Source organism: Rhinolophus sinicus, chromosome 7 (assembly GCF_057876585.1).
Source record: "Rhinolophus sinicus isolate RSI-liver-muscle chromosome 7, RSI-T2T, whole genome shotgun sequence".
NCBI classification, from domain to species: Eukaryota; Metazoa; Chordata; class Mammalia; order Chiroptera; family Rhinolophidae; genus Rhinolophus; species Rhinolophus sinicus.
The window spans coordinates 7,838,439-7,910,527 of record NC_142507.1 but is presented as its reverse complement, the minus strand read 5'-3'; the positions used below and the strand labels follow the sequence as shown (position 1 = coordinate 7,910,527).

The 72,089-nt window shown below is 37.9% G+C and overlaps 1 protein-coding gene across 1 annotated transcript; it reads left to right on the top strand.

Annotated features, from left to right (window-relative positions):
* Positions 1-23,696: 23,696 nt before the first annotated feature.
* On the top strand, positions 23,697-53,433 carry PI15 (peptidase inhibitor 15). Its single transcript, XM_019725234.3, has 6 exons — positions 23,697-23,882; positions 24,449-24,758; positions 44,951-45,069; positions 46,316-46,448; positions 46,573-46,688; positions 49,736-53,433. Exons 2-6 carry the CDS (start codon positions 24,486-24,488, stop codon positions 49,869-49,871), a joined length of 777 nt encoding a protein of 258 aa, XP_019580793.1. The 5' UTR covers positions 23,697-23,882; positions 24,449-24,485; the 3' UTR covers positions 49,872-53,433.
* The last annotated feature ends 18,656 nt before the right edge of the window (positions 53,434-72,089 follow it).

Here is a 72,089-nt window from a genome sequence, read left to right as displayed (position 1 = left end):
TTTCTCTAATTTCTCAATAACAAATACACAGAATTTCTGTGTTAGGCTGACTTTTACAACACATGGTCCTTTTATATTCTCTTTCTTCTCATTTATGTCCACTCCTTAACTTTGGGTCTTCACTGATTAAGTTATTTTCCAAAACTGACATGACCATTTGCTGTTACTGTAATGCTAGGCAATGTCACAGCGAGCAAGACGAAGAATGTGGGATTTCATCAATGCGTTTGCAGTCTGAAAGGTAAATAAGACATATTACCTGAATAACCATGTGTATTTTTAAGGATTCTTCAAAGAAACAGAACCAATTGTATATACACAATTGTGTGTGTGTGTGTGTGTGTGGGCACACACGAGGTCTGACAATTAAGTTCGCGAACTTGTTGCAATGATGTTGCTAATCTTTTTTGATATCAGAGGGATTATTCATTATGAATTTGTACCAACTGGACAGTTAACCAAGTTTACTATTTGGAAGTGCTGTAAAGGCTGCATGAAAAAGTTAGACGACCTGAACTATTTGCCAAGAATTCATGGCTTTTGCATCATGACAATGTACCAGCTCACACAGTGCTGTGAAGGGGTTTTTTAGCCAGTAAACAAAAAACTGTACTGGAACACCTTCCTTACTTAGCTGATCTGGCTCCAATGACTTCTTTCTTTACCCAAAGAAAAATAAAGGAAATATTGAAAGGAAGACATTTTGATGACATTCAGGACATCAAGGGTAATACAACAACAGCTCTGATGGCCATTCCAGAAAAAGAGTTCCAAAATTGCTTTGAAGGGTGGACTAGGCACTGGCATCGGTGCATAGCTTCCCAAGGGGAGTACTTGGAAGGTGACCATAGTGATATTCAGCAATGAGGTATGTAGCACTTTTTCTAGGATGAGTTATTGAATTTAATTGTCCATATATATGTGTGCATATGAAGATTAATTATATTGAGGAATTGGTTTGCATGCTTATGGAGGCTGACTAGTCCCAAGGCTGTAGACAGCAAGGTGGAGACGTAGGAGAGGTAAAAGTGCAGTGTGAATGCCATCAGGCTGAAGACCCAGAAAGAGCCAATGTTTCAGTTGGGGTCTGAACGCAGGAAGAAACCTGATACCCAGTTTTCATTACTAGCAGGAGAGACAGAATTTTGCTCTATTTAGGTCTTCAACTGATTGGATAAGGCCCACCCACATTAGGAAGGGCAATCTGCTTTACTCAGTCCACCAATTCAAATATTAATCTTGTCCAGAGAAACCCTCACGGACATATCCAGAGTAGTGTTTGACCAAATGTCTGGGCACCAATCAAGTGGACATAAAATTAACCAATACACCACAGTGTAGGGGAGAATGATCAAAGGCATATAATCCATTTATTAGTTCTGGATAAATGATGCTCAGATACACATTTAGCAGCCCTGACCCCTAATGTCTGTTTCAATCTTATATTCCTCAGTTCCTGTAAAACACCTCCATATAGAGGTTCTTTGTTCACTATACATTTTTACGTTTAAATAAAAACGAAGACGTTGGAATCACTTTCCAAGCATTGTCAATGTCTTCCTAAGAGGCACTATCAATCTTTTCTTCTCCTGGCTTTACAAACTCTTTTGACATTCTTTGAATCAATAATCCCATCGTTGAAATGGGATGTTGTTTTACTTTAAAATGTATTTTATATTTACTTACTTATCCCCACTCCCATCTGCTAGAATCACAAGTTTGTAATTAATTCCATATCTAATTAACGCAACAACATCCATAGTCCACTTTCTGTCACTAGTTCCTTTTATTTCCAATCTATTTACATTTCAGACCAGACTTCCTAAAACACACATTCTCGCTTGAGGTCTTTTAGCACCAGGAAATACACAGGGCCCATGATGGCCTAACAGCATGTCTAACCTCTTTGTTACATTTTTGAGTTTCTCAAAAGTCAGACTGTGGTCATTGATCCGTTCCTCTCTCCACTCTTCCTAACGTAAGCTTTTTCACAATTTTTCTCTTAGCCTCTCTTTCTACCCCCACTATTTGACTTTCCTTTCACGTCATCGTTCATGCCACTTTCTGGTCATGTTCTTCCTCTTTAATCCCCGTCCAAATTGCATTCACTTTTGAATTGCACCTTTAATGAAGGCCAACCCCTCTCCGCTGCAATGAAAACTTTCTTTGACTACTTAGATTCTCAGTCATATCTGAATTTTCATTGCATCTATAACCTGTCTCACTTAGCACTTGATCATGTTTCTATGTATTATTACATTATTATTTCATGTTTGTTAGCTTTACTTCTCTTAAATATGACTATGTATCATACTTAATAAACATAAAGATTCCATGTATTAATAACACACTTAAAGACTCCATGTATTAATAACACACAAAAAAGTTTTGATTAACGGGTAAATATGCTCATTCTACTTTTTCAATATAAAGTATCACAGACTTTTCCAAAGATAATTTCAGACTTTTGGACTGTGGTACTCGTGTTATTTTAAGCCTTTTAGTATTCTGCTCCCAAAATATAATACTTTAGCGGGAAATGACCTACAATATCTGTGTATATAGCTCATGAGTCAGGGAACGCATGAGGTAATTTCCCAGTGGAGGGAGAGCAAGACTAAATATCCACGTCTGGGATTTAGTTAGTAAATGAAAGAGAGAGGGAAGGTGGGAAAACAACTGGACACCTTTATACATCCTGCTTTCCCTCCAGGGTGTCTAGAGGGAACAAAGTGGTCCATGATGGACATATTTCTAACCAGTGGAACACATCTGAAGTGTTTACTCTATACTTTATATTCTAAACATTTTCTAAATGAGCAGTTTATGAGATGAATTAAAAGCATAAGCAATGCAGAAAAAGGGGGTCATGAAACTCCACTACTGATTAGACTTGTGGGACTAGGCTAAAGATTTCCCATTTAAACCAAAGGAGAAAATTAGCAAATGAGCTATGAGTTGCTGTGGTAGTTGTTGCATCATGAAAAACACCTGCCGTGAGAGACTTCCTAAAATCCAATATGTCTTTGCACCCCAACAATGACTCTCGATGACACCACCTACAAAAACCTCCAACATGACCGACCTTCCTTTCTCTGTTAAAATCATACGTGCTATGGTCTCTGACTTTTTTAGGATATTTGTGTTTTGTTTTAATAATTCATGTTATCTCTATTATTCTGAACTTTAGTTAGGGAATTCAATTACAGAAATAGTGCCATGAGACACCTTTTACAATTTATAAATACTATAACAGGTTCGCCGACTCAGTAAGTAGGTTATTCCATGACCAGATTTTCTTCGCCCTCCACTAATGAAGCAATAATACACTTAACGTAGTTTAATGATATTAGTAGGTGGTACCTTTCTACAAATCTGTGTTCTATAATCCACCTTTGTAGCTATGCGGTGGTGCGGATGTGGGAGTTGGTGACAATATATGGACACTTTGTGCCAGTCAAAAGGATGAACTAGGCCTTGTATTTAGTGCAGGTTTAACCTTCTAGTAAATAAGTGGTACGACCTATTCTAAGCATCCAGAACTCTTCAAATTGCTTCCTCAAAGGTCACTGTAACGTTTCTGGCATCTTTTGTCCTCATTTAAAAGTAGAGATAGTTGTGTTGTTCCTGCATCAGGCCTGGGCTTTTCCAATAGACTGTTGGCAGTCACTTAGGCTGAACTTAACCTAACGAAATCACAAAATAAAACACCTTACGGTCTTTGACATTCGTATAATGTATGAATTACTTCCTGGGGTTGCCTGAAGTCTGGAAGCTTTGAATATTATCTACACTAAAATTAAGAATCAACAATCAGATCCTCTGGAACGCACACAGTATATATCCTGGGGCTTCTTAATCCATTTTGATTGGCTTTGTCCCAACCTTTGTGGAAACGCCCTGCCCCTTTTCAATCTCTATTTTAAAATTTCACAGTTATCGTGTAGAAGGAACATCTGTATGACTTAGTTGTTACATATCTATTCATAAAGGAAATCTTCCCAATTCCTCTAACTCCAAGGAAAATGCCTTGAAAATGCTGTGAGTTTTCTACCATTGTTTGACAAAAGATCTTCGACTCCAGAACCATACTGAACATTTCCAGTGCTTTTTTCTCCCTTCCAGTCGATCTGAGATTCCCTCAGGTATCCCTCCTTTTTGTCTTGGAGAACTTCCTTTAGTGTTGCTTACAGCGCAGGTCTACTAGTACTGGATTTTCTCAAGTGTCTTTGATCTGAAAATCAAATCTTTCTTTCCTGTTCACATTTGAAGGATGATTTTATTAGATATAGTATTCTGGGTTAAGTTTTCCCCCCTAGCAATTTAAAGATGTCATGCCATTGTCTTTTGGTCTGTTAGTATTATCTTCTTCTTCTTTTCCTCTTTCTCTCTCTCTCTCTCTCTCTCTCTCTCTCTCTCTCGCTGCTTTTAAGATTTTTTCTCCTTATCTTTGCTTTTTATCAGTTTATGATATGGCTGTATATAGTTCTCTTTATGTTTATCTTTCTTAGGGTTCTTTGAGGTTGGAATTCTTTGAGTTCACATTTTGGTCCACTCTTCTGAGAAATCAGTAGGATATTATTAGGAAAAAAAAACAAGCAAACAATGTTTCCCAGAATTAGCCACAGAAATCTAGCTTTATAACTACAAAATGACAATAAATAATAGTCACAATGAAAATGGAAATAATGATTTTGAATTGTTAAATAGGTGGGACTATAGTATTTCTTAGCCTGGACGTAACGTGAGTGATTCACAGTATAATCCGAGATTAAGGTATTTTTATTTTTCCAGCAACACTTTTGTTTCATACATTTTGAGGATTTTACTACATGTACTGTTGTCACCAAATGGGGCATTGGAAATTCAGGTTTTTGACATGCAGACTTCTTGTTGATGATGAGACCCAAATGTGACTCTAGGAAAGGGAGATTATGGAATGCAGAATGAAGGTGAAAGCTGCTAATAAAGGTACTGGATTTACTAAGAATTCTTTATAAAGTAAAGATATTAGGATGCACTTTCTATGAAGATGATAAACTGTCCTAAGATGATGTGAGAAATTTGAATGGAAAAAAATGACAATAGATCAAGTATCGATTTCTCAGTGACTGAGCTTGAGTTACCAGGAGGTCAGAACATGACAGTGATGAAGGGAGAAGCCACAGACTCCTTGGTTTTCACATCAAATCCATTTTTCCATCACTATTTGTCATTTATTTATTAGTTGATTGATTTAAATTGTTTAGTGGGACTCTTCTAAGAGTGATTTTCTTTTCTGCTTTTGCTTCCTTCTATATACCATTTTCTTTGTCCTGTAATGCTTTTCTTTGTAGTCTTCTCCACTCAGCAGAGTTGCTAATTCAACATGATTTTATATTAAATAGCATGGCTTTGCTGAAAATTTATGGATAACTTTCCTATCTAATTTTAACCCAATAATCTGCTCAGCAAGTTTCTATACACTGACAATATAGCAATCATTGCTTTGCATTTGGTCATATCCCATTCCACTCTCTAAGCCACCTACAACAAAGACGAGCAATTTAGTGCCCACTATGCATCCTTTGTTTCCCATCCCTCTGGGTCATAAGCATGTTATCTTCTCTATCTGGGTGGAATGTGCGCTTAACTACATCTTCCCAAACTCCTTAATCTGAACTACATGGAAATTAACATCTTTCCCAAAATATTCCTTGACAAAACTCCAACATCATATGACACCACACAAATTCTGGTCACCCAGTTACTCTGGTGTCCTCTCAGCTCATCTCTCATTTGCTCAGGTCGCATTGTTTCGTCTGAAGCTTCTGTTGCTTCGGAATGTATGGCTTGAGGTCACGTGTCCCTCCCCTTTCTCATACAGCTCGCATCTGACCACCTTTTTATCATTCATGTCTCATCCATAGATGAAAATGGTACAAATATTCAGAAGCTTCTATGTCATTGATTTTTTCCTCCCATTAATTAACACTTATTGAGCATACATTACATGCAGTTTTTTATATGATGCAGAGAAATTTAAATTGAATTGGGTGGAAATGTGTATTTGCCTATTTTTCCCAAGGAAAATTAGATGGGGTAATTTCTAAGATAATTTTCAGCTCTCACATATCATTGTTGAAGGCGTATACACACAGAGTACGTCTCCTCTCTTTTTCTCTGAAAGTACAATAATTTTCCAGTCTTAATTTCATGCAAAGAAGCTCAATTGCATTAGCTAACCAGCTATTGTCTTCCTAAACTCATTATAGTCTGGACTAATTTCGTCTCTACTTCTCTTTGTCTGATCTCACTTTTTTCTAATACCTTATTAGACTTAAACATTCCCGATCCACCCCACTCAAAATAATATTCTTTAAGATAAAAGAACATAAAAAAATTAGGTATCTGACAAGCAGGTCCAATAATGTATTACCAACCCTCTTAGTTATACAGCTCTCAAAAGAAGCCTCCATCTGTGGCCTTGAATTCTAGTTTTCACTTCTTGAACTCACTGCAATCTGGTTTTCGTCCCACTAATTCACTGATACTATTTCCAGAAGTTTATTAAAAAGTGATTATTTCTAAGAGCAACTGTCCCTTTTCAAACCTCACTCAACATGATCAAAACCAAATTCTGATGTCCCGACTCCAACTGGCTGCTCCTCCTGCATTTTATCTAAAAAGTACTATCTTCCCACTCAGCTGTTCCTTGAAATCTTCGCTGGTTTTTATTTCACTTTTCAGATACTTCTTGTTAAATCAATGCTACCTTCAACCAAGTTTTTTGTTGTTGTTGTTGTTGTTTTTGTTTGTTTGGGTTTTTTTTTTGTGTGTTTTTTTGAGTTTGTCCCACTGAACAGTACCCTGTTACTCTCTTGCTTTGCTTATCCATGACCTGTTATCTGGAGTATTGCAATGAATCTATAAATTGCCTTCTTGCCCGTCTCTCTCTCAATCCATCATTCATGTTGTCAGAGGCATCATCTTCCTTTAGCACAATTGTCATGCCATTTACTCCCTCAAAACCTTCTCCCCATGTATATCTCCAGTGGCCAGCACTTATTTCTAATTCATAGAAAGATCTCAATACATGTTTGCTGAATGTTTCCAATTGCCATTTAAATGATACTTTTCTATCATATTCTCAATGTATATGAAGTATTTTGGCTAGCCACATATTAAAGAATCGCTTATCTATCAAAAAACAGCCACACAAACAGTCTTGACTTTACCTAAAAGGATCTGTGAAAAACAAACTATTCATAGTGTGTTGTCCTGTCGGTAGTGCTTACTTTGCTGTAGATAAGGGAATGGCAGGCCCACGATACAGCGTTTGCACTAATTCTGTAGCCATATATTAGCCCACGCATACATATTGTATCTTTACGAAAAATGTAGAACTTGGAATAGAAACACTTTACACCCTGAAAATCGACACTTAACAATTATTGGTGACACTTTTGAATTAGTGGTACTTAGGAAGGTTTCGAGATCACAGTTTTCCCGCACTGAAAAGAGGGTATAATTATTATACACCCTCTTAATATATCAAAGGAAAAAATGCCACTTCAGCTCTCCTTTCCCACTTTGTAATTTTGCTCTTTCCTTACCTCAAAATCGGACCGTAGCAATCCCCCCGACCCCAACAGCACTGTACACAGAACAGAACATACAAGCAAAAAGAAGTCAACTGCCTTTTACAGCTATTGCTGCTGACACATTTCCTCTGGCTGCATTGCCAGATGTGTACAACCCTCCACACAAGCCCATTTGGCTAAAGTCTTATTAGAGATCACATCTGACGTGAGACTCAACCTCAGCCAGAAGAACTGATTTGGGACACTTCCAGGGATTATCTTGTCCTTTGAATACTGAGGAAGGGGAGGCCGGGTGACCCAAGGCGCTGGAACTTTTTTCTATCCTTGAGCTCATGGTCTCAGAGCTTTTGGCTCAGAACCTCTGCCAGAGTGAGGCTTTGGTTCTCCGGGAGATGGGGTCACTGTTATTACTCTTCCAGCCTCCAAGGCAAAATACATTGTGTGACCAGCCACGTAGGTAGTGCCAAAAACCACCTGGAAAAGACCCACCGTTGTCACAGGGCCATGTTGAAATGTGAATCATTGAAACTGCTGACCACTACAAAACCATGACAATTTTGTTTTTTACCCTTAGCCAGATGATGGTTAAATAAAAGGACCAAAGAGAAGGCATTTAGAGGAAGAATTCAACTTGCTAAAAGTGACATTTATTTTCTTCTGACTTACTATGGCCCACATGAGGTTATTCTAACTGACCTATTTAGAAATATTTAAGAGTAATATAACAAGCAGTTGGTGGAGGATTGGCAATTTTCTTAAGCTGGTTCATGCGTCACTCTGCTTTTGTTTGTCCAGCTGCCAGGATAAATTATGATCTGTTGAAGTGGATCTTGCTTGGCGCCCTCCAGAGTTGGCCCAGACGTTTGGACAGTCACATGCGTGTCTTTTTGAACAAGTGCATCACTCAATGGACTCATGTAGCTCAGATGATGCACAGATACTCTGGAAGCACAGAGGCAAGCACTCTTGGTGGGAAAATGCAACGAGGGGAAAGAGCAAAGGGCATGTGACTTGGTCCAGTTCTAAATGTTACTCAGTGTGCTGGGACAGTGGGACATCAAGACCTCACTGGTGTGTCCGGCTATCTGGGTTTTCCCAGACATTCCAACTGAACCACTCTCCTGCCCCTGTGCCCTGCACACTCCTGCCTACTTTCTCCGGAACAGTTCTCTCCACCCCTCCCCCGCCCTCCTTTCCAATCTGAGTCTTCTACAGCATTTGGCCTCTGCTCTTCTGGCAGCTGGTCTGAACAACCTCACGCGGCGGCTGAGAATGGCACCTCAGAGCAGCTGTGGGAGACTGTGTCCCCTCGTTCTAGCTGTTTCCCTTTGGACTCTCTTTCATTACATTAGGTTCACACACACTGGATTCTAAATTTGATCCTATTACTCTCTTTATGATTATCTTCTCGGCTATGTACCATTTAAAGAAAATTGGAATATTGTAAGAACATGTGTCTTTTTCCCTTTTATCAACAATCTGGAAATTCTCCTTCCTTGACTCCCTTGCACTCCCACAATTTCCTTCCTCCTCTGAGGTTCTTGGGCATAAACAGAAATGCCCAAATGAGCTATGGAATGATGGAATGTGTGTGCATGTGGTGTGTATGTGTGTGTGTGTGTGTGTGTGTGTGTGTAAAACTGTGTGTTTTCCACAGGTCACGTCTTTTAATTCTCACAAGACCCCTGTGAGGTAGATTATTAGCCCTCCTTAAAAGAGAAAAAAGCTCAGGCTGAGGAGGGTTAGGTCGTCCGCCGACAATCCCAGGCTAGGACGGAGTGGAGGAGGGAAGCTGGAGTATGGCCATGTTTGCAGAGGAGGCGCTCTCCACTGCCCTGAACTATTGTCTTACACTTTTCTCCCCTCAATACCTGGGAAACTTATAAATGTGAGTTTATAAGTGCTTGTGCTTGCACAGCTTGAGGTTGTTCAGAGCTGGGACGAGACAAGAAGAGGACCTACTGCATGCCTCACAGCTTAATGCCTACCATTTTCTGGAAAAGAAAAATATAACGCTGTTCTAAGGTTTTGCAGTGTTTGGGTGCCATTTGTTGCTTTTCAGATCCTTGACAAGTTGGCTGGAGGATGCGGCCCTCTGCCAAGAACACAAACGTGGGGGAGTTAAGGGATTACACGGCTGACGTTGCACTCTGGGGGGAGTGAGTACACATCAAAAAAACTTTAATAAACAACTGGAAATTGCGAGAAAAGTGGGTATGATGAGATGATTTTCCCACCACAATGGTTGGAAATTGTTCTCTTTGCTTTCTTTAGTCAGTGTTAGAGATACAGTTTTTGTGGAAGACAATTTCACTTCAAATGTTAAGGGACAGTTACTTAAAAAAAGGTACCTTTTATGCAAGTTGTTAATAATTGATAGTAGTCACAATTTAACCCTTTATATGTAGTTCTTTTCCATTCATGCTATGACCGATACTTCTTACTAAGCTAAGCTCTGTTCTTTTTTACTTTTAGCTATCTAAATAACTCAACAGCCAACGTTTATTTATTGAGTTCATATTATATACAAATTACTTTTCTAGGTAGTGGGGGGCTGCAGATTATATAGGTCTTGTGCAACGAGGAATTTATGATTGCGTGGAGTTAGAAGATTAGTCTGCATAAGACGGAGAAGAAATAATAAAGCATGTCATGAAGTATAAAATAAAATGGCATCAGTTACAGATGAGGTAAATGTTGGTTTGCACTTCTTCGTCTTGTCCCCGAAGGGATTTGAGACAATTTGTGGACGTAGTCTGGGAGCCTGCAGAGAAGATGTGTAGAGGGGAAGGGGTGTGAGTTTATGCCATTGCGGACACAGCCAGCGTAAACCCACAGAGGCTGGAATGGCATGAGTGTCATCTCATATGGACGCAACTGACCCGACTAGCGTAGTGTTCATGGGAAATAGGAAAAGATAGTGTGATGGAGAAAGGATTTCTATCCATGAAGTAAGAGGCTTTTGGAACTTTAAATAGAGGAATTAAAAGAGGTAAGGGTGTTTATGAAATTCTGAAAATAATGGTTTGGTTATATAGGCATTAGGAAAAACTGAAGTCAAATAGCTAAATATGTATTTGAGCATTCCCCCATATCCTGAGGACCCGAGATGGGGTGACCAGAGTCCCAATGCAGAGAGATAAATGGGTATGCAGCTATTTCAAGGGGAAATTGGTAGGTTTGAGCTCCACTGCATACTAGGAATGAACAGGAAAGCAATGGTGACAGTAGTAGAGACAGGTTGAAAGAACATATTTTGTGAAGTGTGTAATGGTTGGTCCCCTCTGGCATGGCTGAGTTTGAAGTTATCTAATAGAGGGCAGCATGGAGTGTGAAGTTGGGATTTGAGAGAGCAGTTCCCTCCGAAGGTAAAGATGTCTGACCACTTTCTGAAGGAGGTACCGTGAAAAGATAAGGGACCCGAGGCCTGGGACTGACTGAGGCACACCAACACTTACAAAGTAAATGTGGAAGGGAAAAGTGGATGAAGGTGTGAGGAAACAATACCAGTCAAAACCTGTTCTAAAATAAGCAGACATATCCAAGTTTTGAGTCAGGGAATAGCAAACAAGTTGAGAAAGAACACGGAAAATCCTGGAAGGGTAAGGAATAATCGTGGAAATGAGATACCTCACCTCCTAAATTATCCCTTTCAGAAAAGTAGGAAGTTAAGGGTACAAGTTTGAAGACTTACCTCTTAAGAAGACTTAATTCCCAGCCCCTACAAACTTCTGGGTGTAGGTGGGGTTTGGGAGGCCCTGCGGACAGGCCAGCTAGGCCTTTCAAGGGATGCACAGCAAAATCAATTAGGAGATCAGTGCACTCATGGGGAAAGAAGATAAAAGGTTGCTTTCAGATATGCTAAATGCATGTTAGTTATCATTGGTCTTTTGGACTCATATGCCTTGTATTTGTTGCCTACTTTATTGGGGATTCCATTTGGACATTTTTCCATCAGAGAAGGAGAAGGGGGTTACGACACAGTAGAGAGTGGGGAGATTAAGTGCTAAACAGAGTCTTGAAATTTCTTTGAAACACACATTATAATCAGTCAGCATATGTACATGGGACACCAGCCATACAAAATGGCATCGTTGAATTAGTCAAGGCCTTTATTTTCTAGCATATTCTGTTGTGCGGCTTATTATATTATGCTTACTTGTTTTTACGTAATCTTTAAATATAGATAAGTTAGGGTAAAACATAATGTGTCTGATCTCAGTGAAAAGAAGTCCAGCATAATTCCTTGTTCCCGTCTGTGTCTTAGTCATCGCTTCTCTTTCCTTTGATTTTCTTCCTTATACCTCCTAAACCTGTCACCTTTCAAGGCCTATTCAATGACCTGTATATTTCTCTCTCTTACCACTGTGTCCTTCAATGGCTGGTACACGTTCAAGGATTTCACTTGAAGATTACCTATATGCATTTTTGGTCTTCCAAGATTATTTTTGAAGGTCTAGTGGTCCTTTCTTTGTAATCACAGCCTACTAAATCTCCTGGGATCCAGTCTTTGTTTACTTCCAAGGGCACACACTCTTATCTAACCACTCACCTAGAGCTCGCACCATATAACAAACCGGGCTTCAACTTTATGCCTGTGTCCTTGCCCGGACTGAGAAGATATATTAAGTGACTTATTCGCTTATTAACTAATTCTCTAGTGTTGATTGGTTTCTGGACAGAGCCTGACCTGCAGTATATTCTGTGCCCTACTCTCATCGGCCCCAGTGTAATAAATCCTGACCATTACCCAATTCCCAGGGCTACGTCTCTACCTCCAAGGCTTCATGTTTCCAACTGGATATCATTTCAACTCAACACATACAAATTAAGCTTCTCATTTTACTCCTCAGATGGGATTTTCTTCCAAAATTCTTGGTCAAAGGTATGTTTTTCCAAGCTTCCAGGCTTAGAACTTTTAGAACTTTTGAGACATTTAAACCTTATTATTGATCTACTTATGAAACCCCATTTCCTGATTAAAGCTAATCACTCTGTCCCACAAAAGAGCCATCTTTTATTTTTGTCTTCGGGTCTAATTTCTACCCATTCCCCTTATGTTGAAGGGAAAGTCTCCGTTCTTACCTCTATCAATTTTATTCTCAGCCATCCTTTATTTCATATTTCATTTATTGATAAGAAATTCCCAATTAAGTTAATATTTGCAGATTTCCCTCCATAAAAAAATTTCTAGATGACTTCATTCTATTATTTAGTGCATGAACATATTTAGTTATACATTCTGTTCTATAATCTTTAATAATTCAATATGTCTTATCTCCACAGTCAAGATATAAGACCTTTAAGAGCACAGACTGATTCTTTTTTATTTCTGCTATGTTTAGTACTCAACAGAGGAGAAAACTGAATATGCATCTAATAATTGTTTAATCATTTAGAGAAAGCTCACTTTACTCCAGAGCGAGGATAGACTATAGCAACTAAGAGATCAGACATTGCCCTCGAAAAGATATAGGTTTGTATCCCACTGTGAACATTTTCTAGCTCGGTGAACTGGAGTAAAATGCCTAATCTCATTAGACCTGTTTTCTTAGCAGTAAACTAGGGCTCATAGGTTATGGAATGCTGTGAGGATTAAGTTTTATCTTAGAAGAGTTCCTGTACTAGGAAATCTTGATGTATCATGAAAATTATTATTATTTTTATCATTACTTGCTATTATCAATGAATACTGGGTGATACTTAATAATCAATAAGAGGAATATTAAAGGAAAGGCGATAATTGAAACTGAAGGCCAGCAAAAGCACAACCAGAGCAGGGACATATAACCACAAGGATACGTTGATACACTGCCCTCGAATCAGTGGTGGGCACTGAAATGGACTATCAGCGTTCTGTTAACCAGAGCAGAGGGGCAGCATAATCAATTACAAGATTTGCAATGGTCATAAAGGAAAAACATACAAGTTCTGTCATAGAAAAGAACATCTTCTTAGTACCTATAGGAAATAAATTTGCTGAAACTTGAGGTGGAAACACAGAAAGATGTGGTTGACAACGCCCTCAGCAATGTACCTAGAGTTACCGAGATTGTACTGTTTCCCTGTCATTTAGCCATTTTTCACCCGAGGCATAGGACCAATATCCAAGTCGGTGAACTGTGTGGAGCAGGCTGAAAGAAATGTGGTCCAAAAGTGTGCTCTCTGTGCACCTAGGGCTCCATCCGGAGACAACACCTAGACACTCTAGAGAGGTCCTCCCAACCACCCTACAGAAATATTGATAGTAAGTTTGAAAGTTTACACATCACAATTCAAGACTGCTGCAAACACATTTTCGCTCTTTTCTTTACTCTTCTCCCAAAGCTGTCACTCTGGTAGGTAATTGGATTTGGGGGCAAATCTCAAACCCTCACAGGTTAAGTCAATCCATTTTGGATAAATGCTCAGTCATTCAGGATTTCTCCTCCGTCTGCCCACCCAGGCTGACCTCAGGGGTAGAGGAAATCTTGGATGACTGAGTGACTTAATTCTGTGTCTGTCTCTAGGTCCCTTGAATACCAATTTGCTTAAGTTTCAGTCTCCTGCATGCCTGGTAGCTGGGCATGATATTAATCTCTGCTGTTGAAACTGTCGGAGGTAAAGCTTGAGTCGATCACTTATGACAGTCTCAGTCCAGTGGTCCTCCCTTGCTGGTGTGCCCTCACCTCCGCTCTCACTAGCATCGCAGGTCTTCTGAATTGTAATCAGGTTAGTCTTCTGCACTCTTTGCTTGGGCTCTCCACTTCCACCTGTAGCCTCTGTGACAAGGTTCCCTCATCCACCCCACCTCTGTCCCCCAGCCCTCTCCACCACTGGAGCATGCCGAAGAGAGCTTTCTGTGATACGTGAGATCAGAGGGAAATTGGGCATATGCCATACTTGCTCTTCTCTGTCCTCCAATATGGCATGCCACTTCATCAGCTCGGGAGTCACATGTTGCTATGGGGTATCCTGCAATGTGCTCTCCTAAAAGCCCAAATTAGATGTGAGTCTATGGCTGGCTTTCTGCTTTGTATACATGAAGTGTCTACCTTGTGCCTTCATGTTCTATGTCCCAGGATTGCAACCTGGAAGGGAACATGTGGCAACTCTCTTCCTGTTGCTCCTCTTACGTTCTCTGGAATGAGCAAGGATTTCATTTTCCTCCTCTTCTGTCGAGAAGGGACTTCTCTTATGTGATAACCTCCTCATCCTTCAGGGGTCAGTCATTAACCCATTTGCTTCCTTGGGACCACAGTGGCCAATAAGCTTTGTGGGAATATGACTTACAGGAAACATAATAATTATTTCAGTTTCCTCTTTTCAGAATATTAACACATTGTGTATAACTTTGCTCAGCAGGGCTTTTCATAACTGTTGATTACCAGATAGGCTGAGGTTACTCTCAAATGTCTGTGAAGTGGCTCATTTTTAAGAGAATTTAATGCTCTTTCCATCACCCTTCACAAGGGCTGCCTGGTTGCACACCTTTAACCATGGTCGTTGTGAATGACAAACGATGGCCTTTGTGACAGATGATCTGCCTACTGGCCCTAGGCATCCTAATATGATCATCCCACTTGTGAATTTCTCAATTTTTACTGGGCAGCTAACAAGAGTTTCCCACAATGTTTATCCAGACCTTCTTCCCTGTGACAGGACCTAAGAGAATTGATGCCTCTGGCCAGATGGCTTTTGGAAAGCCCAAGTTATTTCTGGCTGCGTGCTGAGGTCCTAGATTAGAAAAAGGCCACGGTGATATAGCATTTGTACATTTATCAAATTTAACAAGCATCTTTTGAATGCCTACTACAGGCAAAGTCTGAAATGACACCATGGATAAGGGCATTCAAATCTCTCCGTCTTCTTGACCACAGCACAGACCTCTTGGGCTTTATTTTGATATATTCTTGACACATGGAAAATAAGCAGCCCACCCTTTGGTCACTGTGCTGTTATTTTCTAGCATCAACTTTATCCTAAATATTAGCGGGGAAAATAAATAGAAATCTATTTTTTACTAGAACAGAACTTTAGGGCTTTTTGTTTCTGTAGGGTAACCACATAATTTCTGGAGAATCCTAACTTCCAAGTCCTTTTTTCTTTCACTAAAGTTCGAACATCTTTGCCCCAACTCCAACCATCTCCCTCTCAAGTATGTTTGGTTCTTATGTATTTCATGAGCTATAACCAATATATTACACCAGAATTTACCTGCTATTTACCTGCATTTATTTCTTCTCTGCTCAGCATGAATGTCATTTTTTTATACCTTTCAGAGTCAGATGGTTCTACCCACAATTATACAACCTCTCAGACCCAAAGGACTCCAATGGCTCTACAAGGCTCTGAGTGGAGAACAACAGAACTCAGTAACGGGCCCTTCTGCTGACACCCACACAAACATACAAACTAAAGAGTTCCTTCATACTTGTTCTCCTTCAGGACTGGAAAAGACCACAAATTGATAACGTCTAGTAAAGCTATGAGATTCATCTTGATCCAGCAGACACTTTGTCTTAAGAACCTTGAGGTTATTACCCAAGATTTCTGAAGAATGTGGAGAGGAGGTAGAGAGAAGTATGAACCTGTAGTAAGGACTGGTTAGATAACTGAAGGGGTGCCTGCATCCTTTACTGATGATAAAGAAACCGTGAACATCCAATGACGTTTCTACACTTTGGTTTAAAGCAACAACACAATCCCTGAGATGAAAGTTAAGGCTGCCTCCGCTTTATCCGGGGCCATGAAATACCCAGAATATTAACCATTATATCCATAGTAGCAACTGCTACATACATGTTCATACAGGGCCTCATTTCCTTCACTGAATCATAGGAAGATGGAAACATAGCCTCAAACTCAGTAGGACATGGAAGTAAACAAGGACTCTTTAAAACATAGGAGGTTTATTCTCGGAGTGAGGCTATTGAATTATTAAGACGGAAGTCTCCAGTCAGAAGCTCCTATAAGGTAACCAACCCAATGAGACGGATCCTAGGCAAACGCAAGAGAGGTTTTACTTTTATCTATGTCTCTGGTTTTGTCATCTGTTTGTTTGCTCAGGAGATATACTTTTATTTTTTTTAATTTATGTTTTAAATTTATTGGGGTGACAATTGTTAGTAAAATTACATAGATTTCAGATGTACAATTCTGCATTACATCATCTATAAATTCCATTGTGTGTTCACCACCCAGAGTCAGTTCTCCTTCCATCACCATATATTTTTCATCCCTCTTACCTTCATCTCCCACCCCCCACCCCCCTTACCCTCTGGTCACCACTAAACTATTGCCTGTGTCTATGAATTTCTGTTTCTCATTTGTTTGTCTTGTTCTTTTGTTATTTTTGGTTTATATACCACATATCAGTGAAATCACATGGTTCTCTGCTTTTTCTGTCTGACTTACTTCACTCAGCATTACACTCTCAAGATCCATCCATGTTGTCACAAATGTTCCTATATCATCTTTTCTTACCGCCGAATAGTATTCCATTGTGTATATATACAACTTCTTTATCCATTCATCTATCGAAGGACATTTTGGTTGTTTCCATGTCTTGGCCACCGTAAACAAAGCTGCAGTGAACATTGGAGCACACATGTCTTTATGTATAAATGTTTTCAGATTCTTTGGGTAGATACCCAGGAGAGGGATTGCTGGGTCATATGGCAATTCTATTCATAATTTTTTGAGGAGACTCCACACTGCCTTCCATAATGGCTGTACCAGTCTGCATTCCCACCAACAGTGTATGAGGGTTCCTTTTAGGAGATATACTTTAATCTGCACTGTTTACCAAATTAATGAGTTAACAAACTTTTAGTTTCATTTGGTTGTAAGTGTATATAGTTTTAAAAGTCAAATGCTTCTATAAAATTAAAATAAAAAATAAAATAAAACAAAAGATACGGTAGTTCCTCACCTCCAACTATATTTCTGTTTCCCAGAAGTAACCACTTTTACCTCTTTTAATAGTTTCTTTTTGGTGGTTAACTCCTTATTTCCAAGTAGTATAATACTTCTTGAGTTTTAAAATACTTCTTGATTTTTAAAAATGAGCTATTTTCCAAAAATGCCTTATGGTAGCCAGCTTTCAGGGTGACCCTCAGTAAAAATTCTCACCTCCAGGTTCATGGTCTTGTGGAGTCTCTTTCCACACAGAATGGGTCTGAGTGGCTGGTGTAACCATTGGGATACTGTGGAAATGCTGGTGTGTGACTTCCGGGCCATAAAACCGACCGGATCTTCTACCTGGCTCACTCTAGAGTCACTCAGGCTGGGGGCAGCCAGCTTCAGTGCTGTCCCCACAGCACTGCTCAGCAGCTCTGTGGAGAAGTCCATGTGGTGAGGTCCGTGTGTGCTGGCCTCTTACCAACAGCGCCAACCTGCCAGCCAAGTGAATGCGCCACCTTGGAAGCTAATTCTTTAGTCCCATTTAAGTCCCAGCCAACATTTTGACTACAACCTCATGAGAGACCCTGAGCCAGGACACCAACTGAGCTATTCTCAAATTCCTGACTCACAGAAACTGTGTGAGATAATAAATATTTATTGTTGTTTTAGTCTCCAAGTTTTGCAATAATTTGTTATGCCATGGTTGATAAGTTATACTACAATAGACGGTATTTAGCTCTCTTTCAAGCCCCACCTGCTTCCCTATAAACGTACGAATTCATACTTCTTTCTTCGTCCTTCCAATAGAATAATTTCATATCTTTGGGTGATAGCACTATTCGTTGTTTATACTATTATGCATATAGGGATATTCATAACAGAGCCTCTTAGTATTCTGTGATTACATTTTCTGTCTCCTACAACGTTTTATAAATATACTCTCAACATGTTAAAAAGGATCGTGAAATCTACCGACTTCATTTTTTCCCCGTGTAAACAATCTGTGTATGGAAGCTCTTCGTGTTTCTATTCCATCTAGACTGGCTGTTCCCCAGGCTACTACAAAGCTCCCACTTTGAGCGTTCCCTTCCCATCATCATGGGACTCCCCTGTTCTCATGTTGTAGCAACAATTTCTTGGATTGCATATCTATCTCCTTCTTGATTTATTCCTTTGTTTTGTTTTAACAAATTCTTCAAGAGCTTTCCAAAAAAGGGTACACGAATGACAAGGTTTTAAAACCTTGTATGGATAGAAAACAATTTTATTTTACTCTTACAGTATATATTCCATTGAACTATTGTTCTTTACTATTTTGTATTATTTGTTTATTTTAGAATCAAGCTGTGTTAGGGACTTAAAAAGGCTGCTTTGGAAACATGCTTTTCAGAACTATTTCCAATGAGAAAGCTCAAGTTTGGTCACACTTGAAATTGTTAATGTTTATGCTTTTCCAATGTAGCAAACCAAGTGTTTCTTTTCTTTTCTTTCCTTTTCTGTTTCTTTTTCTTTTTTTTTACTTGAAGAAAAATAAACACACAGGAGTTGGAATAATCACAGGACTATCATTAGGTGATATTTAGTTCCTAATCACTTTTTGTAAGAAAGTTAAAAAGAAGAGATAATGGTAAGTTAAAATTCTGATACTTGAATCTGGTTTCACAATACTATATAATAAATTACAATATATGCACAGATGGTATTACATATGTATTTTAAGAATTTCTCAAGTATTGTGAAAATGCAGTATTTTGGTGTTACATATCATAATTATATATACTTATTACATATGTTTTACATATTATATAATATATATGTAATATAGTTATATATTACATAATATACACTACATAATATATATAACTACATATGTAATATATATGTAACATATAATAACTATATATAACTATATATATTATAGTTATATATAGTATTAATTAGACAGAGGGCTCTAAATTTGAAAATATTTTGTATGTTTATTCTGCATATTCACTGAATCCAAGAAAGTGACAATCCTCTACAACGTTACACAATAGAAATATACATTAGACACAAAAACTCTTTACCATTTTCGCAAAGTCTCTACCTTTCATCAGATTACCCCCACATATACTCCATTTATAACCTACATATTGGTTATAAATGGCTAAATAGGTTTTAAAAAAAAAAAGGTTTGCAAAAGTCATTTAGACATCTGTAAAAGTTGATGACTCTAGAATGCTATGTGAGACTTTTAATTATGAAAAAATGTATTATAGAGAGGTTAATGCACATCGAATGTATTACTGTTTGATAAGCTCTTTTATAATAACATACTCATACATAATTATCTATAAGAATTACATTATCAGAGGCAAAACTGCTGCCGCCCTACCCAATGTCTAACACACATGGGTTTGCTAACACACTGAAGCTACCAGAGAAAACAGTGGTTAAGTGCTGCCTGGGCCTCCGTGTGGCTGGAATAGACAAATCGAAAGGGATGGTTCTTTAGCAAACTAGCTTAAAGCAGCAAATTAAGCAGCAAATTAGGTTTAAAAGGCAAGCTGATTTACATTCTCAAGGACCCTGGGGCACTTGAATTTGATCCTCTGCGCAATGGAGAGCCAACAGAGAGCTCTATGTAAATGAGTGAAATGATTTCAATTCAATTTTTCAGAAGGTAACCAAAGGCAATACTGATAATGAATGAGGTGAGACACTAGAGTAATTCTAGAAAAAGATAATAGGATTAACTTTAAGCAATGATAATAATGATAAAAGAAAAAAGGGTAGGTTGCTGAGACATTTCGGGGATGAAAATTCACCGGCTTTGTAGAGCTAGTGGGTATATAAAGCCAGGTGAGAAAGAATGAGGAACAAAGGACGACTTGGGTTTCTGTCCTGGAACGACAGAGTCAAGTTATAGTTTCTGTTTATATGGCACATCACCATTTACAAAGCACTTTCATTTATACTGAATTCCATTGTTTCAACAACCTGTTATAAATGACTATGTGTTAAATAACAATTAGGGTTTATGTAGTAATCTCAAAAAGACTCTAACCACTACTAAATAATTTTTTTGTGAGATGCTATATATAGGTACTTTTCCCAGTCCTCTATCTTTCCTTATAAAGTAGAGGCTGACTTGTGTTCCCCTCTTCAAAGATACTTGTACATACACCTATGCTGTTTGATTCCTCCCATAATATTAGATAAACGGACTTTTACAAATAGCTTGTTTAATGGGCAGGTGGGTAGTAGGTTGTATCTGTGTGTCTCTGGGGAAAAAATGATTTAGCTAGTACATCTCACACTCTGCCCATATGAATCATTTGAGGATTCAGATAAAATGCAGATTCAGATTTAGTGGGTTAGATGGGGCCTGAGATTCTGCATTTCTAACAAGTTTCCCATGATGCAATGCTACTAGTCCATGGAACACATTTTGATTAGAAGGGGTTTAGACTAAAGCCACCCTCCCCCCTCCCCACATACACCCCTTTGCTTAAGCAGGGATGCCATTCTGAGACAATTACAAGGTATCTGATTTCAATTTTAAAATCACAACCATTTTCTCACAGGTTCCAGGGTGGATAATAATTGCTGCCAATTGTATACGTACTTCCTTGCAGTCATGTAACTGCATTCCATTTCGATCTCTGCTGGCAAGCATTTCCCTAAGGGTTTCTAAACACATCAGTGGTCTTTTTTTCAAGAAGAGATCTCATAAAGAATCACCTCATTGTTAGTTGCTAATTAATAGCTCTTTTACTGACAACTTGGATGTATGCCTCTTAATTTTGCAAGTATTTTAAAATTAAAATTACTTGCAAAGCATTTCAAAATACTTCGTCTGGCAATAAAGTTGGCTTGGAAGCAGAATTCTTAACTCTCCTGCCACAGGTCTTTTTTTTTATGATTCCATAGCCTTGTGGGTTTCCTTAATAGTCCAAAACTCCACAATATAATCCATGTGTGTTGAAAGACATCTGAAATCACTGACATGCCTCAGGGTCTCAAGATTAAGCAACCGTCAACTCTGCCCTCATGTAATTGGCTATGTTTAGGTCTATCTCAGAAATTCCTTCTTTCGCTTTCTCCTCCTGTATCCTTCCACTTTCTCTTAGAGGAAACTCATTTATAGTTCTGACAGGTTTCTCAAGGAATGCATTTTTATGTGCCCGGAAGTCCCTCAAGTCAAACCTAAAGAGATGGACAATATCTCTTTGTGCACATGACAAAGAGGAAACCTTGAAATTGTTGGCTTATATTTATGAGATTCTAAGCCAGAACTCTGGCACCCTGGAGAAGGGAAGGCTCCTGTTCACTGCATAGGCATTAGAAGTCCTTTAGTGCCCTATATGCCAGGCAGCTACAGGACATAGGTTGAAAAGTACAGGCTAATCAGTGTTGGCACTAATTTCTCTAGAAGGTCCTGGGATCTTTGAGCTGGACGGCCCACAGAGAGTCTGTTGCTGAACCCCTGATTCAGTTCAGGAATCTTAACACACAATCTCTGAAATCCACTCAAGGCACCATGAGTATTTTCTGAAGGGGTGACACCCTGGCTGGACAGCTCCAGTGGTTAAACATCTGCAGCTGTGAGCGGTCACGTGCATTTCCTCCAGCTGCTCTGACGTTTCACACGATTTCTGCTCACCTCCCTGTGCTGAGACGGTCTTGCCTTTGCAATTCGACAGTGTTATTTAAGTCCTGTTTACAGCTTTCTGTACTGTTACCTGGGCTCCCCTGAAACGACTTCACTTTAATTAGCAGCTTGACACTCATGAACATATAGCGAGACCTGAACTGTGACACATATGTTATCGGCATCTCAGACCACATCTTCCCACTGTATTTTGAACCTCAGTGGCTCTTCTGGTTTCCAACATTTTACTGCTTTCTTAAGGAACGGGAGGAAGTCGCTCTCACCACAGAATGTGTGCACCTTTTGCCTCCTATTTTTAGATGCACCGATAAAGAGTTAAACGATATATATAAGGCCACACATATTGCTGGAGACCCGACTGGGAATATAGCCCAGGAAACTTGGCTCTCAGCCTGGTGTACTTCTAACCACATGACCATCACTTCTGACGACTGTACATTTACATAGTCCTTTTCCTGCAGACATAGGCAGGAGACAAACACAGCGCAAACAGGACGAGTCAGTGCGCTGTTAATTAAGTTTCTAAACTGAACAGTGTGTATCTTCCAGGATTCCTGCTGCCACTGAGTGTGAATGGGCCACATTTCAGTCATGTTAGCAGGAGGCATGGCATTTCTGAGGGTCCTTTTGTTACAGACTGCCCTAATATTCACATTCTTGGCTCTTGTCTTGCTGGACGTGGATTCTGCTCCAATGGCATCTTTCTAAGAGCACTTCTGACTGCTGGCAGCTGCTGTTGCTGTTAAATTCTTCATGGCCTCTGTGCTGTGCCCTCCAATACACTTCCTGAGAAACGGAGCCACTCGCTGCTTAAAATTTCAACTATATGCTTCCAAACCTGAAACAGATGTTATCTTGGCTGCTGTCATTTGTCATGGGCTTGTCTATTTGCATTGTGTACAAGGCAGGTAATTTGCTGCCTCACTATGTAGAGAAAAAGGGAGAGGCAGGATAAAATGAGGAAATGGGGGGGGGGAAGAGAGAGGGAGGGAGGGAGGGAGGGAGAGAGAGAGAGAGAGAGAGAGAGAGAGAGAAATGAGAGAAATAAAGCCACTTAGAGACGGAGTATAACCACTAGAGCATCTATTATCCTAATACCATATGCTATAGTTTGGCTACTCCTGATTTGTCTGGCACCCCTCTCGAATCATATTTGTGGCCGCCCAGATGAACTAAGTGAGGTCGTCTTTTCATTTAATATCAGCTTGCTCTTTTCAGCTCCTATGTCATTTAGTGTCTTAAAAAAATGTACTGCTTGTTACTCAGTCGTCTGTGTTTTCAAGAACTCACAGTCTTCTTCTTTTTTTTCCCTTTCTTTCTTCTTTTTGTATGGGAACCAGGAACTAGGAACTATTAAATGGGGAAAATTAACCACTCACAGAAAAGGTGGAAACCCAGAGAAAAAGAGGTTTGTATTTTATGGTTTGTACTTTGTAAGCTGTGGGTGTAACTCAATTTCCTCACCACCCACATAAAAAAGGTTGCCACCCAATCACTGTTTTTTTTCTATCCCAAAGCCCTCCCCTTTGATTTTGGCTAGGGGAGACCCTAGGAAAGACTGCCCTTTCTGGACGTTGCTGACTGTGACATATAAAAGCTGTTAGCTGCTCCTGTAGCCAGCAGCATTCAAACCTTGCAGACTTTTGCTCTCTGAGAGTTTGTAATAAGACACACTCCTCTTACAAGAGTTTATACTACAACCTAGCAAAGAACTTTAAATTTGTGGAAGAACAAAATACTCATTTTGGCATTGTGCAGAGGTAAGCTGTTTAGTTCAACACGTTTATTTTGCATGCATTGATTTTAAAGTAGCTCACTTCTTTTTTTTTTTTAGAAACGAGATTGGATTATTATGACTTTTTTTGTATGTGTTCTATCATTTGGTGTCCCTATCTGTCTGGGAGACATTATCAGCACATTCTCTGTTGTTACCTGTGATGCAGTTTTCCTCTTCATTCTCAAGAGGAATTGCAGTTCCTAAAGATTTCCCTCTGAAAACAAATGTGCAATAATGCATTCTGTGGTCCAGGCATTTGGGGCAAGTGACTCACATTCATTTCAGGGTTAGTAGTCCAGGCTGTGACTTCTTCTGTAGCTGTAGGAAATTCCTCTTAGGAATCTGCCTTAGAATGCCAAGCAAAATGTAAAGACGCTACTCCAGGTAGCCTTCTAGGTTTGAGAGTTGAACATGTGCTTGGATTTTCCTTTTTAGAGAAAATCAAATCCAACAATGCTCCCACATAGTGACCTGTAAATCCATACTCTCTGGCCCTATTTTTTTTCCCCTCCCTTTCACGGGCCCTAACTCTACCTTTCTGATTTAAAGCAAAGTGACCTTGGTGGCCTCTCGTCCACCCCTCACAATGCCAGCACTCTCTGCTGTCAGCAGTGTTCTCCTGGTCTCCCTTCTCTGTGAAGCAAGCACTGTCGTCTTACTCAATTCCACTGACTCATCCTCGCCAACCAATAATTTCACTGATATTGAAGCAACTCTAACAGCACAGCTAGACTCTGCGGACGTCCCCAAAGCCAGGCGGAAGCGCTACATTTCGCAAAATGATATGATCGCCATTCTTGACTACCATAACCAGGTCCGGGGCAAAGTGTTCCCACCGGCAGCAAACATGGAATATATGGTAAGAGGAACTTGTTTTCTTTAAATTTAGAGCGAGAACGCTTTATTTAAATTGTCTGTTACAAGAACCTAAAGGGTGTTTGTATAGTAGGAGATATAAGGTGCGGGGGCTTTTTACCCATTTGAACTTAGAAAGGTTCTTATGTGCCTGGTAAACTTAAGCAGTGGTTCCATCATACAATTAAAGGGTGCGGGGAGGGAGTCTTAGTACCTTTTGTGAGTCCATAACGATCGATGACTCAGGTCTTACACAAGAAACACAGATAAAGAGTGGGGTATGTTGACTGATTACATTTGGAAGGTCCACATTTAAAAAAAAAAATTCACATGGGACATTTTCTGTGCTTTGTTTATGTCACAGTTGTATCTATCAGGTAAAACATTTCTTGAACATCATGTTTTTTCAAATTATAGGTTTCACGGGCACGATCTATTCTCTGGGTCGGTGTCTGCTCCCTCTCTTGGGTAAAGCTCTTTCTGACGCTGGTCTGTTTGTATCCTCCAAGAACATGCTGACTTGCTTCTCCTGGTGATTTAGGGCTTGTCGCTCAGATCACAGGGCAGCCAGTACATGTGGATGCTGTTCCAACATTCTTCGCTCTCTCTTAAAAATAGGCTCTGTGTTTAAATCATGTTACTTAGAGAGTTAAAGGGGGGAAAAAAAGTTGGTGTTGAAAGGATAGATGTCTTTTTCAAGTTTCTTTCTTTTGGGTTTTGAATTTATGCAAGGTTATGGTTTAAATTCCAGTGCCTTCCCAGAGCACAGCGGGGAGACTATTTCAGGCTGGGAGGACCACCAGGATGGGATTTCCAAGGTGGGGCGGGGGGTGGGGGTGCCACTAACAACTTTTCCCAAGTACTGACCTGAAATTGTGGGATTTCTATCAGATTATAAATTCATCTATTTTACTCAAATAAGTTTTTTAAGTTTGACTAAATGCTGATATCAGTGTCTCAGGAAAACTAAATACTTGCCAAACATAGGAGAATCATAGTCCACAGAAGCATAATTTAGTCTCTATAAAAATGCACTTTGCCAGGACTTTTTAAAGAAAGGAAAAGAAAATGCAATCAGAGGAAAAGAAAAATGGTGTATGAGGGGCACCGTAGTCACATAATTAACAATTTGAACTCTGGAATCTGAATGTTTGGGTTCACACCCCAGTTCTAGAATTTAAGCTGAGTGAATGCATTACGTTATTGCGTTTCATTTTCATCACCTCTAAAATGAGGATAAAGGGAGCATCTGCCACATAGAGTTGTCATGAGGAACGCCTGAGTTGAGTGGCAAAGCAATCAGAGCAGAGCCTACAGCAAAATAGATGTTCAATAAACATGAGCTTCGACGGGTTTCTGGAAACTTCTGTGAAAGGTGCCCAGTGAAAACCTAGTCAAGATCTAAAAGCAGAAACAATTACACACATTGAAGAGGTGTTTCTAGGTGATGCACAGACATAGAAAGAAGAGGAACAAATACATTTCCAAAATTACCAAAAGTGATGAGAGAAGTGTGCGTAAGATTCTCTGTAAGCTCAGAAAGGTATAATGTCCAGATTGCGGGTTTAGGAACTGCTTCCTGGAGGCGATCGCACCCCTGAGACCAAGGTGAGAATCGAGACAACTGCACCAGCTTTGGAGACAAGGTCATCTGGGCTGCAGTCCTAAGTCTGCTGCTTCCTCTGTGGCCTTGCGTAAGTTCCATAAGGTCTTGAGACTCAGCTCTCTTATCTGTCCCGTGGGAGCGATAGCTTGCATAACCACCAATCGATATATAACGCGATACACTGTTTTAATGATGTTGAGGGAAGAGGGGTCACCTGGAGTAGAGGCGTAGGTGGGGTACAACCCAGTAGAAATAGATGGAAAAAAGCCACATTTTCCTAGTTATCTTTCCCCTCTGATCAAGAATTAATTCATTCCACATGCCTTTATTTAATTGCATCTATGTGCCAAGGACTTGGCTAATTGTTTCCACAAATGCTCATTTAATAGCTTACATTTCCCCTATGAGGTTAAGACTGGGATCTGCATTTTACAAGTGAGCTCACTCAGACCCAGAGAGGTAAAGCGCTAGGCCAAGGTGTATGGATTATTATCATATGGAACAGGATCGATGGGATTAGACTTTCGGCCTGTGTAATTTTAAAGCCCACGCTTCTTTTGGGAGGATCTTTTCTTTTGCAAGAACTAGCAAATGTCCCATTGTTGGAAACCCCCAGAGATGTCAGAATATCTTGTTTCCTTCTTTCAAATGCCAGTTGAAATCCTATTGTATTCATGTTCTATTTGTCCTTCCCCTCTCATTTGCTTTTTCAAACATAGTAGCTATTGCGTATGATTTATTTTGTAAGAACCAGAAACAGTGTGCTGGTGATATAGTAGATGCTTTATAAGTCTTTATACCCTTAACTTCATGAAGGGTAAGGAGCAACCGCAGCTGTTAGGACACTAAGTTCTATAAAGTAACATATGAGTGTCTCAAATTATCATGGAAACACTGCATGCCGTTAGTTCATTGGCATATATATTCATTCATCTGACATTTACTGAGCATTTACCATACGTTACGCACTTGTCTAAGCGCCAACAAAATACACTCTGGCCATCTGGGTGTGGAAGCAGACAGTAAACAAGATACATAAATAGATTACACAGTACTTTAGAAGTTAATAAGGTTCTGAAGAAAAACAAAGCAGGTTGTGGTGAGGTTGTGAAATTTAATAAGTTGGTCTGGGACTTGCTCAGTGAGAGGGTCGTGGAGAGAGGTGAGAGAGCGAGCCAGGCTGGTACATGAGGAGAGACCATTACAGGCAGAGGGAAGCACAAGGCAAGGCCCCGAGGAGGACGAAATTAATTCAGTTAGAAAAATAGGCTCAATTTAGTGAAATCATAGGGGTCTGAGTAAACTGACAATTAAAATAATTCATTGGCTCCCTCAGAGAAACACTGAGGATAATATATTATATAATAGGTAGCTCATAGGTCAGATGTGACTGCAATCTCTAGGCCAGGTAAAAATTATAGATCTCGATTAAACATGGTGACCTTTATTTTTAACTTGTTCAACATTGATTTGGATGGTGAGCAATTTGAAAATGAGTTCAGTTCCTAACCTCTACTATGTAACTCAAAACCTTGGGGCGTGTCGGTCCCTATGGCCACCAGCCACGTGTTTAAATTATTCCCATCACCAAGTGATATCACCGTGAAGCCTCATGGAAGCCGGTCTTCAGCTCAGGTCTGTTCCTGATAGCACCAGCCTTATCTGCAATCCCTCTCATCCCCAACTTTTCTCTCTGAACTTTTTCTTATGACATTGCCTCTCTTTCTAATGTTCCCTCCTTAATGCCTTCCATTACTTATAATCCTACCCTTCAAGTTTTAATCAGAAAGTTGTGTCCTTTATTTATATTTTTTATAATCCCAACCGTAATTTCTCCGTCTTTTGAAGCACCTAGTAGGTCTATCATACAGCTCTCCCCATAACAGAACTTGATTTATAATTATTTGTATATTCCTTGCAAACTTTCCAATTTTAAACTTTCAAGGTGCTAAGTCTTTGTTTATTCATCTTTGTATCACTATTTTCTTGGGCAATTTCTTGCCTATAGACAGTGATCTACCATTATTTGATGAGTTCAGTTGAAATCCTCTATGAATTGTTATATATTTATAAGTAGCATCAAGTTCCGTATTACAGTTGGCCCTCCACAACTGCAGGTTCTTCTTCATCTGCGGATTCAACCAATCACAGATCAAAATTATTTGAAAAAAGAAAAATGTTATGTTGTTGCTGATGTGTGCTCTGTAGTCAGACCTATGATGTACGGACTTTTTCTTTCTTGTCATTATTTTCTAAACAATACAGTATAGCAACTATGTACATAGCACTTACGTTGTATGAGGTATTATAAGTAATCTAGAGATGATTTAAAGCATATGGGTGCATGTGCGTAGGTGATACACAAATACGACGTCATTTTATATAACGGACTTGAGCATCCACAGATTTTAGTATCTGTCCATGGGGGTCTTGGAACAAATTCCCCATGGATAACGAGGGCTGACTGCATTATTTACATTTTAATAGAAGTTTTCTCATCATTTATAATCATATTTTATCCCATGCACCCAAAATAAAAAAAAGTTTTATATAAATTCAAAAAAAGTAATAATATAGATAGAGATTAAGATATGCAAGACACACTTCTTTACTCTTGGCTTCTGTGCTACAATTAGTTTATTGACAAATTTCCAGAGCTCCTTGGACACCAGCTGGTTTTCATTCTTGCTAAGGGCAGCTTAAACCATGACTCTAAACCACAAACCACACTAGTTTCTTAGAATAAGAATTATCCCCAAAAGAATGAAATTGTGAGACTCACACATGGAGTAAAACTTGTAGGATAGTTTCTGAATCCAAGTCGATTGACTGAATTGATTAAAAAAAAAACAAAGTCCCTTCATGAGCAGATGATATCCAGAGATTACAGAAATCTTTGTCTGTAAAGTGTAAACAAAACAGGAAAATAAAAAATAACAGGAAGAGAAACCCACTGAGCATATAAATCAGTATAACATACGGCTGCACAAGACTGATGTCATAAAAGAGTCCAGATAAATACCATGGAGATGTCAAAGAAAGAAGTGATAATCTCTAGTTGGCAAAATCCTGCAAGGCTCCTTGGACGAGAGACTTTTGAGATAGATAGGAAGGGGCAGGGTTGGCTGTTGTGGTAGGTAAAGCAGGGCATGAACAAAACCGCCAGGAGAGAGGAAAAGTTCAAGGTGGTAGCCATGTTTCTGAGGAGGCTGAGAAAAGACAGAGGATCACTTAATACAAAAGCATTAGGGAGGCTGTGGAGGCTTCAGAGCAGGGTCAGAGGTGCATTTTAGAAAGATGACCCTGGCGATTGATGGAATTTAGATTGGTAGTGAAAGCGACAGGAGTTTAGATTGGCAGTGAGTCAGCGGTGCACTTCCTGTAGGCAGAGGTGGGGGGAGCTAGGCACCGACATCTACACACAGTGACAGGTATGACCCACTGAGTGAGTGCAGTGCGTGAGATAGCGGGCTTCCCAGATGGTGCAGGATGGTGGAAAGGCAGGGAGGGGCAGCGTGACGACACGGATGGATATTAACTGGATGACTTAACAAGGAAAAGAAAAGGTGTAATGTCATTTCAGGAAGCCAAAATAGATATATTAAGAAGACAGCCTATTTCATTTGTTTGGTGCCCGAAAATGTTATTGGCAGAGCTGAAGGAATATGGCTTCCTGTGCATTTTTGGAAAAGAGAAAAAGACTAGTTACCCAGTCACAGCAGGTAGTAACATAACAGGAAGTTATGATTCGCATGAATGAATGGAGAATAGATTAATTTACCCTCAGAAATAGCCAATAAACTATTTGCCTACAATAACGTATGACTTGGGGAAAATGAAAAATGCTGATTTCGCTTATTTGGGCTTCATGTGGAAAAGAACGTAGATAATGCAAACTACTTTTTTCCTTTATTCAATAATTGACTAAATACTTGTGACATTCATCCTCGTTATTTTGTAAAACAATAAAACCATGTATTGTCTCAGATGGCACATTTCCTCTCACTTGGGAAGGATAACTCAATTTTCTTGTGATAAACATGAGAAATTTGGTGTGTCTAACCTAAATCCTCTCAATGAATGCTTTCACAGCCAGTAGAGAGCCTCCCTGGGGAAGTGAGAGACTGCTGACAGGAAGGAATTTATCCAGCACACTCGGAACTGCATTCCTGTTCTAGATGGAGAACCTTTTAAGTGTCTTGGCTTTAAGTGGAGACCGGGCACGTTTTGTACAATTTGCTTTCAAGGTGCCGGTTGCTTACTTAGTATCGCTTAGTATTATGTAAGAATGTTCAGCTCTCCATGTGTGGAGCTGGCCGAAGGTGAAGAACATTTTGTTTGTGACTATTTTGAATACAGGCTCTAAGAAGTGCAAATGTAAAAGCACGAACAAGATGTGGTTCAGAACGTCACTGTTTGACGGTCCAGAGAAAAGCTGTGAACCAATCACACAGAGGCCACAAGTAGGGCGACCTTATCTCCTAATTTTCAAACACTACTGTTTCGGTGGCAAATGATGTTTGATGTTTGACCACATACGACAGTGCAGAAAAAGAATTTTATCGTATTGCTGCTGAGTATTGTAGAACATAGTATCATATCTGTTCCATAGAGAATACGCAGTAAATATCCGTGGAACGATTGAATGAAGTCTTTTCATTTCTTCTGGGCATCCATGTAAAAAGCAAGTAGCTATGGCTCTCTGCGGGGCAAGTGCCATTGAAAATTCAATCACTCATCTCACAGTATCTATTCATATGCCTGTTACTGTGCTGAGAGGATCGAGTGGGGAGAAGAGAGAAAACCTTCGTTAGGAGGCACTGTAGACAGACAAGTAAGTGGGCTAAAGCAGAATAAATACATGGTGCTTTGGTATCACATGGGGATACCTAGCCCAGACGTGGGCTTGGGGTAGAGAGGCAGGGAAGGCTTCTAGAAGAAAATGACTTCAAATATTAAATATGACAAATAAATATAAGTTATACGAAGTTAAGGAAAGGGGCACTGTCTAGTAGGAGTGAGAGGGTGTTCCAAGAAGATGCATCGTGCATGAAGGCATGGATAAAACATCAGTGTGCCAGAGGGGAACTGGACTAATCAGGGGAATCACTTCGTAAATTATATAAATGTCTAACTGCTATGCTGTACACCTGAAACAAATACAAAATAATATTGACCGTCAATTGTAACTGAAAATAAATTAAAAGAAAATCAACGTGGCTTGGATGGAGTGTATTAAGGAAAAAGTGACGTTTGATGAGGCTGGGGAAGGCGTAAAGACGCTTGTTGTGTTTTATTCTAAGACCAAAGGAAATTCTTAAACATTTTAAGCAGGGAAGTTATATAATTAATTTGCATTTCAGAAAGGTCATTCTGGCTATGGGATGAGGAAGGGCTCAGAGAGACGCAAGTCAAGGCAGAGAGCACAGTCCAGAGGCAGTTATTTTACTTTGTGAGTCTGGGTGAGAGATAACTGAAGCCTCAATAAAGGGTAAGGCTATAGGGATGTGACAAAGTCACCTTAGGGGTCAAATCAATCGGAGTAAGTGATTTATATAATGAAGTGGAATGAGGAGTTATAGGACGAGGCAGTGAAGGAGGGCACCTTCATTTTTGTCTAGGACAGCTGGGTTTCTCTGAGCTGGAGAACACAACATACGAAGCAGCTTTTAGGGAGCCTGTGAGTGGCTGCAGGTTTATCATCCAGGGTACACATCTACAGAGGTGGAAAAACGTAGCTAGTGTGTGGGAGGGGACATTCTTTGACTACAAAGAACTTCGGATGGGAATATGCTTTGGTCATCCAAATGGAGCCCTTTGCAAAACAGGAGTAGAGTAGTGTCACGGAGACACTATGAATGGATGATTTTATGTCTGGCAATCTACTCAAGAATTTTTGCAAGGAGGTTTCATGTATTTTGTTGGTTTGTTTGTTTTAGAATAAGTGCTGAGGCTTAAATCGACATGAATGCAAATCTGTTTCAGGGGCCTAAATAGAACCAGGCCTATCTAGTCCTTCTGACACATTCAGAGTAAGGTTTTTCTGGAAACGAATCAAAAGGCTCCAGAAAAAAAGAAGTCGACCCGTCTGGCTGGCCTGGTGTCCAGCCTGGAGTTTAGTATGTCTGAAAACCATTTACGAGTCAGTCAGTGGCCATTAAATAAATAGTTCTGAACTTGAGATGCTTCACTGTCCATGAGACTTTCTGCAGAATGGTGAGGGAGGGGGGCAGGGAGGAGAAAGACTAACAGCTTAAAATGGTCAAGAAAACATGTTTGGCACAAAATACATCCTAGAGTGAGGTTTGGAGGGATGGGATTCAAATGTTCCCAGAGCACGTTACCCATTGTGTCTAAAATCAGGTACCAAGCATTTTTTTTTGACACTCATATGAAACAATGCCCAGCAAGTTGTGTTTTCAGACTAAACTTTTCATGACTCTTAAAATTTCACACCACATACTCCAAACTGAAACAGTCCAAAAATGTTACTTAAGGGCACATAGTTTTTCCTCCTAACAAGTGCATCAAATTCTTATTTTATTAAATATGGACATTCTATCGAATCTGCATCTGCATTCCGGGGAGATCATGTTTTCAGTAGGCAGTAGGTAGGCGGAAAGGCATTCAAATTCTTCTGACGGAGTCGCCAATGGCGTGTCACCAGGATATGATGTGTGTATGTGTATCACAGGAGAGTTTAGCGATCAAGAATCAGTTTTTAGATTATTGTAACATTAAAAAAAAAATTAACCACACGTGAAAATGTCATTCTGGCTGATGACTCCAGCCTTAAATGATAGTTGATGGGCATTATATTTCTCCGGAGAGGTGACAGACTCCACCCATCAATGGTCTTCAAATTTAAAGATAAAACATATGTGAAAGAGGGATTTAAGTCGTGGAATTAATAAGTTTTAAACCTTCTAAAATGTTCTCTAATTTTTATCTTCCACTGTCTGATGTTATGTGCCCTGGAAACAAACTCCTTGTTATCTATACACAATTCTGTTTCTGATTATTTAGTTGCTTTAGGGTTTATCTGCTTTCACTTTATCTGATTGCATACTTGGTGGAGATTAAAGCTTGATGTGTCTTAAACTTCAGGCTGCCAGATAAAGTGATCAAAAGGCCACCTCAATCCAGTCATCTACAGATGGGAACAGAATAAATGAGCAAAGTAAACAGAAACAGTCTCAGAGACAGAGGGAAAAAACGGATGGTTGCTAGATGGGAGGGGCGGTGGGGATGCGGGAGAAGGTGAGGGGTTAGAAAGCACAAATTGGTAACTACGATATTGCCACAGGGATATGAAAGAAAGTTTGGGGAACTCTATCAATAATGTTGTAAAGATTTTATAGGGTATCCGATGGGCACATGTCTTATTAGGGAGACCACTTCATGGAGAGTGTAGATGCCTGATCACTGCACTGTACACCTGAAGCTGAAGCTGAATAATATTGAATGTCAACTATAATTATATATCCATATATATGTATATATATAGTCAGAGGATGTGGAGTACAGCATAAGGAACAGAGTCAGTGGAACTGTAACAGCTGTATACAATGTCAGAGGGGCAATAGATTGGGGGAGGGCCACCTTGCCGGTACTTAATGTGAGGGGTATAAATGTCTAACTATTACATTGTTTTGCACACCTGAAACTGGTAATAATAATAAAAAGGCCACCTCCCACTGCTTCCCATTTTAGGCAGCTTTCTGGTTCCCTGACACCATCACCATCCTAGGGCTGCAATCCCCTGTACTACCGTGTTTCCCGGAAAATAAGACTGGGTCTTATATTAATTTGTGCTTCAAAAGACACATTAGGGCTTATTTTCCGGTTAGGTCTTATTTTCACGGAAACACGGTAGTAATATCTGCCATTAAGCATTAAGCTCAGCCTTGCTCTGCTAGAGTTGAGCTAAGTGCTCTTCAGTCACTACCTCATTTAACCTTCAACAGTCGAGAAATGGGGACACGCTCCCTCATTGAGAGACAGGAGACCTGAAGCTTGGAGAGCAGAAGTAAGTGCGCCAAGGTCCCAGAGCAAGTTAATCAAAATGACGAGGATGCAGTTCTATTGAGAACAAAGCTCATGCTTTGAAAGACCCTGCAATACACACTGCCCTTCATGTGTTCCACACCTGCTCGGTGGAATTTTCCTGCATGTGCCTCATCTGAGGACATGACTGAACATCAGAAAGTATTTTCTCTTGTGGAATCACATCCTGCTCCCTGTAGTCTCTCTTGGCCCCCAGGTAGGAACGTTCTGCCTGAGAACTGTGCTTCTGTTCTCTGAAGACTCTGAGCATATGTCTCAGGCCCTCCACCTCCAGTCACCCAGCTCTTTCTTAGCCTCAGCCCTTTTGTGCTAAACGCCTGTACACACCACTTCTAGCAGCCAGAGTACCGGCAAGGTGGCCTCTCAGGGCAGACGGCACAAAGGTATCCGCTTTCTGAAAATCCTGGCAAAGGTAAGAGCTGTGTCATTGAGGAAACAGAGAAGCAAAGTATTCCCTCACCCCTTAACGCCACACAAACACACGGGAGTGGTGCCAGTGAGCACATTTTGGGAACCAGAAGCAGTGTGACTCTGATTAAAGAAGGCCTGTCACCTGGATGTCTTCCCTGGAGGGTTCCAACATGTGTGTGCTGTTCTGACAGGGAGGTTCCTGGAACCAACGGACCTGACCAGTGCACAGTCTGAAGAGAAATGGCTTCCATTTGCTCTGCTTCTGTCTGCATCCTAGTGAGGCCGGCAGATTTGGTGGACACAGATCGTAGTCTCATGAACTAAGTCACACGTAGGTCATATATGTGTTTGAAATACAGGTTTGATGTGATTATAATGGAAACGGATTATCTCACTTTATAATTTTTTTAATCTTTTTTCTAAGACTTCAGATTTTCAGAAAGTTACGTATATAGTTCCTCCACACGTTACTTCTGATATGTCAGTTAGCAAAGCCATTTCAAGTTCCTCTGATTTCTACATAAGCGCCACAAAAACCATCTGTTTTGTCTATATTCATATCGATGTAGCCACAAACTACATGTTCCCTTCACGGGAATTGTTCTCAGAATGAATGATGTCGGCTTATTTGTAGAACAACATTCAGGGCAGTTTCTCTACCTCTCTCAACTATAATTCTGTCTTCTGTGAATACAGAGAACAAACATCCTCACAGAGTTGGGCCCCCAGTGTCTGTGACAGTGAGACACTTTCCTGATGAAGTGAGGTGTTTATTTTTATCAAACCCTGGATCAATAACAGGTGAGAGCTGAGAGGAAGGACACTGTATGGGTGCTTCTAAGTGAAAATTAATCGACGCTAAGTACCAGAAATGCCCCCTCCTTCCTAAGTCCGTCAGGCAGTGTGAGGATGTGGTAAGGAGGGCTGAATAGGGGTGAGAGAGGAGTGAGGTGGCCCCAAGTTCTGTGATCAGAATGACACAACACCAAATAAGGCGTTAGATAAGTAGAGTTACCCAGAAGAGCCCAAAACCACTTTCCAGGTCCACACTCAACTCCCCAACTCTGCAATTTTGATCCAGTAGGTCCAGGGTTGGGCCCGGCATCTGCCTTCTCAAACGTTCCCCTGGAGGCCCAGGAGTAATTTCCAAGGTGCGGACGCTAAAATGTGCTGTGAGAACTATCTCAGGTCGTGGTTCAGGACACAAAACTGAAATGAGGAAAGGATCCTGTGGCCAAGTATCCGCTTATTTATCAAGAGACTATGTGCTGAGAGAATTAATAGGTTAAACCAGAAGAAGAGTTCTTCCAGCGATCATTTCTATACTATCACAAAATTTCACTTGAATATTCATTCAGCACCTGTGAGCCCTGGGGGTGAGGTACAGATGTACGCGACACGGAGTGACGTGTGTACTTGACTGACGAAGGACGCTTCAAAAGAAGCCAACTTTTAAAAGCATGGGATTCGTTTGGAGCTTCTTTATGATAATAATGCATCACATGCATTATACATGTGAAGTATTATAAAACAATGAATTTCTATAGTGCGTTATAATTTGCAATTATTCATTTATTTTGTTTGCTAGTGTTTTTGTTGCCTGTCTCTTCTCTGAATTACAAAGCAGCATCCACGTCAGTCTTGCTTACTGCTGAAGTCACAGTGAAGCCCAATAAATATTCATTGACTGGCTGCCTCGATGAATGAATTACCTAGGATTCTATTGATTAATCTGGAAATGTGCATTTCTTGCATTTTCCACCATGGAGGACAAAGCAGTGGTCCCCATGTGATAAGCTTATTGTAAGGAGGTTTGGCATAAACATAGCTCCAGGGTCCCTCTTTCCTGCCACCATCCATGGATATTAAGAGTGAAGATGATATATCTATGTAAGTGTAATGGTGATAATAATACCTTATATCAGACCCTGTAAACCGTAGGCCCATCAACCACTCTAATTAGCAGGTTATGTTTAATTTGCTCTGCGTAGGTTTGAGCTGTCCAGAACTTCACATTTTAAAAAATTATTTGTCAACATGTAAAAGTTGATACATTTCACACCTACACCAGGATTTCTAGATAATTCTGACAAGAGGTAAGGTCTAGACATGCTGAGCCCACTTCCTCCTTAGCAGCAATGGCTTCCAGAGGAGTAGCCTCTTTGAATGGGGCCAATCCACTCATTTCTGAGTCTCTCGCTCTTTTTTCTAGCTTCACATTACTGTCCAGAGACCAAGCAACAGTTGCATTTTGTCATCTTACACCCAATCCTACTTTATTCTCTTGATTACTAGACCATCCTCCCAGTGCAATCCTTTGAGTTTGATTATATTTACATAGTGTTCAGCGTTTTCAAAGCATTTGACGGATGTACCGTTTCACAGTGCTGATTTAGCTGTGCATAGAATTAAAACACTGAAAAATGTTCTTTACTTTCTCTGCACCAGTCTGATTTAAATACTCTTATCCCAAACTCTGAAGTTTTTCTTTTATCCATGTCTTTATTAATTCATATATTAAGGCTTTATATATATGAGGCACTCCCTCAGTTTGAAGTGCCTTTCAATAATCCAGATAACAAATGACAGTGGTTTGACCAAGGTGGTGGCACTGGTGGTTATCTTCTGGATATACAGCATTTTGAAGGTAGCATCAACAAGATTTGCTGACAAAGCAGATAAAGATTATGAAACAGAAACATCGAAGATGAATATGAGATTTATAGCCTGAGCGACTGCAACAGCAGCCTGTAAACATCTCTAAAGGGTCAGGTAGTAAATACATTCAGCTGTGTAGGCCTTATGGTTTATGTTGCAATGACTTAACTCTGACTTTGTAGCATGAAGACAACCGTAGGTAATATATGAACAGGCAATGGGTCAGATGTGGTGACTCCTGAGCTAACAGATGGGCGATGCCATTCGCTGATAGGAGAAGACTGCAAGACTAGCTGGTTAAGTGGTGGGGACTGGGGTAGGGTTGTGAATATCTGGAGCTCAATTTTGGACAGTTAAGTAGAGGGTTAAAGTAGGTGGGTGGATAACTTAGTCTGGAATTCAGCTGAGAGTTTTAGAGAGATAATTTGGAGTGATAATACCATCAGCGTATACGTGGTATGTCAATCCATGAGACTGGATGAGGTTATGTAGGCAGTGAATACAGACAAAAAAGAAAAGAAAAAGAAAGAGAGAGAGAAGTGGGCATGACCTAAGCCCTTCCAACAGGTTGAGGTTGGAGAGATGAGGAGGGTAAACATGGGGAATCAGCACCCAGAGAAAAACAAGGCAAGTGTGAGACCAAGGCCTGGGGGGTGTCCAGGAGGAGCCAGAGACCAGGAGCTGCTGGTGGACCAAGGAGGTGGGTGATCAGGAAATGACCACAGATGAGAGCCGTTGGGTAGAGTGGCGGTGGGGTGGAAACCGGCCTGGGGAGGAGGGGGCTCAAAAAAGAATGGAAGAAAAAAATTGGAAATTCTCAGTTAAGACGACTCAAAGAATTTCATTGTTATAACAAGGAGAAGAATAGCACAATAATTGGAAGATGAAAAGGGGTTAAGGAAGTGTTTTTTTTTTGTTTTTTTTTAAATAAATATATGCTGTTGGAAATGATTCCCTCTAAAACAGTGCACTTTACACCATCTCTTTATAGAAATTTATCTTTTTCACCTACAGGAAAGGTGGTACTCATCTTTTAAACATTTAAGAGACACTTGGATCCCACTTTGATATTTTGTGAAATAATGTGGTCCCATATTTTAAGTTATTTTTGTAGCTTGAGGGAATTTGTTTTATCAAGTTCTTTTAACTCTCCACTTCTCTTATAAAGTACAATCAGTTTAATATCATGCAATTAATCTAATCAACACCAGAAATCGCCCATATGAAGGCCTTTTCTCTTCCTCTGCCCTGGTCCACCACACACATCTGTCTCCAGTCTTACTCACTCCTGCCCCCTGGTCTGGTCAACACTGACTCTTGTATATTCAGCTCTGAGTTTCCTTTATTGGCATTTCACAGGCGTTTCTACCTAATGGGAATAAACCCACCAATTTCAAAACAGAACCGCAATCATGCCCATGATTTAAAGCGGTTTTAAAGTGTTTTAAAAGCTCTTGGCTGCCCTCGGGGGAAATAATTTTGTCATCACTTAATTTCTTTTTAATGGTGCTTTCTCACTTCTGTAAGTCAGCACTTCTTTTTCAATCTAAACCAGAAAAAGACCAAACAGTCCCAGCAAAATTATTTTTGAAAAAACTCTAAAACTTGTCTATCTGAATTGACTTTATTTTTTATCTTAATATACAAGAAATGGCCACAAAAATGTCCAAGAAAATAAATGTCTACAGCACATGCCTTACTGTATCCAAAGCCACTGCTGTCATAGCATCCGTGCCAATAACCAGTTTAGAAATATGTCTCCAAAAATCCAAAGTGTGATATTTTCATTTAACATTGAAGGCAAATATAATGAAATGCATATAAAAAATAAAATAAGTGGCGTTCATACGAATAATGAGGTCACCAAAAGTTCAGAGTTTTAACGTCTCAAAGTCCTCTATACTGAAATCATTTGGTACTTTTATATAATTACAGGCATTTTAATAAGTAAATATACCACAGTTTTATAAGGGTACAGAATACTAAGTCTTTTTCCATATCTAGAAAGAAAATATTTAAAAGTGAAAAAAAAAAAAAAAAAAAAAAGGAGTCCATGTGCATAATAGATTTTTCAAGAGGTCACTTTTGTTTTTAAAAGTAATATTCCTGGTTCTTCCTCAATTTAGCTTCAATTTATGGATCTTTTGTTCTATTCATAAATCTTGTGAGCTTTGGCAATCACATTTGTTTAATGTCTGTTACTAATAAATTTAATCAATTAAATTTCTTAAACTACATTTACAGTTTTAATATATTTGATTTGTTAAAAGTATTTCAATTGATTTACTGAAAATAATGTCCGTATATTTAAATGTCTTAAAAGTCTAAGAAATACAGTGCCTCTAAAGTTCTAAATTTTGCAACACTGTTTAAGAAATTTAACAAGGTTTCTTATAAAATTCAATTTAAAATCACAAGTATAAATAATGACTCATTGATATATTTATGCTGAAATTACAAGACTAACCTGTGGCTTGAATGGGCCTCATTCTGTTAACCATCACAAGTCTTAATAATGTCAAATATGCACAGGTTCCTTTTTAATACCTTAAATTGGATTCTTTCAAACACTTCTACATTTAATTCTTATGTTTGGAATTAAAAGATGAAAAAAAAAAAAGGCAGTCTGTCATTTCAATGTTGGACATATATTCCCAAGTAATTTTTAGATGTCTTTCAGTCTGACTGTCTTTCTTATCCAGAGATATCGAGTGGGATTTAAAAGGGAGCTTCAGGTGTCAGTGTGCTCCCTGACTCTGTCTGCCAACACATGGAAATGGCAGATACAGCGACCTCATCCCCGGCTGGCCCATCTTATTCTCTAATTCCGCTGCCCACTTAGGAAAGTCAACAACCTTCTTCCATGCAGCAAAATTCTTTGACTCGATTTTGTATTTCTTTGGCTCAAGTTCTCAAGACCTCTGAATTTGATGAAAATTGTATTCTTTTCCCATCCTTCCTATCTCTGACAGCCACAAGTCTTTTAGAAATCTAAGTGACAGTTTGAATTCTGGCTATTGCTTGGGGCTTAGTCCAACCATGTGGTTGCCATATCCGAGGTGCTGACTTTACAAGCAGAACAGCTCAGGGTGAACAGTTTAGTCCAACGCTAAATCAATCAATTTATGAGATGACCAACTAAATGGCCCTGAACAGCAAAGAATGGAAGAAAACCATTGGGGGACAAGAGGGCAAATCTGCAAGCATATGCTAGCACTAGCACGGACACTGTGTTAGGCCATCTTTATTTTGTGATTTGTGTAATTTAATCACAATTAAATTACATGCTCCTGTTAGCACAGCATCTAATTCCTATTAGGTCCTGTAAACATTTCTGCGTATCTATGCATTATATTCTTAAATTTTTGCCTCATTTTTAGGAGGCAAGATCAGATTTTAAGCGTTTACAGCTAAATTATCTGTCAAAGTATCTTATCTGTATAGAGGAAATACAGAATGCCGAAGCTGGTCGGATAAGAAGCTAAGTAAGTATAAGGTATTTAGTTTTTCCAACAAAATATAACAATATGGTGCATATTAACCAGGCATTCCATAGAATGTTAAGTAAAGGCACGTGTGCCCTTCTTTTTTCTGTTGCTGTGTTTGTAGGGTATCACATTAAAATAATTTCAAATAAAGGCCACAGATACTCAGAGAAATTCGGCAGATGTCCATTAAGTATTCATACATTTATATATTAACGTAAATGCTTAGCGAATTACATCTTATTCCATAAACCTATATAAGTTGTTAAAATTCTTTTACATGGTTACACTGGCAACATTCATGGCAATTTAGAGCTTCTGGAGAGAAAAGAATAGATCGTATTGGGCCACTCCTTACAGCCCCCAATTTTTTTGGTTGAAATTTTCTATTGTTATTAACGTTATCATTGTTTGCTTTTTTCAAACCTCAGAGACCTCTCATCATATTAATACATTTCAATAGTGCTGGAGATTAAACGGATAAACAAGCTAACCACCTTTTCCGAGGAGTTGTAACCCAGGGAGAAAGACAGAAACAACAAATGCAGATCTCTGCTTTACCAATAGACGTGATCGATATTTTCCCTACTCAGACCTCCCTACAAAAGCTGAACCCTCCCCTCTCTACAGGTGTGAGTCTTGCTCAGGAACAAAAAAGGCAAGAAAGAGTACAGAATTCTCTGACTTACCCTGCAGTGGGCATCAAAGGGACCGTCGCTCATGTCTTCCACAGAGAGGCACAATGACCCATGACCCGTTCTTGTCCTGTGGGACCTGTCCATCGGGCTCTATAGCGTCTTCCTTCAGGGACACAGAGACAGGCAGGAATCCCTCCCACTAGTTCCCTAAAAGTAAACATCACAGAGAGAAAAAGTGGTTATTCTTCTTCCCCCACAACTATCTTCTCCAAGATTTTAATTGTGACACACGTACATCGAACACCTAAAAAAAATAGGCATCAGTAGTCCTAACTGCATTGTCTTCCTTCAGAATCTCTCATCATATCTAACAAAGGGTGCTCATGTAAGATTCTTCTTGAACTTTCTGGCTTATCTTCTTGACATACATGATATTTAGTTTTTAAATATATGAATGAGTATAAAGATAGGATTATATATGGTAAATTCCTTCTTAACTTCTTAATTGCCTTAACTGTTTGTAATCATTTTGAAAAGAATCTAGTTTGACTCTCTGTGGTATGAAATGGCTAGAACTGTGCAAGTCACAGACCAAGATAACATGGATTTTCCTGTCTCTGATGCTGGGGTTACTCAGGTATATTAAATCATGAGAAGGTGAAGAGCAAATGTACCCTAGAGATGACCTCATCCAATCTTATTTTACAGATGAGTTAACTGGGAGATAAAGAAAATGACCTTAGCAGTACAATTAGGGTCAGAACACAAACCTTTTTATTTTTAGGTCAATGCTATTTGTGCCAGGCTGTACTGACACCCTGACCAGGACAAGACTCTAAGAAGGTGTTTGTAGCAGTTAATGATCTGAGTGCTCGTTGTATTTCAATATGTAAATAATACTTAGATGTATCTTTTTTTCTCAAGTGACTATAATTAAGAACTCTTCAGGAGACGTAATTTGTTGATAATATTCAATCTGGAATTCCTTTGTAAACTAATTGTGATGTTTTGTATTTGATGAACTGTAATCCATATGTCATAAATCCATATTTCATTTAAAAACACCAGAAGAATAAATAATAAATTCACTATCAGCCAAACAAAATGCTTTTAAAACTTACTTTCAGTCCTAAGATTCTATGGTTTTCATTATAAATTTATTTTTTATTATTGATATACTTTACCCAGACTTTTACAAACAAAAGTTTGAAGTAATACTTCATAAAATTTATGCCAAATGATTACTTTACTGAGTTATGAATTAAGTATGAAAAAAGTAGTACAAAAATCCCTTTTTCATAATTGTAAAAGAGCATGATATCAATTCAGAGAAAAAAACACATAAAGAAATAGACACTAGCTCACAAACTATTATAGAATGTGGGTTATCCCTTTTGATACTGAATTTAACATTACTTAGCTACTAAAATGGTATTTTGTAATATTTTGTCACACTGAATGTAATCCACAAAATGGGCAGATTATATTCTGGATAATTTAGAGTGTGCTTTGCTATAGCTCCTTCAGTAATTTTTCTTTGTACGTGGGCAAAGGAGATATGGCCATTGTCACCAGAGAATGACTCTAGATCCTTTTTAAATAATTCTGATTGTGTATAAACTTTGTGAGTGAGTTTATTTTAATATAATTCTAGATCAATTCATGGACTTTGACTTTGTTTTTCTAATTTAAAACAACTTCAGAGGAACTAACAAATCTCTTTTGAGGGTGGCTGCCAGGGCCTCCTAGTGTGAAAGTGTCTCTTGATGAATTCATCTATTATTTTTTTTCCTTATTTTATTTCAAAGTCACTGAATTAATTTCCTTTCACTTAAATACATTGTTATACCAAATACATCTATGTATCCAATCATCCTATGCTTTTCTGCGTTATGTTCAAGCAGCCCCATGAGTTTGCTTGAAAGCTTGTACTGCACAGTGAACTCATGGTTTTTCACCCTAATGTAGGTGAGGCCCCCATAACTCCACACAACCTTATGGAGGAGAAAGTCACCAAAAGAGTGATATTAAGATAAGGGAGACTATGACAAGTAGGAAAACAAAGACTAGTAGAAGGACATCTACATGCGTTCATATGTGGAGCTCCATGTGAATTTCAGCAATTATAAAACTGTCATTTCCTTCTTCACAGAAGGTCTTACCTTCTAAAATGCACTACTGTCCACTGTGTAATCATAATTTGAACATGTTCTTTTCCAGGTAGAATAATATGCAATTATTTAAATAATTTAGGAAATAACGTCATGATATTTAACTATAACTCAATTAAAATCATTTTTTCCAACAGATAAGTATTTCACACAATTATGTTTTCACCAGGGAGACATTTTAAAAGCACTTTTTTCTATGCTTAGGTAAAAGAATTACAAATATTCTTTACTTTGTGTTTTGTATCTTGTATGTTGCTAGAAAATAGCTTATCATTTTAGAGTTGATTTATTATTGCCAGGTCCACAAATGCTCAGCTTGTTTTCCCCATGCAGCTTTGGAGATGAGAATGTCAATCCATATGGTAACTAATTTAAATGTAGACTAAATCTAAGGCTGCTTCAAATTCTATCCCCCAATTTACTTAATTACAGAAAATTTATTATACATCAGTAATACTATGGATTTAAACAGTATTACTTTTCAAGAACAATCACTATTTGTCTTACTTAATTCAATCATAATGTACTTTATTCTTATAGCAGCCTTATATAGCCTAATGAAGTTACTTTTTATCACAGTTTGTTTCCAATTCATACCAACTAAAGTTTAATTCTCATATTATCATCATTACTACCAAAGATTCAAATGATATAAAATATGAAAGTTCTGTGGGAGTCATTATACTATAATATCGTTTGACCCTTAAAAGTTGCAGTATAATATTAGACATTATCAATTTTGATAAACTATTTAAATATCAGTTTTTAAGCTATATTAATAGCATGGTTCCTTCTTGTTGTGAAGATGACCTCTAGGGAAATCAGTTGACTTTGGTGGATTCAAATTTCAGTGGTCAGTACGAGGTGTCCCCAGGTTACATCTAGATGTGGTATGTTTGTTAACCTATCTTTTACTAAAGGTGATGTCTGGACTTTGGAACTAGATGGTACTGTAAAAACAATAAGGTTTTTTTGTGGTACAATCATATTGCGTTATAGAACTGAATATCAATGGTCTCAGTTTGCTTTCTTTTAGTTAAAATAGTCTCAGGAAACAGCATTGAAACAACATTAGGGAACAGTAGCACCATTTATTTCCTCTTATTTTTTGTTTCTCACTAGCAAACCTGGTAAAGCTGAAGCCTTTTTCCCCTTCACAGGTTTGGGATGAAAATCTTGCAAAATCTGCAGAGGCCTGGGCAGCTACTTGCATTTGGGACCATGGACCTTCTTACTTACTGAGATTTTTGGGCCAAAATCTATCTGTACGAACTGGAAGGTAGGAAGCTGTTTCACTGATACCATTTTTCCACACAACTTCATTACCAAGGGGGATTGCCACCAATTTCAAGTAGTATCAGCAGCTATTTATTGAGTACTTACATCAGGCCTGGGAGCTTGGCCTACGACTGCTTCAGATGTCTTCGAGGATTATTTAATTGGTTAAAGGAGCCTAATAAGACCAGTTTTCCCTTTCACCTTGGAACACTTACCCTTAGCCTGTAACCTTCACTTATGCCACAGAATCTCTACAAGGATCAGGCATATGCTATATCCTGTATCTTGTCTTTTCCAACACAAGAAAATCCCTTGACTGTGGCACAAACCATTCTTGTGTGTATGCAACTTTCTCACAGTCACATACACCAATATGTGTGTGTGTATTATGCACATTACACATGTGCAAGTATACACAACTATGGGAAAGTTTTTCCCAGTGATCAGATGATTTTCCTACCACTACGGAATGTCTCATCCAATGTTCCAAAGACCCATCCTCTTCCATTATAGGAAGGAAAAGCAGGTGTGCTATTAAAATTAAAGTGATACAAGTTTAATGAAAAACAAAACAAAACACAACACACTAAGTTCTAGTATTGTAGCTACTTTTACACATCTAACTCTTAATCACGTATAAAGTTCCGATGGAAGACATTTTTTGACACTGATAGAACAACATGAAGATAATTCCTGAAATATTTGTGGTTGTGTTTTTGAAACAACCAGACATATACTTAAACAACTATGGGATCACTTGCTGTAGTCCTGGGCATTTTTATGTTCGCCCTACTTGGAGGACTAGTGGTTTCTACTAACATGTTTCCCCGAAAATAAGACCTAGACAGACCATCAGTTCTAATGCATCTTTTGGAGCAAAAATTAATATAAGACCTGGTCTTATATTATATTATATACCCAGTATTACATTATATTAATTATATTATGTTATATTATATTATATTATTATATTATATTATTATATTATACCTGGTCTTATATTAAAATTAGACCAGGTCTTATATTAATTTTTGCTCCAAAAGCCACATTAGAGCCAATGGTCCGGCTAGGTCTTATTTTTCGGGGAAACACGGTAGTTGGTGGTAGTAATTGTGAGGGGTGGGTATACTCTTGACTCATCAAGAATAATCCATAAAATAACAATTAACTTACAATCGAACATGAGTCCACTATATATGACCAGTGCTATATTCATTGTTCTTCTCATGGTTTTTCTTGACATCTAGATACCGCTCTATTCTCCAGTTGGTCAAGCCATGGTATGATGAAGTGAAAGACTATGCTTTTCCATATCCCCAGGACTGCAACCCCAGATGCCCTATGAGATGTTTTGGCCCCATGTGCACACATTACACACAGGTTATTTCAATTGTCTTGTTAATTTTTGATTCATACTTAAAAAAAAAAATGCTCTTCAGTATTTTGGTGACCATGCATTTCTCAGCTCTGACATCAATAATGGTACACTGCTTTATTTTCACAGATGGTTTGGGCCACCTCCAATCGGATAGGATGTGCAATTCATACTTGCCAAAACATGAATGTGTGGGGAGCTGTATGGCGACGTGCAGTTTATTTGGTATGCAACTATGCCCCAAAGTAAGTACTAGGTGCCATTCTACTTCTAGGAATCTTCAATGCTGTTAGATATCTTCAGCCTGATGGGTATTTTAATATGAGTAAGACTGAACTACAATGGCCTGTAGTCTTGAAATCTTCCCTCACTCCCTTCTACCTGGAAAATGATGAGCTGAGAGGTTTCTTTCCACAAGGAAAGGGATTCTGGCCTAAAACTGTAGGCAAAACATTCTGAGTATGGAGCTTCACTAAATTCTCCTCACCATCTCTCTCTTGTCATGGTAATTGTGAATAGACACTGTACTTCCAGGCTTTTGATAGCTATAAAAAAGGAATCAGAAAAGAATCTTCTAGGGGATTTATCAACACCACAATAGTCTCATCTCTCAGTACTGGAATGTCGGCTTCCTTTTTTCACTAGCGAAACAAAACAAGCCCTCTTCCTTCTTTAAGAGTAAAATTTAAAATTATAGTTTATTAATTCCATACATGGTTAAGGAGGCATTCATTATCAGAAGGGAAAATTTACATGCTATGACTTCTTATAAATTGAGGCTTTGCTATGATTTAAATTTCAATATTAAAAATTATTCAGTAATTTCATCCTCTGGCACACATAAAAATGTATTGTGAAAATTGATTAAAGATTATAAAATATGGCCATATTTATGAACATTTTTTACAGTATGAGAATAAATAAGCATGTGTTAACATTTGGTAAAATGCCTTCTTGATAACAAGAACTCTTCAGATGATAAAAGGTTGCAGTATTTATTCATGAGTCTGTTTCTATTTGGAGTAAATACCAAAATGTGCAAAGGATTTATGACATTCTTGGTGGCTTCCAAAGTAAGTCCCAAACAAAGATTTTCTCCAGCATTGCCAGTATGGGGAGGGAATGAGAAAACGTTTCACAAACAACTGCATTACTCATTTATATGGTAGTATGCCAGTGTTTTTGCAAAGTTAGAAAAATAGTGATTTCCCGATGGTCCCCCCTTCACAATTATTACAACAGTAAGATTTGGAAAGTAGAATGTGTTTGCATTACGAAAAGCATTAAGCTGCATTTGTTTGACATTTTCAGTTTCACACCTTATATTTTCCCATTAAGCTTTTACACTTCTGACTGACATAAATAGGTCAAGTAGTACCCATATGGTGAAAGGGATTTTTATTTCATTCATTTAACTTTTCTGCTTTTGGCCAATGATTAAAATTTTCTAATACCATTGATGAAAGAGTTGATTGTTTTATGAGTCCAAGAGATTAAGATAGTATACTAATATGCTATATTTGTTGTAATAAGAATTATTATTTTGAAACCTAGGCAATGAAGAAGTTTTGAAATTCTGACTTATATTTGAATATGATTCTTCCAATACCAGTATGAAGTTGTCTCAAGCAGAATTGTTTTTCAAGGGGAAAGGAAGGGAGAATTTAATTACATGGAATAGGACATAAAAATAAGAGTATTAATAAATTTATCAATTTGCAGATTTACTCTTGAATATAATTATCCTATATTCAATAAACATCTGTAATTTATGTAAAAGTTTATAATTTTTACATATAATACAATCATATTCCTAAGTTTATGTTTCTAAAAATATGTGATGTATGATGTCAAAAAGTTATATAGAATAAATAGAAAAATGTGAAATTAAAATAGCGTAGGCTGGATCCATATACTTTCATAGCTTTGGGTAAAGTTATAGATGGAAATAAGATTATGAATATAGAATGGGAGAGACTAGGATAAAGGACTGAGCTACGCTCACAAAAGAATGGGTCTTCATGAATGTTTCTGAGTAAGCTGGTGACATTATCAAAATTATGCTTGAGGAAGCTTATTTGGGGACAGGCTGTAGAATAAACCAAACAGACATGGACAGTCTTGGAATCTCATCATATTCTGTAAAATGGTAGTTAATCAGCATATTTTTCATCTTTATAGATACATTTTCTTTTATAGATATTTCACAGACTAAAGTCTGAATTTTTAACTGACTGATTTAAGCAGATATTTTCATGTCTTATAGATAACATTTTCAAAGTCACTGCTTGGTCTTACTGGGTCTTAAAGAAGATGAGAACCATCTGTTTCATATTTTAGCCTCTTACCTACTTTTGTCTTATCTTCAACTCTGACTTTTTATTATTGACACCAAATTTTCTCCTGACCATTTAATTTCCTTCATATTGTTGGTTATATTGCTATTTCTTAGTATTGCAGTTACTAATCGCAATACTACTGAAAATATATTTATTACCTTCTTCATAATTAAAGGGGCCAAATAATAGTAAGTCAACGTGGCTGTTTTTAATGATCCTAAGTGGTGAATTGGTACATTACATTGATCATGGCCATCAATACAGATAAAGAAAAATGTTGAGAACACAGAGGAATTCAGTTGAATGTATTCATTATTAAAAAAAATGAGTAGCATTACTTCAAAAAAAAAAGGCTATGACTTTACATATTGGAAAAAAGTTTGGAATCACATTTAATTGCTCCAAGGAGCCATTATTCTTACTATTTATTCATGTTATAAATATTGAGAATCTAAAATATTTTACAACTTTAGAAACAAATCTTGTGACCATATATGACCTATTTTTTGTGCTTATGACAACTTGCTTCTCGCTTAAGCATTTCTAAGCTTAGAAATATATGCATGTGTAAGGCATGAGTCTTTGAGAAGTGGATAAGGCCTGACTGTGTGCTCTAGAAGGCGACTACAGGAAGGGGACAGATGGGGTGACTGGAATGAACATCAAGCCTGGTGTCAGATGCCTAATTATGTCACCACTCATTGCGGTGCTTCACTTCTTATCTCTAAATTGAGATAATATTAACTCAGAGAGAAAATGTTGAAAAAGATATAGAATAAGTTACTGTAGAAATAAGAAACGGATATAACTTTCAGTGCCTTCCGAAAATGACAAACTTTTCAAAAAGATCGTTATATGTCAATGCATATGGTCACGTGATCACAGACCATCAAATGTCTTCAAATGGGCAAGTAATACTAATGCTATCTTCCCCCCCCCCTTTTTCTTTCTAGGGGCAACTGGATTGGAGAAGCACCGTATAAAGTAGGGGTACCGTGTTCAGCTTGTCCTCCAAGTTACGGGGGATCTTGTACTGACAATCTTTGTTTTCCAGGAGTAACGTCAAACTACCTATACTGGTTTAAATAAGCTTATGTTTGCTTCCAGGAAATAGAATGGTTTCTGGGAATCATAGGTCTATATATATATTGAGTTTTGCACATATTATATATATTTTATAATAATCTTGTTTTCTTTTTATTATTCATTGTATAAATTAGTGTTTGTCTAGTATGTTTGTTTAATCTTTTGAGATAATCAAAATATTCATTTCTGTTTTCTTACCTCTAAGCCTAAATTAAAATATTGCATATGTAGTATTGACACAGTTGATGCATCCAATTCCAAAACTTCTTTCCAAAAGAATTATGTTATGTTTCTAAGGAATGAAAAATCGATTTGACTTGTAATGCATGTGTGTGTGTGTGTATATATATATATATATATATATATATATATATATATATATATACACATTTATGTGTATATATATATACATACACAAACATATAATCAGTGATGTAACACATAGATAATCATGATTCAGTAGTTAACTTGAGGGAAATAAAAAAAAAATTTCTATTCCAAAATATACATGAGGGGGTAGGACATCTTCAGCACTCATTTTTATAATACCCACAAAATGATAGCTTGCAAAATAACTCTCAGTGTTATCTGGATATAATAATTCAATTAAGCCATCACAGACTTCCTTCCGGAGATGTTTTATCTTATTTGGATTCACAAAAGGATATGCTCAAACTTACGTATGTTTCAAATCATGCCTTTTGCTTACTCTCTTCTACTGAATCAGTAATGGTGTGTTGAGTGCTTACTATGTGCAAAGCACGCTGGTGGTTCTGTTCTGATAATGCAAAGATTATGAGTTATGGTTTCTGCCTTCAAGAAGCTCATGGAAATATTCAGGAAATAAAGCAGCCTAATGATTTTACTGTAACATGATGATTTTTTTTAAACAAATTGATTTCCATGGTGCTTTGAGGAAGTGAATACGGCCATGATGCTCACCTGTAGCTGTAACAGGTGAGCAGCCATGCTGTGTAACAAGTAAGGCTCCCAATTAGCACGGAAATTTAGCTACAGTGCTGGGCACTAGAAGAGTCTGGGGAGACTTAACGCTGCCCCAGAACTACTGGGTTAGGGCAGACAGTTGTGAATTTGGAAAGCAGAAAGCAAGACCCTAATAAAACTGAAGAGGCCCACGAGGAGTAAGATTTAGGAGACAGGTATGAAAAGTCACAGAAATAGGATTATTGTGCAAAAAACTAGGTGGAGAGCTTCAGAAGGGCCTCTCATGAGGGTCTAATACATCTTGAGGCCTGTCAGCAGAAGGTAAAGGATGCCAGAAAGAAACACTGAGATGCTGAGGGCACCTCCATCTCTTGTCATTGTTTGGTGAGAATCAATCTACTCATGATGGGTCTGTGCACATCTATGAAAGACGCTGCGTGCACACCCCAGACGGTTACGGTTCATTAAAGTAGCCTCTTTGCATCATTGTCTAAGGATTAGGTACCAAATTGTATTTCTATGTCTATGTAGAAGAACAATTTTCAGTTCTCAATTAAGTTTGAATGTGGAAATCAAAGTGACTATGAAAATTTCACTCATGTCATTTTGGAATTGCAATGTTTCCTTATTCAGGAAATCTCTTTCAGAGAGAACTCAATTATCTGGGTCAAGACATTTCATAGGATACATTGTGTGTGTGTGTGTGTGTGTGTGTGTGTGTGTGTGTGTGTGTGTGTGTGAGAGAGAGAGAGAGAGAGAGAGAGAGAGAGAGAGAGAGAGAGAGAGAGAAGAGAGATAATAGAGATAGATATTCAGGTTATGTAATAATTCCATCCAATTACAGAATAAGTAAACATGGTTAGCTCCAGAGTGCAAATAACAGAAGGAAGCTACTTGTTTAAAATTCCCTACACATTTGCAGTTTCTTAGGGTGGATGCATTGAAAGATGACAGATAGTTAATGAAATCCATTCAATCTGGGAGTAATTGTGCATCTGGAGTTTAGGTTTACATGATGACAATCGATTGGCCTGATCTCCTTACAAATTGAATATGGTGACCAAATGTTTTGATATCATGCCACTTTGCTTTTCTGGGCGCATATATAGACTTTATTAGAAATAAATATTTTTGGAGCCTCAAATGAAGAACAGAAATAATGATATGATTCAGGCCCCAATCCAACTTTTATCTAACATACAATAGGCAACTGGAGAGAAATCTCATTAGTAGGATGTCTGCTTGATTTATCTAGAAAGTATTCCCAATCTTGATTTTGCTATACTAGCTCTACAGAAGTAGCAAAAGTACTATTAAATCAAAGGTGATTGTTCTTAGTCCTAGTTCTGTTGCTGGCTTACTCGTGTGGCTTGGTTTTTCAGTTCTAGAAAAGAATAATGACATTTGCTACGTATTTCACCGAGGGTCCTACGAAGGTAAAATTGCCATATTAGTAGAAGTTATATTAAAATCATCATTAACGTAAAACTTATTTAAGATAAAATTAAGTTTTTCATGAGCTCCTTTTTGGCAGAAACTCAAATTCTTTGTATTTATTCCAGCTTCTCATATAATGTCTTAAAATGTAATGAATGTTTATATGAACGGATTTTTAGAATTAACTAAAGAGTCTAGAATTGCAACAATGTAGAGGAATCCCATTTACCATGTTGTATGAAGACAAACATACCTTAACTACAAAGCTTTGAATGCATCAAAAGCCAGTAAATCATCACACGTATCAGCTTAAGACTAGTGTCTACAAACTTACCATTTACAAACAGTCCTTTCCAATCACAGCTAGAACTGTAAGTTTATTTATAATTTAACAACAACTCAGCTGAAAACATAACGGGTATATTTGTTATCCTATCTGTATTTTTTGAAGTTGGTAATAGAATGTGGCCATGTGAAATGCTTTATTCCCAAGGCGAAAGCAAATGAAAGTTTGCTCATGTCAACACAGCACGTCATATTTTTCACAGCATGCCACAATGGTGCTAGCATCGCTATTTCTCACTGTAATTCCCAGACGCAGAAAGGGTCTGGACTAAGCTATTTCATAAGAGCAGCTTTAAATCATCAGTATTGAGGTTTTCATTTCAAAAGGTTTCATTCAAAACAAATAGTAATGGACATACATATTCTACAGCACTGATCTTCTCTATGGTATGGATTTCTCAGACCACCATTTTTTTCAGTAGAAAAATAAAAAAAAAAAGAAGAAGAAGTCTGTCACAGATTTTTTTTTTGGCTTTCTCATCATCAAAAGACTGGAAAAATCACAATTTGAGCTGTTAAACTGATGGATTTCTTTATAGAATTATATTTGAGTTGTGTAGGCAGAGTCTTGATGTTCTCAGTTATGACAGATGAGCTTGCTGTTAAAATGTGGCAGAAGCAATTATTATTATCTTTTTTGCTTCTGTTCAGTAGTCTAAATATCATTACTCTGTAGCCCATCACAGCGTCCCCACCAACTTCATTTGGCAGTGCTGTAATGTTCCCTTGAAACCATGGAAACGTTCATTTGAAAGCTCCATGCAGCTTTGGCACAGAGTTCACCAAATGCTAGGGCCCGTTGGACCAATACTATGTACTCAGAATATTTGAATTGAAACTATATATATATATTTTTTTTTTTTTCTTTTTTCTTGTTAACACATGCTTGTGTTAAATCAGCTTATAACATCTACATAAGCAAATGGCATACACATTTTGGCCTGTTTAAATGTTTTGTGTTCATACCCTGCTCTTTAAGTGAATACATAAGCTAAACAGATAATTTGAACGTGTCCATGAAGGAAAAGTAATGCTTAGCCTGTGGTCCGTGTTCTCCCCTTTGTATAAGAACCTTCCCTAAGTCCTGCAGTATCATGGGAGGAAAATCTTGACATGAATGGTAGCCTTTACCTATCGAAGTGTTTGAGGAGAGTAAAGTTAGAGTTCTATCAAAGTCTAACAGCTTTACTTTAATATGTTTTTTTGTATTGTCATTCTATGTATGGGGACGATATATTTAAACACATGCAAAATGATTTCTAAATAGCATGTCACGGTATAACTTTGGCTTATGAGAGGTCAATCAAAACCTCAGAAAATTGAACAGTTAACTGAGTAATGGTGCTGAGAGTGTATTACAACCACCAAAATTGCTACAATTTTGAGGTTTCTTTGCAATTACAGTTTTTATTAAGTGTGAACTATCATCTATTCTGGTGCTAAACATATGGTGCTAAATGATTTGTTAGTGTTAATAGCTTTAGTGATGCTGTTTTTATTCACTGTTAAAAGTGTTATCCAGTCAATTCCTGATTCAGAAATACTAATAAATTCCTGTTAAATTAATATTAACTAAAAATAGGCCAGTGAACTAACAGTCCCAAATTATTTAGGTGTTACAGAATACAAATGCACGTTTTTAGAAACCAATTTTATTTTTTAAGGCGTTTCTTAGCTGGACAATGTCCAAATATCGCCTAAAGGTTAGATTACACCTGGACCGACCATTTTGCAGTCACTGGCTCCCCCTGGTGGTTGTCAAAACAAATTCTTGATGGCTACTTGGCCTACAACAAAAGCCATTTCTTCTCTTTAATACAAATTTAGGTTGTACCATTTTACAATTCTCAAAGACTCTCTAAATCTGACAGCATCTAAAAATATTTGACTCTACCGAACTTCTCTCCTAAGAGTATACAAGAGATAATATATCTTGATACCCACGTCCCTAAACAATGTTTTTCATGATTTTCCAGTTCTGAGGTGCTTTTTACAGTATTTTTTTTTTTTTTAACAAGGCATTGCTAAAGTATATTTTTTCATTTGGTTTACATTATAAATACAATTAGAATTAAAATTAGTAAACAGCATTATAATACGTGTGTCTCACTTTCAGAAGCAATGAATTATTTTTATTTTGCATAGTACATAAGATAAAAAGGGACGTATGTTAAAATAATTAATTCCATATATAAAAAGACTATCTTTCCACCTTTCCTTGTTGGTCTATAATTTGATAATATCCTTTGGTCATACCACTGAGCCAATAACAACGTTTTATTATTCCATTCAAAGTCCTTTTAGCCTAACAAATGTACCTAAAAGCTTAGAATCATATTACCTGTAACTAATGAAAGCTGGACTCTTAGGTAAACTTTCAGGTAAGGTGTTTAATTGACAGAGTGTGGTAATCTGTTTTAAAAGAGATGTTTCTTAAACTATGTTAGCATAGCCAAATAAAATAAGCTATAAAGCACTTTCCCAAATTAGTATTTTCAAACTTATTTTAAAGCAATGGCGTCATTTCTATGGTCTCAATCCTATACAAAGTTCTGACATCTAATACGTATAAAACGGACCTGCTCATCCCCTGAATCTTCCCTTGTGCCTTGGAAGTTTCTTCTGAGAGACCTGGGTTCCACGAAACAGAAAACCATTGATCTAAATCACCCTGCTCCCCCATCTTCTCTAAAATAGTCAGCGAATTAAAGAAAAAGAAATGGAGGGTCTTAATTATTTCAATGATTCTTTTAAATACCCTCTTCCCATGGCATGTGTTAGAAGCCTCTTAGTTTGAGGGAGAATTAAATGCCGACTCTAACTGGTGCTTGGTTACACCATCTTGTGCTGTGTTACTTGACAAACAGAATTTTGGTACCATAATATTTTGAGAATTAGAGGTAATTGTGATGCACATATGGAAATAATGTGTTTTTTAAAATAGCTAAATGTTTCAAATATGTACATAATCCTAAAATATACTGTATCATTTTAGATATTTTTTATTAAAAAAGATGAATTTGGATGAGTTTTATTCATTACCTAACACTGTGGCAAGTGAAAGGTGCCGTTCGATGTTGTGATATAATGTCATGAATGTGTACATACATGAAACCTGTGTAAACCTCTGTCCTTATAAAGCATAACAAGTGTAGCTTTTTGAGCTCGGCTATATTATTTTTTCTCTCAATAAAAGATTATAATTAATTGTTTTGTTTTCAAGTTGTTTTCTTGTTTTCTGTAGAGTTCTAAAATAGATTCAGAACTAGAGGGCAAGGTAATTTTGATAAGAAATGATCTACTTTTCTAAAGCAACAATGTTTGTATCTTGAATGCATCACTGAAATACACCAACTCTTCTGTTTTCCCTTCCTCCTCCCTACCCTGGCTTCTTCCTTTCTTTTTTCCTTCTTTTTCTACTTACTTCCAAAAAATATTTTGAAATACCAAATAAAAGACATTCCCATGGAGGAAGAGGAAAAGAACAATATACCAAGAAGTTCTGTCGGAGGAAAACTGCATCGGTTGAACATAAATATTTTTATGCTTCCCCACATCGAGGGCCTGAAGCGAAACCACGGATGTTTCTGGGGGAGAGGCACCCTCTCCAACCACTCATTGGCCCAAGGCCATCATTCCCAGGGTAGCTCTGCCTTGTAGAAGGGTCACCCCTTTCTGGTGAGATGGTAGAGCTGATAGACCAGCTCGCTGAGAAGGACCTGGATCCAGGACATTAAATTTCTCCTACCATACTTCACACAAGACGAGAAGGCCTCATGAATGGAAGGCTTTTCACAGGGTCTCCCCCAGGAGCCCGGTAGCCCTCTCCCAGCTTCCCTTTCTCTCGCAAGTCCTTTTCATTTCATTCCCTCCTCTTTCTAGTCTCCAATTGGCAACCCGCATGTTTGGAAAGTTCTGTCCATCTCTACAGGAGGCAGGGCTCCATTCATTGATGTGCGTGTGTGTGGGTGTGCGTGTGTTACAGGTTCTGGCCTCAGATTAGGACTGATGGATGCTAATGAGGCCGTGTCCCCCTACTCTTTCCCACCTCCCATAGTGTAGAAAAGGGGAGCAGGCTGATCCTGCTCCTTCTTCCCAGCCATGAGAACTATGGCTGACAAACTCATGAGAAGCAAGCACAGCCTGGCAAGGCAAACACTGACTTGCCCCGAAACAGCAGACAATGCTTCTGGGAGCAAAGCCTATTCCCACTGTCAGGGATTCTGACCCAGTGGCTCCTCAGACAGTAACCCTGGCATTGTGGTGCCAGGGGCACCGACTCCTTCCTGAGCCGTGCTTACACTGTTGAGCCAACACTGAAGGAGTGACTGGCCCTGTCGTGGCCAATGGGAGACACCTTGCCAACCTAGTTGAATCTTTCTGGCCCCAGTTCTCTCCCTTGAAAGAGGAACAGGGTCCTGGCATACTGTCTTCTTTAATAGGCTATTAATTGGAGGGAACACGCCAGCATATCGGGGACACATAAGGTCTATTAAACTGGAGTGCCGACAGAGACTTGTTCTCTGAGTTTCTACATAACGAATTGAACAATGTACTTAATTATCATTTCAAAATGATTTTTTCTAAAGATAAAAAGTACATAAAAATGCAATAACCCTACTTAATTCTAAAAATCAAAAGGTATGTGAAAATTCTACAAAACCTAGAATCTGTCCGTAACTTGAAAAATTACATATACATTTACCCTTAGCAATTCTTCTTCCACAAATCCATTCCAGAGATACACCAGCAATATATGAAATGACATGCATACATGTTATTTGTTATAGCATTATTTGTACTAGTAAAAGTCTAGAAACAACTCAAAGGCTCATCAGAAGGGGACTAGCGGAATGGCATAGCCACATAAGGAAGACTGTGCAACTGAAAAACAGAATGAGAAAACTCTCCACAAACTAGTAGAGCGGTCTCCCAGGATGATATTAAGTGAGAAAGCATGGTGCACAGTAGAACGTTACCCTTGTGAAAAAGGTTGGGGGGGGGATAATACATATATACACACATGCATTTATGTGTCTTTATTTGCAAAAAGAACATTTTGCAAAAAGAAAATCAAATTAAATTTAAAAATAAAAAACGATTACTTTTAGGAGTAAGAAGGGAACTAGATGGGGTAGACAAAAAAATATTTCAAGTGACTTTGAAGCACAGCATTTTGAGTGTACATACTTAGTGGAAAATGTTGCAAAGACAGAGCTGCAAAGAGATATTTACCTTTATTAAGCAGTCTATCAGTAGTATTATTACTGGGGGGGAGAGGAGAAAGAATAATGCAAATCAGTAATAAAGCTACTCTTTTTTTCTGGAACATACTTTTGGAAAAGAAGTACAACTTCCAAAAAAAAGGTTAAGTAACACTAAAATATTAAATACGAGTTTAAAATGTTATTAACTCAAGATCTCTTCTTTTTGACAATTACTACCTTTAGCTTTGAACGGTGTGACAAGCCCTCAGTGCTATGACAATCCTGTAGTGACAAGTGCATTTACAGTCCAGATGGTTGTCTCTGTGCCACTCACCACTCATAGTAAAGCTTGGAATCACCTCAGCTGCAGTCAGCCTAACAACTCAAGCCACCTGACTCCACCCAACTCAAGGTTTGAGGGAGACCACCATGTGGAATCCATACCTATGCAGACACAAATGGCCCTCGACTTATGAATATGATAGTTAGACTTACGAGTTTTCAATTTTACGGTCGTGCGAAAGCAACATGCATTCAATAGAAGCCATACTTCAAATTTAGACTTTGGATCTTTTCCTGGGCTAGGATATACAAAGGCTGGGCAGCGGCATGGAGCCACAGGTCAGCCCGGTGACCACAAGAGTAAACAGTGGATGGTGTTCCAGTGTGTTTTGCACATTGTGTTCTGAGCACATTTAACGCAGGCTAGGGTAAGTGCTGATGGGCTGTGGGCTAGATGTATGAAGTACATTTTCAACTTATGGTCTTTTCCATTTCTGATGGATTTCTCAGATGTAACCCGTTATAAATGGAGAACATCTGTACCATGTGAACCTCTGGGGAAGAAGTTTCCAGGCAGAGGATGAAGGGAGGGCAGAGCCCTTGTGGCAGCACCAGACTGGCCGTGTCTACAGACTTGCAGTGGAGTTAGGGAAGAAAGCAGTATTGGAACGAAGTCAGGGAGGTCAAACGTGCCATGACCTGACACGTTTCAGAAGGATCACTGCGACCGCTGTGTTCAAACTCAATGGAGAGAGTCATGCCACCTTCATTAAGACCTTGTTCTGTCACTCATCCTTTCTTGGGTATTGTCACTCTTCTTCCAAGCCCAGAATAGCACAACAGTCACTGTCTTATCCACGTTTGGGCGCCTCATTACTCAGATTCATAAATGTGCCGCCTATAGTCACTGACGTCGGATCCTGGCTCCCCACGAAGCCTTGGTGTCTTCTAATTCATTAGTTTATCCACAAGTATTTATCAAGCACATTTCACATGTTAAGTGTGAATCAGCCAACAAATACATAATACAATACCCAACGGAGATCACTGTTGTGCAGAAAAAATAAAGGAGAGGAAGGTGACAAGAGATGAAAGGATTGGGGGTACTTTAGGTGGGGTTGTCCAGAAGGGTTTCACCGAAGAGGTGAAATTTGTGTGAACACTTGCATGCTTGCTGTTTATCAAATGAAGCTGCCTGGTGAGGTTTCTGGGATCTATGTACTGAAAACAGCTAGCACTTCTACCTTCAATCTGTCTGTTGCACTCAAAGAAGTAATTCATTCCGTTCTCCATGAAAACCTTCTCTGTGACCTCGATTGTCTCTGGGACTTTTGAGTGGTTCCAGTGAAAAATCACAGCTTCATAAGTATGTCTGAGAAACTGAATTTACGGCACAACTTATTGCTACATCAGTCGTTTCTGAGGCCCCAACACGTAGCTCCCATCTTCTAATACTTTCTTTTGCTTCTTCCCCCTACAGAATAAATGCAAACAACCTTTCCTCATATTTAATTACCCCTATGCTGAGGTGAGAGCTTGTATTTATGTTTTTTTGTCCTTCATTTATGTTTTTTTTTGCTTCACACACCTTTTCTATAGATGAACGAAACTACCCGATATCACTCATACCCTAACCTAAAGGTCTCAACTGCTCTGTCTAGTCTCATATGGTTTATATTGTCTGGACGTATGTGTGTGTGCATGTGTGTCCTCTATGGCACAAATCCTGCTCACATGGCTTTAATTTAACCTCCTTTGGGAATCTTTGGTTTCTCCCTTTACAAGCTTGTTCTCTCTCTTTTGAGCACCAATAGCTCTTGAACTGTATCTCTTTCACTGCATTTATCTCCTAGCTTCCCTGAATGCATATTCATAAATTCTAAAAATCTCTTTCATTATACTACAAGTCTATGCTAGGGTCATCTTTGTATCACGAAGTATTATCACAGAATAACCATCACTATTGAAATAACTAATGCTTTTGTATGAGACTGTGGTCAAGCAGCCACATTATTTCTGCTCTAGTCACATATCCGCAGGTACATGACTCACCAACAGATGCCACTATCATTCTGTTGAAACTTACAAGAGTTACGTATCAGAGGCACATTTAGTCCTCCTTTTGCATGGCTTATATTAAATAAAAATGCATGTAACAAAATCTATGCCGAGAATATGGGGATGATTTTACATTTCCCAACCTTTGACAAAGTAATGTAATTCATTCTTCAGGTGAACAGGCAAGTGGGTGGTGATTTTCCTGAAGATATTTGAGAATGAAGGCGAAGAGAAACACTGACTATTTAAGAGTTTTAGTATGTGATACAGGGTTGTAAATATTAAAAAAAAAATTGTTCAGTGTTATACCTTATGCTTAATTAGAAGTATTTTCAAAGCTGAATTGACTAAAAGTAGTTTCTACTTAATAAAAATTTAGAAACCAATTACAATGTAAGAGTTGATCTCCCTGTTAAGTAAATGTAATGATTTTTGGTAAAATATAACTTTATAATGTAGATAATTAGTTTTTAGTCAATTCTAGTAATTAAATACTATTCCAGGCATTTTAAAGCACCTGTTCAATTTTCTAGTTTTTTTTCTTAAAAAAAAACAAGCAAAATACAAAAACAAAAAACTAATCAATTAAAAATATAAAATGGCATAAAATCTTTTTTTCATGTTATATATATATATATATATATATATACATTTGTACTAACTGAAAAACAAGAGTTTTATTTGCATTCTGCTCATTTTACTAGTGAAAAAGATAGACAGTTAGTTACAGTGTAGTATGAGGTGTGCTAAAATTCAATGTCCTAAGAGGACATTTAGGGGAGACCCAGGAATTGTGAGTGCGTGTGGGCTCTTAGGCTTTCTGAAGACGATACCTGACCTAAATCCCCTCCCTTAATACTCCTCCATGATCCATAGTCATAATTCAAGTTATACATTCCTCAGATTTACTGAGATTTCCCCCCAAAGTGAAGTAAGACATTTGCCAATAAATTTTAAAGGATTCACAACCCTGATCATAACATACAGACATCCACATTTAAGCACATCATAGTCAAAGGGCGAAAAGTCAAACACAGTGAAAGATGTCAAAAGCAACTGGGAATAAAGATCTGTTGGTAATAATGGAGCAACATGAATATAAAGAAAACTGATGGGTGACTTTTGAACAGAAACCGTGGAAGATGGAATCCGAGGGAATCATGTCTGTAAAGTATCAAAAGAAGAAAGCATCTAAGTTAGAATTCCATACCGAGAGAAACCATCCTTCTAAAAATGAAATAAACAGAATTGCAGATTTAAAAACAAAACAAAACAAAACATAAAGTTGAGAAAATTGTCCAAATAACTATATTGTAGTTATATTTACATTGTAGTTATATTGTATTATACCTATATTGTACTAACAAGAGTTTTTCAGATACAAAAAAGAGACCCTAGCAGGAATAACGAAACTACAGGAAGAAAAGAAGAACACTAGAAAAGTGAGTATGAGAGTAAATACAAATAACTATTGTTTAATATTACAATAATAATGATATCGTGTGGGGTTTATAATGTATATACAATAATATATATCACAACACAATAATATAAAAGGGGATAAATGGAATTAAACTGTTCTAAGATTTTTGCATCGATGAGGAAATGGTAGCAGTATTAATTTCAGTAACAATTTAAGAAATAATAGTCTCTAGAGCAGGGGTGTCCAAACTGTGGCCTGCGGGCCAACTGCAGTCCACAATCCATTTTTAATTGGCTCGCAGCAAATTCCAAAAATATATTTAGTTTACTTAAATAAGCCAGGTGAGGCAATACGTACTTCACCTCGAGTGAGTGGCCCAGCTGTTTATGTATTTTACCGCATATGGCCCTTGGTAAAAAACGTTGAAAAAAGTTTGGACACCCCTGCTCTAGAGCAATATTAAAAGAAACGATAAAGAGAATGTAAACCTAGATGCCTAATAAAACAGGAAAATAGAAAGAAATTGATGGATCCAAAGTAGTCAATAAAGAAGGAATTAAGTAACAAAGAAGAGCTAGAACAAATGGAGAATAAATGGCTGGATATTAGTTTAAAATCCAACTATATCAGCAATTACATTAAGGACTCGTATTATGTTGATTCCACCAGAAGATATAACAATTGTAGCTTTTATGCACTGAGTAACTAACATTGCTTCAATATAGAGAGATGACAGAACTAACAGAACAAAACAGACTATTCAACAATTGTGGAGGGAGAGTGTTTAACGCATGTCTCAGTACACGATAGGATCAGTAGACAAAATAAAAAAACAATCAGAAGAGACATAGAAAATATGATCAACAAATATGACTTACTTGAAACATATAGATGACTTCATCCAACAGAATAATGCTCTGTATGTGAGTTAATAGGTCATTTACTACACAGGACCATTTGCTGAGCCAGAAAGTAAGACTTAGCAAGTTTCGAGAGACTGAAATCATACAGTTATGTCTTTTGATCACAATAGAATTAAACTAGAAAAAATAAGATAAATATAAACAAACAATCCTAAATGTTTGGAAATTAAGTATTTCATGAATGGGTCAGAAATGAAATTACATGGAAATTATAAAACGTTTTTAACTGAATAACAACAACAACAACAAATGACATAAATGCCAGTCAATAATATGGTAATAACTACGTATAGTGCCAGATGGGTACTAGACTAGTCAGGGGGATCACTTCTTAAATTATGTAAATGTCTAACCACTATGCTGTACACCTGAAATTAATATAAAGTAGTATCGAATGTCAATTGTAATTGAAAAATTAAAAAGGGGGAAAAAGGTGAAAGGGAATAAGAGGTCCAAATTCCCAGGTATAATATAAACAAGTCATGAGGATGTAATGTACAGCATGGGAATATAGTCAATAATATTGTAAGAGCGTGGTACAGTGTCAGATGGTTGCTGGACTTATCGTGATTACGTCTTTAGTTATATAAATGCTGAATAACTATGGTGTACCCCTAAGACTAATATAATATTGTAGGTTAGCTGTATTTCAATAAAAATCTTTTAAAAAAGTTTCTGGAAAAATAACGTTGTAGCTCTATATAACGTAAATGCATATAATAGAAAATAACAAAAGTTGAAAATTAATGATTTAGGTTTCCTCACAAGAAGCTAGCAAAGAAACAGCAAAGCAAACTCAAAGACTGTAGAAGGAAAAATAAAAGACTTTTCTTTGAAATGATTAATTAAAAGGAGGCATCCTTAACAAGATATGTCGAGAAGGAAAAACTAGAACCCATTACAGATCTTACAAATATTAAGTGATAACAAAATATATTATACATTGTCTTTATGGCAATGCATTTGAAAATTCTGATAAAATACACAAATTACTTGAAATTTTTTTAACAAAACTGCCATAGAGATAAATTAGAAGTCTTACTGGTATCACCATATTTAATCTGGTTAAATATTGACCAATTATCTACCAAGGTTAAGAATAAAACAATGATGTACGTTATCATCACTTCTATTCAACACTGTATTTGAGTCTTAGCTAATGCAATAAGACACGGAGAAAAAAGATGTAAAGAACAGAAAAGAAAAATTAAAACTGTCATTATTAATGCAAGACATGATTGCATACACAGAAAATCCAAAAGCATTTACAAATAATTAGAAATAGTAATTGAATTAAGAAGGTTACTGGATGTTCAAATGCCATTTTGAATTTCTTCTTATTAGCAACAAAAACTAAATGAAATTTTAAAGATTCATTTTCAGTAGCACCAAAAGACCAGAACCTTGCTATAAATTTAATGAAATATATACAAGAGCTTTGGCCTAAAAGGATACAACAAAAATGCTGAGAGAAATTTTAGAAGTTCATTGACCAAAATGTATACATTTTTCCATTATTAGAAAACACAGTATTTTAAAGATGCCAATACTCTCTAACTTGATCTACAAGATCAATGTAATCCCTATTCCTATTCCAGTTCCAGAGGGTTTTTTGTTTGAAAATTGATTAGCTGAATCTAAAAATTTATATGAAGAAAACAAAGAACCTAGAATAGCCAAGAAAAATTTTAATTGCAGGAACAATGTACTGGAGGAAGTACATTATCAGATCTCAGGACTAATTTTGCAATTAGTGTAGTTAAGTCAGGGTGGTATTGGCAGAGGGATAAACAAATCAAAATAAATAGGGTGCCCGGAAACAAACGTTTATATACGCGTATACAGTTCCTGATTTACGACAAAGGCAGCACTGCAATTTCATGAGGAAAAGGCTCCTATTTTTTATAAATGGTTCCTTGTCAATTTGATATCATTGTGGGGGAAAAAATTGTATCCTGTCTCACATGATACAGAAAAAAATAACTTCAGATACCTTCATAGGTACATAAGTAAAACGTAAAACAATCAAGTATCTAGATGAAAATCTAACAGAATATCTACATAACTTTGAGGTAGACAAACATTTCTTAAACAGGACAAAATAAACATTAATCCTAAAAAATAGATTAATAAATTGGACTACATCAAAATTAAGACCTTCTGCTTATCAAAAATGACATCAAGAGAATTAAAAAAACAAAGCAGAACTGGGAGAAAACAGAATATAGTGACCTTCTGAAAATGTTTATAGCAATAATTATTGAGGAAATCAGTAAGAAAAAGACTTACCATTCTAAAAATAACAAAACATTTGGAGTTTTTATTTTTAAAGATAGAATTGGTTTTTACTCAAAATTGTTTGGTTATTATTTACAGTCTCTTCTTTCCTCTCTATATTTATAGACTTCACTTATATTTTTTGAAGAAATGTAAATGTAGTTATTCTATGTTCTATATCTAACAATTCTAATATATGAATTTCTTGCTGATTTGTTTTTGGTGTGATTTTTGACACACAACTCCCCTCTGCTGCCCCCCTACCACACACACACATGCAGGAAAGTTATCTGGAGATTATTTGAGGCCTGGGGCGAAGCCCAGTTTCTCTGAGAGGAGCTGCCTTTGCTTCATTGAGTCCCATAGGTATGCTACCAATCTGGAACTACTTTAAATTAAGTTCCCTGATTCAGAGTTTTCAGACCACAAAGACATAGTGGATTTGGACTGGAAACATTTGTCGTGTAAGGGCTAGCTTGTGGTTACAAATTCTCAAGGACGATTTTATTTTCTTTCCACCTAGTGCCAAAATCAAGTCAGGCAAGCTTTCCAGCTGTCCCCTCCTGCGTGGTGGGTTTCTTTCTCATCTTCTCTTACCCCGATGGGTTCCAGCTCTACGTGAAGTCACCTATGAGACTACCCGCCTGCTTCCTGTTGTACTACAATGTTCCTCAGATTCCGTCCTTTTGTGTTAGCTCAGCGATGCATTAAAGGAAATACGTATTCTATTAAAAAATTTTAATAATTTCAAGTACGAGGGGTTTTCAAGGTATTTATTTTATCACACTGCTAGAAACAAGATATCTTTGCACTGACTTTAAATCTGTATAGGGTTTTGAACAAATGGGTGTATAACTTAAGCAAGAAGACCTTCAGCTAGTAAGTAGTAGAGCCAGGATTTGAACCCAGGCAAATTAATTACAGACTGTGCTCTTCATCGCTACTCCATTTTGTATGGAGCTGTCTTGACATAATGACTAGTGAATTAGTGGAAATTGGATAAATATTGACGAATGGCATGGCCCCTACTTAGTGACTAAATAATTGGTTGTAAATAATAGCTATTGTTTTTATAGGTAACAACACTTGGGTAATTATAGAAATGAAAATAGTCAGAGTCAGGAAAACCAAGGAACCATGTTTTACATGGATTCTCCAGATGTTGTGATGTTCACCCATAATTACAGCACAAGAAATGATCTAGCCTTTGGATCCACCATTTGACATTACATTTTCAAACACTTGCATTAATATGGTTTTCGTCTTCCCCTGAAGTTAGGAGTTTTGTTCCGTACAATTTTATTTCTTATGTATTCATATTATTTATAGACTAAAACAATTTAAAAATTTGACTTCCTTCCTCTTAAATCAATTTTTCATTGCTGTAACATTAACTTTGTAAAACATTTACAAAACTGTCAGAGTTTGGCCACATTCTCAATTGAAATATTGGTAGGCAATTTTGCTATTTAACCTTTTTACTTTTCGAGATCACATCAAATTTCGAATAGTCTTGTCAAACAGATTTCCCTGACAAGTTTAAGAGTGCATGTCCCAGTAAATTTGAGCTTTCATAGATATGTAAATGATTGAGAAAAAATTCCAATATATAGTATTTCCATATGATAAGAAAGTGCATTCATATTTATGTACAGTTAAAACATCTTTAGCATTCAGCATACGTGATACAAAAATCAACATGGCTTTAGTTTTTTTGAATACCTTTTTGATTCCAAAAGTTTAAGTGAGTAGGAATAGTTTCCCAATCCACAATTCTAGATGCTGAAACTAACCAGATTTCAATATGAATTTAAGAATAGAAATACTATGTAATTTAAGTACAATGCAATAAAATTTAGGTGGCTTTATATTTTTGGCTAAATGCTGTATCGTTATTCCAAAAGAGTAACTGGATGTCTGGAATTGGGCAAAGGGTAAACTGAGAGTTGGGGAACATTAAATAGAAATCAAACCATAAGCAAGATAATGTGTTTTTTGTAACAAAACAACAAAACAAAGGTAATGGTAACTTCCGCTCTGCCAAATAGGTTAACATTTTCTCTAGAATATTTTTTATTGGTTTCATCATCAAATAGAATTTTCCTTCAGGTTATCTAAGGTTCACAGTTACTAAAAGAAAGAACTGAGTTTGAGGCGTGCCTTAGAGGAAGTACATATTCTATTGATGAAAAATTCAAACAAACACTTTGCTGGAGCAACTGATTTGAGAGACAATGCAAGGTAAGAACTCAATATTGTTATCAACAACCTTTATTGTTAACATTTGATGTTATGAAACATAATTTCACTACATTTCCATGTAATGTTTTCATAAGGACCTAAAAGAAAAAAAATGCCAAAAGTTTTCCATGAATGATTAGAACTCTCATACACTGCTGGTGGGAATGTAAACTGGTACAGCCACTATGGAAAACAATATGGAGGTTCCTCAAAAAATTAAGAATAGAATTACCACATGACCCAGCAACCCCTCTTCTGGGTATCTACCCCCCAAATCTGAAAACATTTATCTATAAAGATATATATACCTCTATGTTCACTGCAGCGTTACATGGTGGCCAAGACATGGAAACAACCAAAGTGTCCTTTGATAGATGATTGGATAAAAAGAGGTGGTATATATACACAATGGAATACTATTCTGCCATAAGAAAAGATGAAATACTGCCACTTGCGACAACATGGATGGGTCTTGAGATTATTATGCTGAGCAAAGTAAGTCAGACAGAAAAAGTCGAGAGCCATATGATTCCACTCATGTGGGGCATGAAACTGAAAGCAACAAGGGAACAAGACAAACAAACAAACAAAAACTCATAGACACAGACAACAGTTTAGTGGTTACCAGAGGGAAGAGGGGAGGAGGCTGGTACAAGAGGGAAAAGGGGATCAAATACATGGTGATGGAAGGAGAACTGACTCTGGGTCGTGAACACACAATGTGATATATAGATGATGTATTACAGAATTGTATACTTAAAACCCATACAATTGTACTAACCAATGTCACCCCAAATACATTCTATAAAAATTTGTAAAAAATTCCTATTAAGAAAATATGTGACCAAGAAGAGTACACCCAATGGAGGGAAGAGGGGCCTATTAATCTAGAAAAACACTAAGCACCTTGGTCAGTTCAAGCACTAAGTAGAAAGGCTACCTTTCTAGTTCTCATTTGTAGTATCTGCTTTCCCCCACCTGCACTTGCCAAATAGAGAACATGGCACTTCTGGACATGGAATATGAACAGACAAATAGCTACACAGATATTTCCCCTTAATATGCAAGCCAATCTGTTCATTCCCAAGACCATGTGAGTACCTGGAAGAGATCCTTCTGAGTGGAGCTCAGATACTAAGTTTAGAAACTAGACATGCTTATGTATGGTTCTCTTCCTCATCTTATAATGTGATCATTTGTCCCCTGGCAGCCAAAGGAGCCCAGTATTAGCCGATAGGCTCTTACTTGAAATAGTTACCTTTAAAGTAATTTCCCCACCTCATTCTTCTGCTGCCATCAGTTAATCTGAGGTTAAGAGACGAAGTCCAGTAAACAAGTGCCAAGTGAGTACCATCAACCACTGCGATGGCAGCAATTCTAGACCATAAAAGAATTTCTAATGTTTGAAATCAAAATATGAGAGTACGAAGATCATTTTCCATTCAGTCATTATTATCTTCTCTGGATTAAAAGTTTCAATTTCACCAGATTCCTCAGATCTGTTTCTTTTTAATATTTTTGTTCAAAAGTTGCCTTTTTGCTCCCACTAGTTTTGCTTCCCAGAACAAATAAGCATTTCCACTAACCACTGCTTGTACTTTGGCTGGTTCTTGAGCAGAGGTCTTAGGGCCTGCTCGTACACAATAATTTTGCAAAAGGTAGAAAGCCAGCTTTTAGCTTAGAAGGAACATGGGGGAAAAAATGCTTACACTCTCTTTGACCTACGTATAACTTATTTCTGCATTCAGAATGTCAATCCGTTAATTCTTTGAGGACGTAATAAACAAAGGACGTCCGTCAGCCTCCTACTGCAGACGTGCAGATAGCCTCACATGATTTTAGCATGTAGCCCCCCTTCCCACAGTCTCTCCACCACATCGAATGGAAAACTGGCCAGCTTCTGTTCTCTAAAGTTCCACTAGCTCTTCATGTTCTTTCAGGAGCCATTTACTTTATTGAAGCAACGACTGGAAAAAGGTTTCAGTGCCTAGACGATTTGCTCTGTTTCTAAGTTTATCTATGACACAGAGATGTCCCCCAGGCACTGAGTGGGGTACTGTTTTAATCATCCCAGTTCCCTGCCCCACTTGATATTGCTGTCAGCGCTGGCATGCTGTTTCTTAGGAGTCCGTGAGACTTTCCACACACTACAGCCAGTATGCTTCTCCTCATATTTTGACCTTATGCACACACAGCTATCTTGGAGAATTCTGCAGTCTCAGCTCACAGCAAGGCAAACAAACAAAAAAATAGCTTCTTTGGGTATTGTGGATAAAGAAGAGAGTCAGGGAAAGTTTTTCCAGTGCGGGCTGCCACGCTGACTTTCTCCACGAGAATTGGTGAGAAAAGTTGTCTTCTTGAATACTTTGCCCTTTTTCTACACAGGTTCCAACACCTATGGTGGGACAAAGTGATGGAAGAATGGTCTGGAGATTTCTGGAAAGGGAGCTGGGATGAGTTAAGAGGAAGATATCACGTAATATGTCATTGTGACATCCTCTTAGCCTGGAAATTGCTAATGCTCTCATGCTGCTTGGTTGTCTTGCTGTTCTATCCTCAAACTGTTGGCTTAGATCCATTCAGGAATGTCTAACGGGCAGAAGTACATGTTGTCTGCAATGATCGTTTTAACTTATTTTTAATTGAAGCATTTACTGTGTCTATTTGTCTTCTATATGCAAGGATTCAGCTTGGGGAAGAACAGTGAAGGGCAGATCAAGGGATGCATTGGAGCCTCCACTGGCTCGTCTGAGGAAATAGCCACAAAGGGAGCACGCCGTTACCCGACACACAGTTTGTCTCCCCATATATTTGTGGAATGGACTGCCTCTGCTTTCTTGCCCTGTACTGTCACCTACTCTTTCAGCCTTTAAGTGTCATGAGTCTCAGCACATCAGCTAACATGGAGGGCCTCAGGCTTCCTACGTAAGCAAGACAATGAAGGAACTCAGATTCGTAACAGGCTAGCCAACCTCTTAGTACTGGTCAGTCCAGGGTCTCGGCATTCCGTTCTCTCCTATTTCACCTCGCCTTTTCTCATGCATCTTCACTGTTGCCCTCAGGCCTCCATTGGCTGGGTTCCTAATTTGTTCTTTTAATTCTCCCACTGAAAAAAGTTCCATCTCTGAACTCTAGCCATCTTGTGGCTTTGTAGCTATTGTCAGTTGGAAAAATTCTGGGAAACAAACATATGTAATTAAACTTGAAACCCTAAGGGTGATTGTATACCTTCTTAGCTCAAGTAACCACTGTTAGATAGATGAACTTCTGGGCACCATACATGGTCCTCTTTTAATTGGTGTCCTGGCTTTACATCTCCTTTCAGATTTGTATTCGCTGGACTAACGGACTAACACTGATGCTGAAATTATTTTTACACTCAGTCCTGGAGTGGGAAGAGCAGGGTGGGGGATGTGTGTGTGAGAGAGGCCTTTGTGGAATTTTTTTCTATTCCAAAATATCCTCTTTCGTCCATCCCATTACTATCCAGGCACGCTTAGTTATATGTCCATACTAGTTTCCTGAAAGCTCTAGAATATAGAAGGGGTAGAATAGTATAATGAGATGGACTCTAGAAAAAAGACGTCTGAATCTGGCTTTAAGACTTTGGGAAGTTACTTATCCTCATTGTGTCTCGGTTTCTACTTCTACAAAATGAGGGTAATAATAACCACATACGGTTTTGGAACGATCAAGAAAGTTATGCACAAAGGACTTCAAACAGTTCCTGAGCCACAGAAATCTCTCAGGAATTGTTGGCTATTCCATATGGTCTTTGTTTTTGAAGAAAAGAGAGTCATTTGTTGGGTAGATCTGTCTATCTGTCAGCATACCCTAAGCTACAAACAGCGTAGAAAGTTCCTTCAGGGCTTTCTGGCCTCAGCTCTGGATCTATTCTTTTCTTTGACCTGCAACGCCCATTCCTAGACTTTTGCATGCATTATCTTTCATCATTCAGAAATCCACTGAAATAGTACCTCTTTAAAGAGATCTCCCTGGTCATACTTTCTAAGGTCGCTTCTATTTTCTGTCTTTGATCTTGTTCATTTGTTTCCTCGTAGCACAATTTATTACTATTTTATTAACTGGATAGTTAACGTCTTGTCTGTTTCCTCCACTGGGTAGGAAATTTAGTGAGAGTGGAGACCAAGCTTTAGAAAGCAAGATGGATAGATCAATAGATGGATGAATAGACAAGCTAGACAGATAGATGTTGACAGATATTGAACAAATGGGAAAATAGCACAAGACCATTAGAAATTTCAAGAAAGAAATATCCATGTTATACTTGCTTCCTTGAGGAAAACTGGAGAAATGTAGATATTCAGAAAATCCTCAAAACAGTGTTTACCTGTTTTTCCCAAATAGCCCTATATTGATTCAATAGTTTATAGCCTTGTTGACCGTTTTGAAATCCAAACGCTAATTTTATTATACTTGAGCTTGAATTAAAACTTGATGTCACACTGCAGTGTACCTAAGCCACTGTCTAAAATATAATCAATTAGCAAATTAACTTCCACTCCTGACCCAGGAAAACATGGGATTGATGGAGCCAGATCATAGGCAATGCAAATCGTTCCCTAAGTGTGCAAACGCAATCTCAGCTTCTCCATACTCTTGTTCTTGAGTTGGTTACCTACTCATGGTCAAAGAGAAGAGCTGGAGGGGATGATTTGATATCTTATATTCTACCAAGATGATATGCCCTAATCATATGCCCTAGGAGTTATTGACTATCTCCAATCTTTGTATAAATTTCAAGTCAATTAAATCCAGCAAATATTCATGAAGTGCCTGGTAGCAGGCATAATCCAGTTAGCTGTCAAGTAAGGGACAGTTTGTCCCTGCACTTTGCAAGGATAGTCTAATAGGGTAGCTGAATACACTGAAAAGATGACTATAATGCATACTAAATATATTATGATAATTCTGTTGCTATTCAAAGCTAAAAAGGAACATTAAAAACTATTACTTAACTACCATTTATTGCATGGCTACTTTATATACAGTCACTGGAAACCTTTTGTTTTGTTTTGTTTTTACTTATTTTATTCAACATTTAAATCTGGTTCTTGAAAAA

Bases quoted from the DNA above. Each gene is read 5' to 3' on its own strand.
- PI15 (XM_019725234.3), top strand. From the start codon at position 24,486: ATGCCAGCACTCTCTGCTGTCAGCAGTGTTCTCCTGGTCTCCCTTCTC. The intron at 24,759-44,950 runs GTAAGAGGAACT...TCCCCTTCACAG, and splicing joins CAGCAAACATGGAATATATG to GTTTGGGATGAAAATCTTGC. The intron at 46,689-49,735 runs GTAAGTACTAGG...TTTTCTTTCTAG, and splicing joins GTATGCAACTATGCCCCAAA to GGGCAACTGGATTGGAGAAG.